This window comes from Vulpes vulpes, chromosome 5 (genome assembly GCF_048418805.1).
Source record: "Vulpes vulpes isolate BD-2025 chromosome 5, VulVul3, whole genome shotgun sequence".
Taxonomy (NCBI): Eukaryota; Metazoa; Chordata; class Mammalia; order Carnivora; family Canidae; genus Vulpes; species Vulpes vulpes.
In genome coordinates this window covers 76,279,842-76,351,930 of record NC_132784.1, presented here as the reverse complement: position 1 = coordinate 76,351,930, position 72,089 = coordinate 76,279,842, and the positions used below count along the sequence as shown (strand labels likewise).

Genomic DNA, 72,089 nt, shown 5'->3' with positions numbered 1-72,089 from the left:
ACATGGGTTGCTCAATTAGCTGACTGCACATGATAGAAATCATTATAAGCAAGTTTCCTATCCAAATAGCAAGGTAGCAGAATAAAAATAATACAAAACAAAGGATTTCAATGTTCTTGTTTTTGGAAAGTCCCAAGAGAATAAATACAGTGACGTTATTGCTTTGATCCATGGTCCAGCATAGATAGAATACATGAATCACCTGAAATACAGAATCCATGAGGTCTATTTAAAAGTTTCTGGAATAGAGTGATGATCAGATCCTATTCGATGAATTTACTGGGTTGAATATGCTTCATTCAAATGTCTCAGAGGATAAAAATCAAATATTCAGTTAAAGTGACCCTCAAAAAGACTCTGGGGGGCCATAAGCTAGTAGATTTTCATTAAATCTGCCAGCAAATTGTGATCAATGTCTGCTTTAGTCAACCTAAAGGCCTTTGATCATCCACAAATGAGTCTTGGATGCTGCTGAAAACAGGGCACTGATTGCATAATAATATATTTAATCCAATAGTTTTATAATTTTAGGCTCAACCCTGTCTTGTATTTTCATGATGTTTGCACTTCCATATTTTTTTCAGCACTAACCTTATGCATGACTTCTCAATTTCTATTTAAATTTCCTCTTCAGCTCTCTCTATTATTAAGTTAACATGGTCACCCATACAATGAATAATCCCACTGTAATAGAAATGGAATTTTAAAGCAAAAATACTCATTTCCACAGTGGAGTTTTAAGAACTTGAATTAGTTTAAGGACAAGTTATTGAAAAATAACTTTTGATGATTCCCCAAATTAGATTATACTGATATTAGCCAAGAAGTTAAAGAGGCTATTTTAATTTGAATAAAATTATAAAAGTGGATATACTACTGGCTTGAATTATTGATTAAACATACCTGAAATATGTTCCTTATCCCTGCACAAGTATAAAGGCTTTCTGTATAATTTTAAGTCTCTAAGTAAAGTAAGTCTTGGAATGTTCCCAGTCAAAACCATTTCATCAATCTGTCTGCACTTATTAGCAGTATGCTAAAAATATTACTTGAATTTCTATTTATCTTGGCTTAGAAGGCTCCAGGTATATTTAATGTCCTGTCTGGCAGTCCTGAGTTCAAATCCTTGCAGACATAGGGCTACTATGATTAATTGCCACATATTTTAATGTCTTTAAAAAAATCATGTGTATAATCTGATCATTCATTATAATTTGGGGGGAATCCCTGGTTACATGTCTTAAGTCAGCTGCTAACTTCATATATAACTTTTTGCATGTCAGTTAATTTCTTTAAGTTTTTTCTTCATTTGAAACCTAGAAAAATATATCCTGTTCTATATAATTCAGACTATCTGAGACTCAACCTTGATCATAGATCAACTTTGATCATGATTATAGATCATAGATCTCTATACACCCTCTAAAAAGGGAAATATTGAAGCAAAAATATAAATTTAACATAAACCCTGGCTGTCCGAAATCTGAAATTTATATACCTTTCTGAATCTTCCAGACAAAACCAGGATCCTCCCTGAATGGATCATTGTCCCATGTTAGCTTCTTAAATTGAAATGGAAAATGTGTAAAAGGAAACACAGGACTATAAGACAGACTCAAGTCTCCATGAAAAACTACAAATCAAATCAGTTCAGGATTTTGGAATAAGCAAGCCAGTTCTAGAAAGAAACAAACGTGCAGCTCATGTGCTTCTAGGAAGCAATATATTTCTCACTTCTCAAGTATGAGTAGTGATATTACAACCTCAGCTATTGGCCAAGTGAAAAAAATGGGTAGGAGAAGACAATTTGGGTGCAAGCCCTAATACTGCCACACCTTACATTAGGAACCTGGTATACTCTTGGCATATAAATTTCCTATCTGTAGAATAAAGGCACTAGCTTCAACTATCCGGATAACATCATGATGTCTTTCACATAATTAAAATTACTTTATTCTTGGTCAATGTTTTGCTGACCATCTCTCTAAAGTTGTAATTATTGATCCTTTTTTATGTACAGACATCTAATAAAGTAGGTAGAATTAATACACAACCTTGATCTTATTTTTCTACAATATGTCATCCTACCCTCAGTAGATAACTAACACATATTTGAATTTAGTCTGCTCTTAAACCAAAAAGTCTTAGACTGCAGAATTCACAGTAAAATCTACTTTAAAATTAGCTGCTGATTAATATATTTTCCTAACATAGCAGTTATTATTTTTTTCAAAAGGTATTATTAGAGATTTATGCAAAATAATGGTAAAAATTACTCACATATTTTCCTTTGCGCTTATTTTGAATGATTTCTTCTTTTATAATCTTTTATCCCTTTCTTCATTGAAATCACAGACATTCTTTAACTATTTGAATGATTTTCTTTAACTTTCTGACTTGAAAATTGTTCTCAGCTCAGCGAATGCTACTGATGAGTTTCACTTTCTAACTTCCCCCAAGGTATACTTTAAAAATTACAAAATTCATACATTTTTTGTAACTACTGTCACTTGTCACACTTTCAGTTCAAATAAACGATAGGAGGTTACCCCATAGCGGAAAAAAAAAAGTCTTAAGGCAAGAAGAGGACTTTGTTTTCCAAAATTAATCAAATCATTATTTTATACTCTATTTGTGCCACCACATTATTCCTGAGGTTTTCAAAGCTCAAATGCTAAGTAAAATTTTAGGTAAAGTTTATATCCTAAAAGTATATTTGTTTTCTCCCAAGGTGTTGCTTATTTAGTTCGAGTTAATTATTTTCTGTTCCCAAATAATCAATTGACCAGTTAGTATCCTCTCAGATCCAAATACCCACAACAGTTCTACAGCTGGATTTCAAATGCCCTACACAAAAGGTAATTCTTCAGTGTGTTGTTAGAATCTCACTCATTAAAAAGTCCTTGGTGACTGAGATCTCTGTTTATGCAATTTGAGTTTCTTTTTCCCTTTGCTATAATCTGCGGATCAAACTATAGTCCTGGTCTTTATGTTAAGAAATGATATCCCAGGGCACCTGGGTGTCTCAGCAGTTGACCTTCTGCCTTAGGCTCAGGGCTTGATCCTGGGGTCTTGGGATCAAGTCCCACATCAGGCACCTTGCAGGGAGCCTGCTTCTCCCTCTATGTCTCTGCTTCTCTCTCTGTGTCTCTCGTGAATAAATAAATAAAATCTTAAAAAAAAAGAAACAATATCTATCCATTCCCACATAGTGTTTTTATCATTCTCTGGGGGAAAAGATGTACATGTTCTTTAATGTATTTCACTTAAGGTAAATCTTCTAATTTCCATTTACAATAAAATTTTAATGGTGTATCTCCATTAAGGTAAATCTCCACTTGAGGTAAATTAATTGTTATTAAGGTAAATTTTATTTATTTTTTTAATTAATTTTTATTGGTGTTCAATTTACCAACATACAGAATAACACCCAGTGCTCATCCCGTCAAGTGTCCACCTCAGTGCCCGTCACCCATTCCCCTCCAACACCCGCCCTCCTCCCCTTCCACCACCCCTAGTTCCTTTCCCCGAGTTAGGAGTCTTTATGTTCTGTCTCCCTTCCTGATATTTCCCAACATTTCTTTTCCCTTCCTTTATATTCCCTTTCACTATTATTTATATTCCCCAAATGAATGAGAACATACACTGTTTGTTTAAGGTAAATTTTAAGGAAAATTACAGACATATAGAACTTTCTTTTGTATATTTTTAGGTTTACAAAGTGCTCATTAAAATACTTTGTCAAGAGGAGATTTGAAGGTTTTGTAATTTTGCTCTAGTCTTAGGTCATTTTCAATAACTTTTCCTCTTTTTACATTTACTAATACCTGATTCTGCTTTGCCCTCTGAGTTCCACTAATCGCAAATATTTAGTAAACTGTGTTCTATGTCAGACCTGAACCACTGATGGAGTTTAGCTCATTTCTCTTTACAACAACTCTATCCAATAGATAATATCACAAATCTTATTTCACAAGTGAAAGAACTGTGGCATTGTAAAGTGACAGTGATTCTTATGAAATGGAGGTGACACTTCTGGAGCGAAAGAGCATGAGTCTGTGGAAGGATAGAGATGCGATTTTTTTTTTGTCCTGAGTGAGAGTTAATGGGTTTATAATCATTCATTATTCTGTATATTAACGGTTATTTGGGTGTCTTATTTAATGGTTAAAAATTATAAAAATAGCCAAGCATCATAGCCTTTGAAAATGTGCACAACTTGTTAGTTTGCTTTGCTTCAAAATGAATCATAGATATAAAAGTATTTAAAGAACCTCAGAAGATACGCTTCAATACTTTTACTAAGGAGGAGGAGAATCCATTGAGTAGATGAGCTTTTTGGATAAACAAGTATAGCTAGAAGAAATGGGACAGTAAAGAAAAAGAGAAGAGAAGAGGAACATAGGGGATCCCATGGAGAAAAGTCTGAGATCTGAAGGAGATGCGAAAACACCTACTAAATCAAGATTGAGGGACACATGTAACAGCAAGAGAAAAAAATTGGGGGGAAAAAGTTTATTTGGATTGTAGGGAATAGACTGATCATAAGATCTCCCAGAATCCCTGGGTAATTTGTATTTTAGAAGCAACATTTTAAGCTATTTTGTGTAAACTGTGTCATAGTCTAAGTTCATTTTCTGTATATGGACATCCAGTTGCTCTAGCACTGTTTGTTAAAAACACCATCTTTTCTCCATCAAATTACCTTTTTCTTTTTGTTCCATTGATCTTTATGTGTATGCTTTTTACCAATACCACACTGACCAGCATGGCACAGTGAAAAGAGCAGAGATGAACCAGATAGGCAAATACGTCTGGGTTCACACTTGATCTTAGCCAAAAGGACGAGAATTTAAGACATTAGGTAGGTCTGGATTCAATAGCACACAATCTTGATTACTCTACAGTAAGTCTAATTTTATAATATGAGTCCTACAACATTGTAGCATTTTTTAAAAATTATTTTGGTTATTCTAGTTGCTTTGCCTATTCAAATGAGTTTGAGAATTATCTTGCTGATATCTAAAAAAACAAAAAACAAAAAACAAAAAAAATTTGCTGAATTGGAGAAATTGACACCTTAACATCATTGAGTCTTTTAATTAATAGTGTAAACTATTTGCTTAGTCTTTGATTTATTTCATTGTTGTTTTGTAATTTTCTGCATATAGCTCTTGCTTATACTTCACTAAATTTATATACAAATAGATTTTATTATGATTTTTTAAAATTTTAGATTTCAGTTTTTGATTGCTGGCTCTATTATACATGTGGACAGTGTATCCTATGAACTTGCTAAACTCACTTATTAGTTTCAAGAGGTATTTGTAGATTATTTGGGATTTTAACATAGGTAGTTGTGTTGCATAGAAATAAGGGCAGTTTCACTTGTTATTCTACTTTCTATGACTTTTTTGGGAGTCTATTACATTAGCTAGGGCTTTCAAAACAATTTTGGATAATTAGTAGTAGAAAAAGACATCTTTGCCTTGTTCTAGATTATACAGGAAAATAAGTTAGTCTCCTACCACTAAGTTTCATATTAGCTATTGGTTATTCATAGATATTTTTATTAGGCTAATGAAGTTCATAGGTTGCTGAAGTTTTTGATCATAAAAAGATGTTGAATTCTGTTGAAAACTTTTTCTGCATCTATTGATATGATCTTATGGTTCTCTTTCTTCAGTCTATTAATATAGTGAATTATGTTAATTGTTTTTCCATTGTTGAACAAGACTTACGTGGTTTGGATGAACTCCACTTGGTTGTGATTTATTGCTGTAATTGATCTAATAATGTTTTGTTAAAAATTGTTATGTCTGTGTTCATGAGAAATAATGGTTTTTCATTTTCACTTCTTATGGTATTTTTTTTATAAATAGAGCTCTATTATTATCAAAAATATTATTTATATTTGTATTTAATGTCTATGTAATGTAATGTAAATGTATATAAATACATTTATATTTCTTAATGAAAAAATTTAATACCAAGTGCTGCTTTCATATTAATCTACTACCTCATGGCAGCATGGCACAGTGAAAAGAGCAGAGATGAGCCAGATGGGCAAATACGTCTGGGTTCACACTTGATCTTAGCCAAAAGGACGAGAATTTAAGACATTAGGTAGGTCTGGATTCAAAGCCCTGCTCTGCAGCAAACTGTAAGTGATATTGAGGAAGTCACTTCTTCAGACCTCAGCTTTCAACTCTGTAAAATGGAGATTACATCTACTTTTAAAGTTACCATTAGGATGCAAAAGGAAATAAGAATCTCATGCATTACACAGCATATACCACTAGAGCAAGCTTCCAACCACTATTAAGCTATCTATAGTAAACACTAACCAATATTATTGTCTTTATTTACAAAAGAAATGACACTTCACTAAGCATTCTATTACAGCAAACTTAATTATCTCTTTTATTATTCAACAGTTAGAGGTAGTATAGCATCACACACAAGAGTTCTGGCAAATCGGGATGTCTGGGTGGCTCAGTGGTTGAGCATCTGCCTTCAGTCAGGGAGTGATCCTAGAGTCCTGGGATCAAGTCCTGCACTGGACTCCCTGCGAGGAGCCTGATTCTCCCTTTGTCTATGTCTCTGCCTTTCTGTGTCTCTTGTGAATAAATAACTAAAATATTAAAAAAAGAGAGAGAGAGAGAGAGAGTTCTGGCAAACCAGTGATGAGACTTGAGTTTGAATCTTAGCTCTACTGCATGCAGGTGAGTAGATCTGTACTGAATTTCCAACCTCCCAAATTCAGTCTCCTACCTTTAGAGATAAGAAATTCATGTATATTCCTTAACAAGGTATTTCAAATATATAAGCAATTATTGTTGTCACTTGTCTTTTTTTTATTGAATTCTTTTAGGTATAAATCTGCTGAATCTCCATCAGGTAATACAAAAGCAACAATTATGATAGAAACACCTGCAGACACTTGCTTTCTGCCTCTTGCCCCTAAACTTTCCAGCCAAGCGAATGAGGCCTGCCTGTGATTTGGATTATAATTATAACTGTGGCAAGAATAAGCATTCATTTAGGTTATATGTGCTCTCTAAGTCATGCTGAGAATCTAAAGACATCAAGCTTCAACACAGTGCACAGCCATGTCTGAGCAAGTGGTTTTCCATACTGGGTAGGTCTGCAGTTTGCCCTGTAAGTGAAGCTGGAAGAACCTGGTCCTTCCCCACTGAGAATCCCAATGTAACAGAAATGCTGAAATAAGAACAATTTAGAAACATCTCTTTGCATTAAATCAGCATTTGGCCTGGATTAGCATCCAACTCAAACACATTTTGATAAGTGATATAAATTAATTCACATGAAAGCTGGGCCAGATGGAAAGAATATGGAGGAATTAATATTCTTGCAAGGAAGGGGCCCTACTTTGTTACTTTGTTACTCCTCTTTAAAGAGTACCTTGAGGGTGACTCAATATCATCCACACTTTCAGGCATGAAAATGGGAACAAGAATGATGGGGACATAGAAAAGTCACAATCAGTTTGCACAAACAGGAAGCCACAATGTGGAGGCAGCTATTTCTGGAGAGAAAAGTTGGCATCAGGAACCTGCAGTTCTCCTCATGACTTCACTAGATAAATAAGATGCAAATTTAATTCCATTAGCCCTGAGACATCCCCCCTACCCTGACACTGTGCAGGATATTTCCAGATTCTGAAATGAAATGTGCAAACGTGGATGGAGAGTTAATAAAAAAAATTAGAATGAGTTTCTCGTCAAAAGTCAAGAAGGGTAAGGTCTGAGACAGAGATCTCTCCTCTGTCTTTGGCCAGTTTTACTTCCTCTTCTTTCTCACCAACTTTCTCATTATCATCTGTACCTGAGTTCCAACTCTAGAGAGAGGCCAAGTCCAGAAATGGGTTCTAGAAGTCAGACACAGAGCACACCTGTTACCTACTCATCTCCCAGCTGCTTCATTCTCTTCCAAACCCATACCATTGGGCACATGCTTTTTCTCCAACATTGTTCCTTAAACCCCAACCAAACTGATTTCTCACTGTTTTCTCATATAAGCCTTGTATTTCTTTCCCTTTGATGCTTCTTAAAAAAGGTATTTATTTATTCATGAGAGACCCAGAGAGAGAGGCAGAGACATAGGCAGAGGGAGAAGCAGGTTCCTTGTGAGGAGCCCGATGCAGGACTCGATCCCAGGACCCCGGGGATCATGACCTGAGCCAAAGGCAGACGCTCAACCACTGAGCCACCCCAGGTGTCTCAACATCTATTCCTTTTTAAAGCTGACCTCAAACACACCTCCTGCAATGAGGATTTCTCATACCTCTTTGCCAAAAATAACAGTTTCTCATAATTATCAGTGATATTTCTGTACCACATTGGGGGACTTCCATTTGATTTTGTACATCTGTTTCTCCACTGCTAGACTGTCCATTTTTCAAGAAACTGGATGTCATGATACCCATGTCTGTGTTTGGCATTAGGCACATAATTCACATTTGCTCAAGGAATGTCATATAAATAAATACCTTCAGGAGAACATCTAATCTGTTTGGAGTATCTGAGACATCTCTTTCCTCTCATTGATTAATTTTGTCTTTCCTTAATTTATCTTTTTACTCAAATGTAAAAATCAATATCAGAGTAAGCCCCCTACAGTAGCATATTATTTTTCTAAATACATCTAATGACGACCATTTAATCAAGGCTCTGGCTGGCACCACGGTAAGGTAAGAAATTAAGAGAGAAATCTATACAGAAAAACTTCCTGTGCCCTCCTCAATTAATTTTCCCAAGATTATCCACATGTTCATTTAGACAAGCTTGCACATAAGGAGAAATAAATTCTTTAACTTCATCCTTTTTCCCCTATCACATGGAGCACCACTGAAGGTGGTATTTCATATAATTCATTGAAGGTATTTTAACTTGTTCATAGGGCTCCATGGGAGTTTAATGGAAATCAATGACCCCCAAAACTTCCATTTGTTTTTATTTGTTTCTGACTTTAGTAAGATGTTTTTCACAGCCTGAGATTAACTCATTTATACTCAGGCTTATAGGGATATGCAAACATCTACTAAGCTATTTCTTCAGCAGAAATGATTAAAAAAATTGTTCAAATGTTCATTATTATTCTTCAACAAATAATTAAATCATAGCATCTTCCCTAAGCCAGCAAGGAGGCATGGCAAAAGAAGAAGGTATCAACAGTTAGGTGAAGAAAGAGGAATACATAACCATGGGGTTAAAGGAGGTTAGATTAAAATTGGCTCTGGAGGACATGCATCCTTGAAAGGGAAATGAATCCCAGAGAGGAGTAAAAGGTGGGTGACAAATAATGAATGACTGAAATGGAATAGGTAAATTCGAAAAAAATATGGAGGAGTTACAAGATAAACCAAGTTGGGAATAGGCAGGAAATACAGAGAAAATAAAAATCCATGGAGGTTTAAACTTTTATTCAGAAAAAATAGTTGTAGCCAAGACATTTTGAAGTGGCAAGATCAGTACCCAGAAATGTAAAGCTGGGTGAGCTCAGAGTGGGGCCAGTTTAGTTCTACTGCCACTTACTGAGACCCTACTAGGGCCAACGTGCCATGGTAAGAGCTACTGAGACCACCAAGACAATAAAGAAAGGTCTTGCTCTCCAGACGCCTAACAGAATGACAAAAAAAAAAAAAAAAAAAAGAAAGAAAGAAAAAGAAAGAAAGAAAGAAAGAAAGAAAGAAAGAAAGAAAGAAGAAAAAGAAAGAAAGAAAGAAAGAAGAGAAAGAAAGAAGAAAGAAAGAAAGAAAGAAAGAAAGAAAGAAAGAAAGAAAGAAAGAAAGAAAGAAAGAAAGAAAGAAAAAGCCATTGATGCAGGAATGAGTTAGAGGCAGACAGGGAAAGATAACGGAAAGACCCCAGAGTCAGGTTCTTACCCATCCAAAGAAAACAGAGATAGGACAGTAAAAACAACAACAACAAAATAAACCTGGCTCCCCAGCTCCAAAATGTTAGGGAGTGGGATCCCTGGGTGGCTCAGTGATTGAGCATCTGTCTTCAGCTCAGATTCTGATCCCAGGATCCCGGGATCAAGTCCCTCATTGGGCTCCTCACAAGGGACAGAAACAGAAATAGGGTTTCTATTGCTGGATTTGATTTCCTTGTGGTTTTTTATATTTTTATGGCCATGTTCCTGAGAATAATGGTCTTTAGTGTTCATTTCTTGCAGTATTTTCACCTAGACTTGGTATTGGGATAATAGGACCTCATAAAGTGAGTTGGGAAATGTTCCTTTTTCACTTGAAGATCATGTGTAGACTTAATATTATTGCTTCCTTGTATGTTTGGTAGAGTTCAGTGCTGAAGCCATCTGGGCCAGAAGTTTTCTTTCATGGATGGTTTAATTCAATTTCTTTAATAGATATAAACCTATTCAGATGATATATTTCTTCCTTCTTTGGTGAGTTTTTGTAGTGTGTGTATCTCAAGAAATTTGTCTTTTCAATTAAGCTAACAAAATTATCTCATAAAATTATTCATAATATTCCCTATTACCCTTTTAATGTCTCTGTAGGATGAGGGATGTCTCCTCCCTCATTCTTAATCCTGTCAATGTGTCTTCTTTCCTTTCTCTTGGTTATCTTGGATAGAGGTTTATAAATTGTATTATTCTTTTTAAAGAAAAGGCTCTTGATTTCATCAATTTTACATACTTCTTTTGTGTTGACAGTGTAATTAATTTCCTGCTTAATATTTATTATATTCTTCCTCCAGCTAGGTTTGGACTTTATTTGTTCTCCTAATTTTCAAGGATAAAAACTTAGGTTATTGATTTTAAATTTCTTTAAAATGCATTCAGTTGGCACTTAAATTTCCTCAAAGCAGTGCTTTAACTGCCCACCCCATTTTAATATGATGTATTTTTTAAAGATTTTATTTATTTATTCATGAGAGACACAGAGAGGCAGAGACACAGGCAGAGGGAGAAGTAGGCTCCCTGCGGGGAGCCTGTCGTGGGACTCAGTCCCAGGACCCTGGGATCACAACCTAAGCTGAAGGCAGATGCTCCACCACTGAGCCACCCAGGTGCCCAAAAACTGTCTTTTCTGTTCTTCCTTTAAAGCTGCTATATCTGAGAGAGTAGGCAGAGAAGCAGAATAATAAAAATACATGTGATGAATATGTGATATATAAATATATGTATTAAAAGGGCATTCTTTATAGAGTCGGGAGTGATGTGTGAGGTTACATTAGTATTCTCAAACCTTTAAAAGCAGTTAAGTATATCCTAAAGGCTAAATGACATACTATACAAAACAGGAACCTCAATATTTATTAAATACAAAAAGCTGATGGAAATAACAGCATGAGCAATAATATATCTTAATTTAAAAAAAATATATCTTAATTTTATAATCATTGAATTGGCAAAATTAAACATAATCATGTCAGATCTAAAGAGAAGTTATATTTGAAGAGAGTTGAAGGAATGTATCACATTAGTAAGATACCTTGGGACTCATAGCATTCAATGAAGTGATCATTAAAAATTGAGAACAAAATATTGCAGTGACAAAAAGAAAACATAGTTAGAATGTACTTGATGGAGAATATTTATTTTTGCTTAAAAATATCCCATAATCTCACATAGTACCATGAATTAATTTGCTTAAAATATTCCATAACATCTCATAGCACGTTGTAAATTAATTCCTTTATATTTTTTGCAGATAAGTCTTTTCACACTTCTCCTTTTCCTCATTCATGATCATGCAGCTGAATAATATGAATAAATTTTTCTGCTTAGGTTTATCCAGGAATAAAGTAGTGTTTGTCACTTTCTTCCTTTTCTTCTTGGGGATGTAGTACTTTCTGATTATTACTACTTTCAAGTCCAGCCAGGCACTCGGGAGTCTGGTATACTTCTTCCTTTTCCATTTATCCTCATCTGACACCTGCTTCTGTACTCCCATAGCCCCTAGAATGATTATGGATGCCCTTTTGAAGAAGATCACTGTCTCTTTCAGTAAGAACATGATACAGTTTTTTTCATTCCGTTTCTTTGGCTCCCTGGAGATCTTCATCCTCATCCTCATGACTGCTGACCGCTATATGGCCATCTGTAAGACCTTGCACTACACAACCATCATACGTTGACGGATCTGTGCTGTGCTGGTGGCTATGGCTTGGGTGGGGTCCTGTGCACATTCTTTAGTTCAGACATTTCTGGCCTTGAGTTTACCGCTCCATGGTCTCAGTGCGATTGCTATCTTTGTGACTTGAAGCTTTTGTTGAAACTTGCCTGTGCAGACACCTATGTGATCAATCTACTTCTGGTGTCCCAAAGTGGGGCCATTTGTACATTGACTTTTGTCATGCTGATGTGCTCCTATGTTATAACCTTGCAGTCTCTGAAAATCACAGTGCTGAGGGGAGGAGAAAAGCCCTCTCCTACATCATTGTGGTCATCTTTGGTGTTCTTTGGTCCTTGTACATTTATATACATACATCCTGCAACCACCTTCCCTATGATTAAGATAATAGCTGTGTTTTATATAATCGGAACACCTTTGCTCAACCCTCCGATTTATACTCTAAGGAATGCAGAAGTGAAAGGCATCATAGGAAATTATGGAGCAAGAAGGTGATTTCAGATGACTGGAGATGAAAGGGAGTTTCAAATTTTTCTTTATAGTTTGAATTTGCTTAGAAGTCCAAAAAGAATATAACCTTCTTAATGAGGAGCTAATACAATCCTGTCTTTGGACATGAACAGTACTTCTTTCAGGAAAATAAGTAACATGAATACACACACTCATTGGTGTTAGGTCCGTTTTATGTAGAGGAATAGACAGCGTAAGGTACAAACAGGTATGTAAGGTCTATAGCTTTAGGTGTTCTTCACCATTCTGTCTCTGCCTGTCTTGCCTGCCCAATCACTTGTGGTTTTGACCTACTGCTTTCTCTGCCCCTCTTCGTGTTGACTCCTGGTGTTCTCTGCTGCTCTGTACCACCCTATATGTTTGCATCCACACACTGGAGGTTTTCTCTCTTCCAGGTTCCTGTATTAGGCACTTCTGTGTCATCATAGCTGACCATGAACCTTCAGTTTAGTTGTTCTTCCTGGCTTGGTAGGAAGTATTAGATTCAAATAATTACAGGAGCTTCACATTGTAAAGGACAATATGTAATCTAATAATCTCCCAATTTTAGGGGTTATATTCCAAAATCCTTTTTTTAAAAAAATATTTATTTATCTATTTTAGACAGAGAGAGAGGGAAACAGAGGGAGAGAGAGAGAGAGAGCATGAGCAGAGAAGCAGAGGAAGAGAGAGAATTACAAGCAGACTCCCTCTTGAGCATGGAGGTGGAGATGGGGCTCGATCCCATGATCCTGAGCTAAAATCAAGAGTCAGATGCCACCCAGGCTCCTCTATATTCTGAAATCTTATGATGTGCTTACCTACATCTTTCTAGAACAGTACCAGAACTTAGAAAATTCAAGTTTCTTAATAGTTCTTTGCTATTAGGAAAGGCTTTAATGGTTGAATTTAAATACATCAGAGTATTCTTTTGGTAAAATCAAGTTTATGCTTTTATATTGATTCCTTCTAATTTCAGGGGTGATAGGTTTCTCTTGAGTTATACCAGTTATAGTGATTTGTTTATGTTATTTGTTATTATGTTTATAGCATAGATGACCCAAATTAAGAATGATAAATTTATGTGGTAGAAGTAGAGAGTGTAAGCAGTAGATAATAGTGAATTTTAAAATATTAATTACTGAAACAATAAATGAGAGGATATTTAGGCTTTGAAACAAAAATATTTATATCACAGATATGAATTCTGAATTTCCTTTCTAGATAAGAAAAAACTGGTAGTAGTAAAAAAAAAAAAGTCACTGGTTGGCAAAGATTCAAGGATAGAGGAGAAGAGGTGACTAGGTGGAGCAGAGGACATTTTTAGGGAAGGGAAACTATTCTGTATGATACGGTAATGGTGGATACATGACATAATAAATATGTCAAACTCCATAAAACTTGACAACACCAAGAATAAATCCTAATGTAAGCCACGGACTTTAGGAATATTGTACCAGTATTGATTTACCAGCGGTAACAAATGTGCCACACCACTGCAAGATATAAGAAAACAGAAATTACGAGGGGCAGAGTGTATATGGGAAATCACTGTACTTTTTGTGTTATGTTTCTACAAATCTAAATCTGCTTTAAAAAATAAAATCTATTTAAAAATGTATTTGTGACAATATGCCATTATGTCATTGCAGTCTTTAAAAATATTTTATTTGAATTTTATGCAAATTTATTATATAAGTACATCTTTTAAGCCACATTTTGGTTCCCCCAAATCCATTACAATTTATGCTATACAAATCTCATTAATGAATATAAAATATTAAATTTTCTGTGCACACCTTTTTAAAAATTGAGATATTCTAAAGTTGCAAGCACAAATTTGAATGCTGTGACACCTCATTCATAAAGAATTTCAGCAAAAGGTGTTAGCTACATTTGACAGGACAGTCTTTAATAGTTTTTAAGTTTACATGTTTTTTCTCTTTTTCTTTCCATTTGTTTTCTTCTTATAACATGCAACCTTTGTCAACATTTTCACATCAATAAACATAGAAGTGGATATAATTTTTATAAATAATTTAAGGCTCAAATAATAGCAAAATATGTTTGGGTTTTACTCTTAAAATATCTAGATCTATCTTAGATTCTGATATGGAATAATTCTATGATCTACCTCTTCAAAATCTCAGGCAGGATTTTGTGTAATAAAGATGACTGAGAAAGTTTGGCATCTAAAAAAATTCTCATCATAAGAAAATAATTTGGGGATGCCTGGGTGGCTCAGTGGTTGAGCTTCTGCTTTTGGCTCAGGGCATGATCCTGGAGTCCCAGGATCAAGTCTCACATCAGGCTCTTTGCAGGGAGCCTGTTTCTCCCTCTGCCTGTGTCTCTGCCTCTCTCCATGTGCCTCTCATGAATAAATAAATAAAATCTTAAAAAAAGAAAATAATTTGTGAGTATGTGTGGTGACTCATTAGCTAGACACATTGAGGTGACTATTATGCAACATATACTCATATCAAATAATTATTTGTATACCAGAAACTAATATAATGTTATACATGATTTATCTCAATTTAGAATAAAAGACAATGCTCTCAACTTATTAAACACAGCAAACACTGTAAGAAGTCCAAAGTGACTTCTGTGAAAATTGTTGGTTTTATAGAATGCTAAACTCTCATGAACATAGAATGTGTGACTCCTGGGTGGTCAGTTAAGCATCTGCCTTTAGCTCAGGTCATGAGCCCAGGGCTCTGGGATGGAACCATGCATCAGACTCTGCTCAGTGGGGAGCCTGCTTCTTTAACTCCCTCTGCCCCTTCCTGCTCATGTTCTTTCTCACTATCTCTCTCTCTCTCAAATAAATAAATAAAATCTTTTTAAAAGGCCTTTAAAATGAATCTGTTTTTTGATTATCTGAACTTCTGTTTCATTTTTAGAGAGAGCTTTATTTGGCCCAACTAAGTAAATAAACATTATAGTAGATGCCTAGGTGAAAAGTTTTAATCTGGACTATTTCTGTTTATTTGTGAATAACCACTGAGAAAGTGTGTCCACTTCCTCTCTGCTGTAATGGCTCTAGTTAATTTTACCTTCCTCATTATTTTTTTCTCCTCTTTATATGTCTGGTACAGTGCTTCCAGACTGATTATAACTCTTGGGTTTTACTTAGACAATCTAAAATGCTTTCCATATTTTTACCATCTTCTTTTTTTTTAAGATTTTATTTATTTATTCATGAGAGACGCACACACACACACACACAGAGAGAGAGAGAGAGAGAGAGAGAGAGAGAGGCAGAGACACAGGCAGAGGGAGAAGCAGGCTCCATGCAGGAAGCCCAATGTGGGACTCGATCCAGGGTCTCCAGGATCACTCCCTGGGTGGCACTAAACTGCTGAGCCACTAGGACTACCCCATCATCTTCCTTTTCATAAAATCCTGTTATCTAGCATCTTCTCTATAATGATCTTTACCGTTTCTTAAGCAACCTTTTTAAAATCCTATTAAACATGCAAAAAAGGCCTTTCATAAATTCTTTATTTTGGTAGAAAATCTTTTTCAGATGTGTCTTCTTCATTCCAGTTACAAAATTTGATACATCTATCATGCCATAGTGTATATTTTTAATTAATAAACTTTATTTCTTAAAGCAGCTTTAGCTTCACAGGAAAACTGAGCAAAAAGTACAAATATTTCCCATATAACCTGTCCCCACACACAGACAACCTCCCCTACCAGAGTGATATATTTGTTAAAATCAAAGGAACCTATGCTGGCACATCATTACCTCCTCAGATCTAGTTTTCATCAGACTTCACACATGATGTAGTACATTTTATGATTTGCAATGTATAATGACATGTATCCACAGCTTTAGTAACATAAAGAAGTGCTTCATGCTCTAAAAATCCTCTGTGATCTGCCTCTCCATTCAACCCTCCACACTAACCCTTGGCAAACACTGATGTTCTCAAAGTCTCCATTGTTTTGCCTTGTCCAGGATTCATATATTTTCAATCACATAATATGTAGCCTTTACAGATTGGCTTCTTTCACTTATTAATATACATCAAAGTTCTCTGCATATCATCTCATTCCTTAATAGCTCATTTCTTTTTAGTGCTGAATAATATTCTATTGCCAGATGAACCATGATTTATTTGTCTATTCACCTATGGAGGGACTTCTTGGTTTCTTCCAAAATGTTTGGCAATGATGAACAAAACAGCTTCAAACATTCATATGAGCCCAAATATGCTCACAACATATAATTTGGTTTGCTTTTGGTTTTAGATCATGGTCTAATCTGTCTTTAGCTAGGCTGCTATTCATTTCTCTTTATAGTATAAAATGTCTTTGGTTCTGGATCCAATAGCTTCCCATTTACTTATCAATTTTAGGCAGGTAGGGGTTTGTCAACACTTACACTTTATTATTGATTTTCTTAAGTTTTACAGAAAATGTTTTGTATTCTCGTCAATAGGTGGAATAACAAGAAATTATGTTTTTAGCCTCCTGAGTTATTGATTTTTGCTCTGTCTTAACTAGGTATTACTATTATTTTTAATATGAATTCAGGAAAAATGATGATCCGGAGCACTTTAAAACAAGTTCTACTATACAGATTTCTTTGTTGCATAGCTGATTTCGGAATGCCACTAGAGGATATATAAATGAATATTCTATCATAAAGATATTCATGATGATTTAAAGTCATTATATTAATTTTAGATTTCAATTTCATCACTAGTACAGAATGTGTATCACTATAAGCACTGGTATATAAGTCCAGGATTTTTAATAGAATTATCATTACCATTGTTTTGCCTTTATAATTCACTGACCAATTAGTGTTGCCTTATTTGCTTTAGCTCAGACAGATTTTTCTGCAGGTAACCCTGTCCACATCTCCATAATACTCCATAAAATTAAGTATTCAATTAATTCTGGTATGTGGCAATTAATATTCATTTAACTATTTCTTTAAATTTCTTTCTTATTCCTCTTTTTTTCATGCATTCATTTCATTAGAGTGATGGATAAAGTCTATGAAATATTTCTAGCTTGCTTAGTCACATCAAGCCCTTTTCTTTTATAAAGTTGCTTAGCTATACTGTTTCTTCAAATTAATTGTGTGCTTTCCTTGAAAATAATGTTTGACACCAAACTTTTGTCATGGCATTTTTCATTTCTGCATTTCTCAGAGTATAGATTAAGGGATTGAACATAGGAGCGATGATGGTATAAAATAGAGCAAATACTTTGTCCTCAGGGAAAGTAGTTGGAGGTCGTAGGTAGGCAAAGATTGAAGGCCCAAAGAATAAGATGACAACAGTGATATGAGACCCACAGGTGGAAAGGGCTTTGTGTCTTCCCTCAGCTGAGTGATGTCTTAGACTAAACAATATAATGATATAAGAAACAAATAAGACAACAAAGGTAACTAAGGCAACCATACCTGAATTGGCAACCACAAGGACACCAATGATGTAAGTATCAGTGCAGGCAACTTTCAGCAAAGGGAAGATATCACAAAAGTAGTGATCAATTTCATTAGGACCACAAAATGGCAATTGGATTGTCATTGATAATTGAGGAAAAGAATGAAGAGCCCCACCAGCCCAAGCAGCTAAGACTAGGAGATGGCACCTTGCCCTGTTCATGATAAGCATGTAGTGGAGAGGCCTGCAAATAGCAACATAGCGATCAAAGGCCATGACAGTAAGGACAAAGACCTCAATACTCCCAAAGAAGTGCATGGCAAAAACTTGTAACATGCAATTACCATAAGAGATGGTTTTAGTCCCCCCTAGTAGGTCAGCAATTAATTTGGGTGTAACGCTAGAGGTATAAAAGATGTCCATAGAGGATAAATGGCTAAGGAAGTAGTACATTGGTTGGTGAAAAAGAGGGCTGCATCGAATGGAGACAAGGATTAGAAGGTTTCCTACCAACAGGGCAATATAACAGAATAAGAAGAGTACAAAGCAAAATATTTGCATGTTCTGGTCATATGAAAGTCCTAGAAGAATGAATTCTGAGATGTTTCTCTGCCGCTCCATTTACTCGAGTTTGCTGTATGTTACACACAATGAGTTATATATCTGAAGGAAATAAACATAAATTTGGTGAAAACTTAACAGTATGAACTGAATGATAAAAAATTTACTAAGAGTAGATTGACGTAAATATAATATTAATATTAATTATTCTTGATTTCTTAAAGTTGTTTTATCTTTTTTATTAACTCTTATTTTACAAAAGTATTATGGAATACTTTTATATTGAAAATAATGGAAATAATTATGTATGCTATTCAATGTTGCTGGTAATGATTTTTAAATATTTAAATGATATTTTGAAAATTAAAAATTATTTATTATTATTAATTATATTATTTATATAACAAAGAAGATTTTTAAAAAATTGTCCCAAGTCAAAATAGTTTTGTTGCATATATTTTAAATACGTGTGCCTAATGCATGGTCAACTTTCCTCTTTTCACCATTTTCTGGTCAAATTCCATGAATTATCTGGGAGTGAATCCCCAGGAAATACAAATGTATCAGCTTGGGGATCCATGGGTGGCGCAGCGGTTTAGCGCCTGCCTTTGGCCCAGGGCGCGATCCTGGAGACCCGGGATCGAATCCCACGTCGGGCTCCCGGTGCATGGAGCCTGCTTCTACCTCTCTCTCTCTCTCTCTCTCTGACTATCATAAATAAAAAATAAAAAAAAAGAAAAGAAAAGGAAAATGTATCAGCCTGAACTGCTAAACTTTAATTTGTATAAAGCAAGCTCTTTTTTTTTTTTTTTGCTATGTGACCAAACATTGCCAATGGGTCATACTAAACCAATGGAATCATTGTTATTTTAAAAAACAAAGAATGGTGGAAAAGTATAAAGCAAAATAGAATGTCAATTAATGATTGAAACTGTGGAAAATAATCAGCAATTTTATTCATTTCTACTATTTACATTTCATGTATTAAAGAGAATTTTAAAATTGTATATACTGTTATTGAAGTTTGTGATGACTATCACTAGAGGATAGATAGATCATTAAATTGCCCAAGTATGTTTGAATCATGGCTCTTGCCAAAAATTTCACGTGTTTTATATACAATCTAAGGAACTAATGTCAATAAAAAGGGATGATACAGAAGGTAATGTTAGTCAAACTTTGTGGCCAGATAGCATGCAGTGGTATTTATTCAAACAAAATAATGAAAAATTCATTTATTTGCATCTTTTGTATCAGATGTGTAATTTTAAGACATTATTTAATCAGTACAAAAGGAGTTAAGAATAGAAAGAATGCTCTTCCAGGAGTTATTTTCCTCAAGATGAAGAATTATCTACCCCTAGTGGTTTGAACAACTAGTGCACCTTCTATATTTCTCTGGATCTGATGTGACAGTCATATCTAGGTCCCTAGATGTCTATTTTTTAAAAGCCACAGAATGCTTTTGTAGCAAAGTTACAGATGGTTATAGAAACCATCAACTCTAGTGATTCTCAAAATTAATATCTATGTGTTTTATAGTGTTGAAGACTATTATATATATATACATACATATATATGTAGTAGGTCTCTCTATATTTTATATATATAGTATATCTCTCTATATATTATCTGTATGTATATGTTTATTTATAAATATATATAATTTATAAATTTATAAAAATACATAATTTATAAATATATGTGCACATATATAAATATATATCTTTAAATATATTTAATAGAGAGGCATTTAGAAATGGTCCATACTGTTGGACAGCAATTCTGCTTTAAATTATCATTCAAAACTCTAACTTCACAAAGGAGTAATTTTTAGTGTGTTCCTACTTTTTTGAAAATAATAATCAGTTACAGAGTATTCAGCAGTTAACCTTCACTAAAGAGTGTTGAAAAGTTTTAGGGAGGTAGAGTTCATTGATCGTATTTTTTACTCGTTGCAGGTGATACTGATTCTTTGTTTTTTTGTGTTGTTGCTGTTGTTTTGTTTTAAGATTTTATTTACGTATTTGTTTATTTATTTGATACAGAGAGAGAGAGAGGCAGAGACATAGGCAGAGAGAGAGAAGCAGGCTCCTCACAGGCAGCCTGATGTGGGACTTGATCCCGGACCTAAAACAATCTGGCTTAAAAAGAATTACTATGCAAGAAGACTGCAAACACTTTAAAGACAGAATTCACATGATTAACTCAAATCTCTGATTTTAAAAAAGAGTCTCAGATCAAGAGAATCTAAACATTTCTTGGGGTGGGGAAGTAACACAGTGTGAATGTCAGGAGACAGAAATCCTGATTCTCCCTCAATTTGGGACTATTTTAATGGAAGAGAGCTGAGAGGGATGATGAAGGGTGTCATGAATGAAAGCTTGAAAAGACTATCTTGAATCCTCATCTGAGTAGAAAAGAATATGCAAGACTAATCCATCTGTCTTTTTGAGTATTTATGTAAGTAAAGATATATGGACTATCCAACATAAATGTATCTGGAATTCTCTCATTCTAAATCATTTTGAAATAATTTTCCTTCAGCTTTACCAACATGTACGTTGCTTAAATCAGGATTTCTCCTTTTTTCTAGACCATTGTTGGTATTGAATCCACAATAGTGCTTCATCTGTCTCATCTTATAACCTGAGAGGCCATTATACATGCTCGCTGCACTGAGCAAATGTAAAAGGGAAAAGTCAAGAGGGGAGAATTATTGTCATAAAAACAACATTTTGATCACAGAGATATTAAGGATCCATCTTGGATAAAAACTGAAGTTACAGTTGTTGGAAAAAGAACATCAGGCAATCCACTAAACAAATGGTTAGAATAGTAGCAACACAGAAAGAGGTAGAAATATTGAGGCATCTCAAATAAACTGACTAGCTTGAGTGAATTGCTTAATCTCTTTAAACTTCATTTTACTGATTTTACAATTAAGATATCATTACAAAACTTAGAATTTTGATGAAGGATACATGAAGTAATATGAAACAGCCCATGACACATGTGGTTCAAAACTGTCATTTTTCCTTTAGTCTTTCCTCCCTGAGTGATTAGCTTAGAACCATAGAAAGCGTCATGCACACACAAACAAGCAAGGCCAGTGGAAAAATAAAGAAAAAAAAACTATTAATAACATGGATTTAGTAATTTATCAGGTAAACTCCAATTTCAACAATTTGTTGGGAAAAAACCATTTAGGTTAGTTGATGGAAGATTGGTAGTCTTAGGGTATCCTTAACTCTAATCTTTAGTCTGATTCGTTTGGACTATAAAAATATAGTTAAATTATTACTTCTTTGGTAGTACTAAATGAAAATTCTAAATGCCCTTTTTGTTAAACTATTAGAATAAGAATAGAAGCTTTTATTTTAAATTAATATTCCATCACGCATTCATATTTTCCCTTAGTATAACAGAATCACATGCTATAAACTTACCTTTGTTGATTCAGATGAAATTAGTCTATTCTAGGATGGCAAGTGTTTTGAAATATAGAAAATTCTTCATTATTGTATATATTCAAGTATAAACAGGGCTGTTTCTTAACAGCAATATGGAGGATTGTACATAAGTACAAGAATGGGACACAATGAAATTCACTGCCAACTAGAAAATGCTTTAATTTCATTGTCATTAACTGAAATTATGCATAATTGGGACATCTAGGTGGCTCAATGGTTGAGCATCTGCCTTTGGCCCAGGGCATGGTCCTGAGATCGGGATTGGGGGATTGAGCTCTGCATCCGTCTCCCTGCAGGGAGCCTGCTTCTCCCTCTGCCTGTGTCTCTGCCTTTCTCTGTGTCTCTCATGATTAAGTAAATAAATCTTTTAAAAATAATAAATGATGCACAACTAAAACTAATATATGTGAACGCATTTTTATAGTGTTCAAATTATCATATATTGCAAAAGAAGTTTTTATAGACTTAGAATTAAATTACATGGAATAAGAGCATATATAATTAGTCAGGTTTGTGGTTAATGGGACATTTCCAAAACCAAGGTGGCAAGGTGGCATTCACTAACCATAAGATCTGAGTGGCTGTCAGGCTAGTTTTAGACTACATCAGGTTGAATTCTATCCGCCCAGATGCTCACTCTGCCAAATCGTCCCCAGCATCAAAATCTGGAATAAAATGAAGAGAATTATAAATCTGTAATGCAAATACATCCAGATTAATTCTCTACAAATACTTTGAAAATCTCAATGTGACTTACACCTTCTATGCATTTACAAGGGAAGTGGAATTCAAATATTTGCCAAACTCATCAGTGATGAAGGAATGCATTGTTATGCCCCAGAAATTTAGAATGCTGATTTAAGATCTCAAAGCCATCTCACACACACACAAATACAAGTATTTCTTAATTCCTGCAAAAGCTAATAAGAATATTGAGGTCTTGGGAATCATTGATCTTCTCCCTATTGCTGAAGAAAATTTGGTTGGGAGAAACAGAATATAAACTTAAGTGACAACGTGGAAATTAACAATCCTTTGAAAACTGTAAGTAATTAGATTCCCAAAGGCATTTCTAAACAGATTCTGGCCAAATGTTGCTAAAGCACTGTCCAGAGTAATGTCCCTGGTTGCCCTGGGTGTTACTTTTCAACTTTGCATTAGCTTGTATCAGGCTCTATTTCTCTGGAGACCCAAAAAGGCCATAATCAAAGCAGTTCAAGAAATTTGGTTTAAAGATTTTATTTATTTATTCGTGAGAGACACACAGAGAGAGGCAGAGACTTAGGCAGAGGAAGCAGCAGGCTCCCTGCAGAAAGCCTGATGCTGGACTTGATCCCAGGGCCCCCGGATTATGATCTAAGCCAAAGGCAGATGCTTAAACACTGAACCACCCAGATGCCCTGAGTTCAGGAAATTTTGACTGTTCTGTGTTCATCTAGCTTTCTGAAGAATCAGAGGGAAATCAATGTAGCCTGTAATAGTATTTGGCTAGCTTTCAGGAAAATTTGAGATGAGATAGACCAAAGAAAACCACACAGAAGCATTTATAGTCCAAGTATGACCCATTATTGAGATCATATGTATGTAGAATATATTGATCAGTAAAATTAATAACCTGCAATATCAGAACTGGTGCAAAACTATTCATGGTTTGGGACTAACACTGAGGGATTCCATAATTGAAGGATGGGAGACAAAAAGAGGAATGATAAAACAATAAGCATTTCTTTCCCCATGAACATGGAAGGTAGCAGAAGTAAAAAAATGATGAAAAAATTTCAGAAGAAGGGGGTGCCAAGGTGGCTCAGTTGTTTAAGCCTCTGCCTTCCACTTGAGTCATGATCTTAGGGTCCTGGGATCCAGCGCTGCGCTGAACTCCATGCTCAGTGGGGAGTTTACTTGCAAATGGTCTCCCTTTGCCCCTCCCTGCATTCATGCACACACACTCTCTGTCCAAAAAAATAAATAAAATATTTAAAAAATTTTTCAGAGGAAGGAAGCATTAAAATACAGCAAAGCATTTATTCTGTTCACCATTCAGTTCTTTCTCCTGTCACCGGATGTTCAAAGGTTGCTTAGACTCAGTTTCATCTGCAAATACTGGGTTTAACTAGTTTAACTCGTCTTTACCTCTCTACCACAAACAAATCCATACATATTTCTCTTGTATTTAAAATGTCAGGAAATCAAATTTTATAGCCTCTAATCTGATTTGGATCAAACTGGTCAGCAAAACAATAAGAATAACAATAATTTATCCAAAGAGCCTTGATAGGTTCAACTTATTTTAAATTCATTAAATTATTTAGTACTTACAATAACCCATATTTTGACATAAATATCATTACCTTTTATGCATATAAGAACACAGAAGTTTCAGGGATCCCTGGGTGGCTCAGCAGTTTGGCACCTGCCTTTGACCCTGGGCATGATCCTGGAGACCTGGGGTCGAGTCACATGTTGGGGTCCCTGCATGGTGCCTGCTTCTCTCTCTGCCTGTGTCTCTGCCTCTGTGTGTGTGTGTGTGTCTCTCTCTCATGAATAAATAAATAAAATCTTAAAAAAATAATAAAAGAACACAGAAGTTTCTAGAGGTTAAATAACTGGTTCAAATAACCAGTAAGCAAGAAAATTGATATTTCTAAATTTGCTGCTTGCTTCCAGGCTTTGAAATGAAGGAGTCTAACTGATGGAGTTCAGGATAGGCTGCTCCAAAATGTGCCACTTTGACATGTGGATTGTTCTGAGCTGAAAACAATCAGATATAAAGGATTCAAGAAGACATTTTTTCTTCCCCACTAACTGCCTAAAGAATTTAGAGGGCCTGATTAGGAAGAGAGGTACCACCAGAGATACCTACAGTGTGGGGTAGGTAAACTGTGGGGTACTCTGCAGGGCTTGCTTCAAATTTCCCTCTGTGGCCCATTGAATCCCTACTCTCTTTTTTTAGCTCAGGATAGCATATAAACCTGTTGCCTGACTGTCAGGGAGCTTAATTTCCTTTGGATTCCCATACATATCAAATTAAAATTTGTGTTTCTCTTGTTACCCTGCCTTATATCAATTTCATTGTTAGACCCTCAGACAGCAGTGTGCAGACAGCCATACCTAGAGAGGGGGCAGGCAAGAGCAGATTGGCCTCGGCCTCACTACACTTGGATGCCAGGGACCATAAGGATAGCCCTGGAGCAGGTGCCTGCTCCAGGGAAGTGCTGTCCTCCTAAAGCCAGGGGCAGCTGCAAAGACCTCCTGACCTTTGTCCCGGAGGGCACATGGTGCAACTGGACATGCAGTATCTGTGTTATGAATAGGCACCACTAAAGCAAGGGAGGCAGAGGGGCTGGGTGTGCCAGTGAAGGCCCCAGAGGAGGGGAGTCCTCTGCAGGCTACAGGTCAGCGCGCTGGACAGGGAGGGTGGGAGATGCCACCCTTATGGGCTCCAGTGCCACTGTCCTGATTTTTTTTTTTTTTTTTTTTTTTTTTAGAGAGAGTCTTCTGGTTTGTATTGTTAAGTAAGAACAAATAAAGTCACACAGTCACAAACAGAAAAATACAAAAATACAAATATATCTTAGGAAAGAAACGAGCCTCCTAATCCTGGCTCCACAGGTTTGCATCGATCATAAGAGCATCAAGAATGATGTAGAAGGTAACATCTCAATGTTTACATTAACAGCTCAGGAGCAGGAGGCAGTCTCCACTGTAGGAAGTGGTACTTCTGTGACATGAAGCCCTGTTACACTTAACATCAGGTCTGGGTTCACAAACACTCCGGAATACCTTCATCTTTGTTGATTTGGCCTCCTCATACGTCTGTGTAGTGGGTCAAATAATGGCCCCCAAAGGTCCGACGACCTAATCCCTGGAATCTTCTACTGCCATTTGCTGTCAAGACTATGTTTACTTCACTAAATTGCCTACAGACCCCTGTTGAGAATTAGTTGACCAATGTGTGCAGGTCTATTTCTGGACTCTCTAGTCCAGCCCATTGATCTGGTTATCTGGCTTCATGAAAATGACACACTGTTTTGAATACAGCAGCTTTATAATATACCTTGAAATGAGAATATGTAAGTTCTCCTGCTTGTTCTTTTTAAAGTTATGTGAGTTAACGCAGTTTCTTTACATTTCTACACATTTTAGATCACTTTGGAAAATAATGAGCATGTTTTCATTTCATTTCTTTCATATTTTATAGGGAATTACTTAAATCTAAAGATTTATTTGGAGATAATCCACATCCAAATAGTATTGAGTCATCTGGCCCATGAGCACAGTATTTCTTTCTATTAATTAAGTTATTCATATACTTTCAACATAGTTTTTATAAAGTTTTCAGTATATGTCTTGCTCCTATTTTGTCATATTTTTCCTTAGGTATGTTTGATGATATTGTAAATGGAATTTTAAAAGTCCAATTTCTATTTGGTAGTTTCCAGTACAAACTATCCAATTGATGTTATATATTGATCTTATATGGCACAACCATGATAAACTCACATTAAAAATAAAGTCTTTTGGGGTACCTGGGTGGCTCAATGGTTGAGCATCTGCCTTTGGCTCAGGTCGTGATCTCAGGGTCATGGGATCAAGTCCCACATCAGACTTCCTGAGGCAAGCCTGCTTCTCCCTCTGTCTATGTCTTTGCCTCTCTCTCTGTGTCTCTGATGAATAAAAAAAATAAAATCTTAAAAAAAAATAGTCTCTCTTATTGAACAACAGTTTTGTAGAACTGGAAGTTTTTACCATGACACAACTATAAGAAAAGTTCTATATAAAAAGTTCTAAGAGGGCAGCCCAGGTGGCTCAGTGGTTTAGCACGGCCTTCAGCCCAGAGCCTGATCCTGGAGACCAGGGTTTGAGTCCTACCGACATCAGGCTCCCTGCATGGAACCTGCTTCTCCCTCTAGCTGTGTCTCTGCCTCTCTCTCTCTCTCTCTTTGTGTGTCTCTCATGAATAAATAAATAAAATATTTTTTTAAAAAAGTTCTAAGGAATGTGTAGAAAATCTCCATAATTTAGAATTATCAGAGAAATGCTGGACAGATGGGGAGTGAGTTTAAATATACTCACTTATGTTTTATTTTTGTGAAATTTTGTGAAGGATAAGAATGATTTTTTTCTAATGTTGGGTAGAATTCACCACCAAAGTTATCTGGATGGGGGGTGTGAAGACAACGTAATAAATTATTATTTACAAAAAATATTTATTTATTCATGAGAGACACAGAAAGAGAGGCAGATACATAGACAAAAAGAGAAATATTCTCCCTACGGGGAGCCCAATACAAGATTCTATCCCAGGACTCCAAAATCACACTCTAAGCTGAAGGCAGATACTCATCCACTGAGCCAGCCAGGGATCCCTTAAGTTACTTTAAGATTTAAAAAAGGACAATTGATAATATCTTTAATTTTAAGGAGCTTGCATAGTTTATATCATTTGAAAAAAATTTTTCATTTTACTAAGGTGTTGGATTTATTAGTCTTAATAAGATCAATGTCTTTTATTATTATTTTAAAAGTCTGTAGCATATGTAGTGATATCACTTTTGTTATAAAAACAGCTTTGTGTAGCAATCAATAAGTCATAAATATCTCAGGAATCAAGATCCAGGAAACTAAAGCCAAATTAAATCCAAACAAAATACAAATAACTATATAATAAACTAAGAAAAGAAATCACTAACATAACTAACATTCTAAAATAGAGAATAGCTAAAAATCAAAGGTTAATTCTCTGAAAGAACTAATAAAACTCAGATTTTTTTTTTATTTTGTTGCATAACATTCTTTCCAGTGGGGTAGGAATTTCTCTGACCTGTCCTCAAGAACTCCAAGAGCCCCAAGAGTTCCCAAACAATACATGAACGGACACAATCATCACACACACACACACACACACACACACACACACACAGAGGCACATGACATTTGTATACTTAAAAAAAAAAAATCCAAAACACTTTGGAAAGGGTCTACATTAAGCCACCAAACAGAACTATGAATAACTTGTCAAAGCTAATTTCCTATGGAACAGACAAAATGTTTCCCCATCATATTCCAGAGGCTTGAATTAGGAGGAAAAAAATATATTAGTTATACATGTGAAAGTTTCTAAAAGTAGAAACATCAAAAGAGTGGTCCCAGCACTAAGGTAATCGCTAATTACTTCCATGTTTTCTCTTGGATTTTGCCTTGGCTCTGGGGCAGGAGTAACTGAATCAAGTAAAGTTTGTGTGGAAGCAATGTAATTATTCTGCTGAGAAAAGACAAGTCTCTGGGAAAAGAGAAATGTCCAGACAAATATAAATGGAAGCACAGAGCTGAGACTGAGTAATATGATTCAATGGACAAAGAGGTAAACAATATTTGAGAGAACAGTTTCCTTTAAGCAGAAAACAAATAAGTAAAAAAAAAATCTAAAGGTCTAGTAGTCTGCTGAATTTCATTACTTCCCTAATAGACACAATGGAATATATGTTAAATTTTCCGCCTTGCTGACATTACTTATTTTGTTATTAACATATGATTGTTCATGAAACAAGGAGAAGTTCTAGATATGTAAGAACAATGCATACAGTCAAATAAAAGAGGAAGATATGACCCTAGAATTGAATTCAGTTCCTCTTTGTTTGCATCTTAATTTGTGCAAGTTTATTATCAGAAAAAAAGAAAGATAAAAAGAGAAAGATAGGGGCAGCCCGGGTGGCTCAGCGGTTTAGTGCTGCCTTCAGCCCAGGGCCTGATCCTGGAGATCCAGGATCGAGTCCCACGTTGGGCTCCCTGCATGGAGCCTGCTTCTCCCTCTGCCTGTGTCTCTGCCCACCCCCACCCCCCCGTGTCTCTCATTAATAAATAAATAAAATATTAAAAAAGAGAAAGATATACCACATAGTTTTACTGCTCAAACTGGAAAAAACACAGTTCACAAGAAGAAACACTATTATAGAACACAGGATTATTTGGAATGGAGAAAACATACTGCTGAATAGTAAGAAAAGGACAGGGCAGAAATCAGAAGTACTTTGGGTCTGTTAGATTTGCAAATTTTCCTGAACAAGAAAACATTAGGAGTGTGAATTACACATAAGACATGGACCCTCAAACATGGGAGTGAATCCTAATTAGAAGAGATTGCTGAAATACAGCCATAATGCTGATAGATTCTGGAGTGTGTTTGTGGATGGACCCAGTGTAGTTGACTGAAAGCACCAAGCAAAGGGACACATGAGAGGAAAGGCAGGGAAAGAGGGAAATACATAACTTGACTTTTCAATGTGCCTTATTCTGTGTTAAAACTTCACGTGTGTTAGTCCAAGTGATATTATATCTTTATGAAGTATAACATTACCCCATTCCATAGACACTCAAAATAACTAAATCAAATTTCCAAGACTCAGAGATAAAAGCTTACAGAGTCAGTGTGTCACCCAGCTCTCTCTGACCCCAAAGCCTGTCATTGTAACAGTGTGATGACCTCTGATATTAGCAAATTAGATCCAAACCATTTGGGGAGACTTATAAGATAAACAAGTGAGAAGGTTGGATTTTATTCCAAGAATAATAGGGTTCCATATACAGTTTTTGGAGATAGCAATGATTTGATCAGAGAAGTGCTGGAGAAGGGCATTTCTTGATTACCTCAAATTCAAGTGCTCACACTTGGAATTAATTGAACCCTATAAAGTGGAGATTATGAGCTGAATTACAATGACTTGCTTCTTTAGCTCTTAACAACTTCAGAGGTCATTCAGTTAAGTTCCCCAAAGAAAGCTTATATGCTTTCTGTAACATCACAAATGATAAATGCTCTTCAGACACAGAACTGAAAGCACAATGAAAATCACTTTATTTACTTGAATTCTGAATGTGCCACTTTAGACCACACCTTCTGCATGGCGATTTTCATCTCCATGTTTCTTAAGGTATAGATGAGAGGATTCAGCATGGGAGCAATTACAGTGTAAAACACAGAGATTTCCTTATCCTTGTTCTCACTCCCTGCAGGTAGAACATAAGTATAGATACAAGGCACAAAAAATAAAATGACCACCATTACATGAGAGCTGCAGGTGGAGAGAGCTTTGCGTCTCCCTACAGAGGAGTGGGTCCTAAGATTATATAATATGAGAATATAAGAAGCCACCAGGACAAGAAAAATGACAACCACCACCATTCCTGAGTTTGCAATCACTAAGATACTAACAACACGAATATCTCTGCACACCAGTTTCAAAAGAGGCTTCACATCACATATGTAATGATCTATCTGATTAGGACCACAGAAAGGTAAATTGAGTACCATGAGCAATAGAGCAACAGAGTGCCAAAACCCCACACCCCAGGCCATGAAGATCAACAGGTTACACCTCCGCCGGTTCATGATAACCATGTAATGCAGGGGCTTGACAATGGCAACATAGCGGTCTAAAGCCATGGACACCAAGATGAATATCTCCACCCCTGCCAACAAGTGGGCAGTGAAGAGCTGGGTCATACAGTTGTTATAGGAAATGTTTTTTCTTGCTGCACCTAAGTCCCTGATTAGCCTGGGGACCACAGTGGAGGTGTAGCAGAGGTCCATGAGGGAAAGGTGACAGAGAAAATAGTACATCGGATGTTCAATTAGATGGCTGCAGGTGATCGTGAGTAAGATAATGAAGTTTCCCATTAAGACAGCCAGGTAGCAGAGCAGGAACAAGAAAAAGAACAGTAGTTCTAGTTGCTTATTTCCCCACAGACCCACGAAAACAAATTCTGTGACATTGTTCTGATTTTCCATGAGGTTGAGGTGATTCCAGAGACACAATAGAAACTTAGTTCACCTGAAATGATAAAGAATATATGACATTTTTAATAATCCTTTTTAAATTTTTGGAGTTTTTTTTTAAGATTTTATTTATTCATGAGAGAGAGAGAGAGAGAGAGAGAGAGAGGCAGAGACATAGGCTGAGAGAGAAGCAGGCTCCATGCAGGGAGCCCGATGCAGGACTGGATCCTGGGACTCCAGGACCACGCCCTGAGCCAAAGGCAGAAATTCAACCGCTGAGCCACCCAGGCATCCCTTTGGAGTATTTTTGCACCAAAAAAATATGCATGTTGCGGAGGAATTATTACACTCAGTCTTTGGAATTGTTTTGGCTTAAGGCTATTATCACATTTCAAATGATGTTTAATGACAGCATACTTTATGGGGAGAACTTTTATACACATTTTGCATGCACTTAACTCACTATAACCAAAGAGTTACTATTCTGATACTCATTTTTCATATGAGTAAACAAAAACGGGCGGGTTCAGATAATAATACCTATTCATTCAGATATTAAGCAGTAACCTAAGATATGAACCAGTATCTGATGCAAAGTTCTATTCTCTTTAGGGCTATGCTACATTAGCCACTGACCAAATGGACTTCTACCTGTTTTCTACCTCCTTAAAAGATACATTTTTTTCCATCTCTGCCATTAATGGAGAAAACATACTACTGAATAGCAGCAATTAACACTCAAAAGACTATAAGCAATTCTCTCTCCTATATGCTATTTCTAATATTATGAAGTCACAATCTCACGCCACATTCCATACACAGTGGAACTAAATATTTATTCTTGAAATAAAAGCAAAATCAAGATTCTTAATCATAGCAGATAAAAAACCTGAATTAGCTGATAATAAATTTGGTGACTCTTCTTCTTGGCAGTTTGGTCAAGATTCAGAGCATGGAGAGGCAGGAAATGGAATGGGAGGCATAACCTGGATATCTGAATACAGGAATACAGGTTATTATTATATAAAACTTTTCTATTTTCCCAAATCATTCTAAAGACACATTTTAGAGGTTGCTGTTTAAAATGTTAGAAACATTGTGGTAAGTTAGTTGTTTTTTGTTGGCATATTGAAGAACCCAAGGTGATTAGAGAGTGTTGTGTGTATTTTTTAAAAAGATTTTATTTATTTATTCATGAGACACACACACACACACACACACACACACACAGGCAGAGACATAGGCAGAGGGAGAAAGCAGGCTCCATGCAGTGAGACCAATGTGGGACTTGATCCTGGGACTCTAGGATCACGCCCTGGGGCAAAGGCAGGTGCTCAACTGCTGAGCCACCCAGGCATCCCATGTCCTGTGTATTTAACCACGCAGTTAGAGTAGTGAAGCTGCCTAGTTACAGTAGAGCTAGGAGCAGAGAGTGAATATGTTGAACCATCACCTTTTACCCATAACCAAAGGTCTGCCCTCAACAAAAACATGATTTGCCTAGAAAGCTCTCAATGTGAATGAATTATTTTAATGGCACAAGCGGGAGAACAGTATGGTGTAGTGGGCAGTGTCTGGTCTAATGATCATGAAGGTGAGCATCCAGGCTTCTATGTCTTGTCACCTTTTTCTTGTTAGCACTGAGCAATTCATTCCCTCTGATTCTTCTCCAGCTGGTAAGTGGAAGTAAAAATACTGGATCCATTTGCCTTGTGCCAAGAGCAAAATGGAGACCATTTAAGAATATACAATAGAGGGTCTTATGATTCTTACTTGTCATGGCCACAGAAGAGTACTCCCAAAAATATTTGGAGAGGAAAAACAGTTGTATAAAAAATAGATATCAGAATTTTCTTCATCAATTACTTGATTTTAACTGTGTATTTTATATTCTGCCAGAGGGATAGGTCGAAGATTTTATATAAGGATAAGGAAAAAAACAAACAAACAAAACATTGACGTAGGAATAAGTTTGTTCTAGGTTCAACATAGAGCTTAGCAAAGTACTTCTTTATATATAAATGGAGAATATCCAAGCCTAACCTTTGTTTATACAGAAGAATATGATCAGTTAGAGGACATATATAAATCCCAGGGTAGCTTTTCATTAAAATCATAGAACAAAAATAAAAAAATCAAAACCTTAGGAAATGCAACTCTTGGTTTACAGTGTGTCCTTAACAGTGGTGCAAACCTCATCATCTCTTAACATAAGATCCAGTACTGATCAACCTACAATGCTTAAAAATCAGTTGTGAAAATATAGATCAATATAGAAAAATATCCTTCAAAGCAGCTCCTATAAAGTCTCTCCTGAGAATCTTCTGGGAAAAAAGAAAAAAAAAATCCATAAAATACCCCTGTGACTTTTTCCTCTCTTTCCCTTTCCCTATTCTTTGTCTCTCCCCCTCTCTCCCAAAATATCATACTGTACTCACCTTTATTTTACTCACCCTTCTTCTTGTGATAATATAAGATAATAAAATGCCTACATGATGGGATGAAGTGAGGCAAATGAGGTAGGCATTGTGAGGTAGTGTTAACTACTCTTGATCTTACAATACATCAAATGAGGATCATCTGCTTCTGAACCATGCTTGACAGCAGGTAACTGAACCCATGGAACATGAACCATGAGTAAAGGAGTCTACTGTATTATTGTCCTTGTTTTGCAAATAAGGAAACTTGAGTCCAAGATTGCACAAGTACTAAGAGGGAGGTCTACCTCTAAACCATTGATTTCAGCCATATGATTGGTAAGTGCCTATTTTTTCATTATCCTTAGGTGTTATATTCAAAATACAAATAAAGGCTTAAAACCCTCATCAGTTGCACTCAAGAGTTTCCTGAATGTACTGTCTTGAAAATAACCACCAACAAAGTTATTACAGAAGAATTTAAAAATTTAAATTATGAAATAAAATTTTTATAAAATGAAGATTTATGGACATTACAATTATTTTCTCTGTATCTTATATATATTATATACAATATATATGTCGAGGTGATCTTTCAGGCATTTCTTTTTACTTTCTGTATCTGTACCATGCAGCAGCAAACAGATGTGATGCACCTCTGACTCTCCTGTGAATCTTCCATCCAAAGGAGCTTTCAGGAAAACATTGTTGGGAATACCACGAATTAAAGCATGAAGGGGTCCTGAGGGGGAAACTCCCACAGGCATCTCATAGAGCCAATGTGTTTGTGATTATAATTTGAAAAATAAAGCCTATATTAGTAGAGCGGTCATATAGATGGTCTTGAGGCTTACTTGGTATATTTCTTTTTTTTTAAAGATTTATTTATTTGAGGGAGAGAGCAAGGGGAAGGTCAGAAGGAGAGAGAGAGAGAAAAAAAGAAAGAGAATCCGGAAGCAGACTCCCCACTGACCATGGAGCACAAGGTGGGCTGGATCCCAGGACCTAGAGATCATGACCTAAGCTGAAATCAAGAGTTGGATGCTTAACCAACTGAGACACTCAGGCACCCCTTGATTTATCTCTTGAGGGTTATTACTTAAGTGATTCAATATTTTTGTAATGTTATAGTACTGATGTAATGTGGATATCTATTTTTCTCTCTCTCCTCTCCTAGAATAATTTCCTCAGAGACTGGAGATTATATATATATATATATATATATATATATATATATATATATTTAATTGTTCACATAATCTGAGTTAAATATACAAAGAGATTAGAGAGGATTATTAATATCTTACTCATCAACATAGAGTCATTGCCATTAGCATGAAGATTTTGAAATTATTCTCAATGGTTAGTTACATCCATTGGAAACTTTGAAATCCTATACATTGTTTTGTGTTACTAGGTATCATCTAAAGCAGGATATCAGTTAGAATTTGGAAAATGCCACTATGCACAATTATTTTCCTTATTTTAGTTTTGTTTTTATTTTACGTTGTTTGAGTAAATCCAATTGAGTGAATTGTAGTCCTTTGTTCATAGCAGCAATCCACATGGGTTCATACTAGATCCATGTAAGTCTAATTTTACTTTATATTTTTTTATTCATTGTTCATTTGTATTTCTGCTTGCCACTTTTGTGCACCTACTGTATTCATTTGTACTCAATTCCACTAGCCCAGGACATTGTATATTCCTTGTGATTTTCCTACAACTATCCACATCTTGAATATAACCTCTTCCAATACTATCTTCAAATTATGGCATTTGGTCTGTCTTCTTGTGGCATGACCCTTTCTCATAGATGCACTTAATAATCTAGCTCCAAATACATAAGTTTAGATAATTCATTGAAGAAAAATATGAATCTACCTTCACAGTGGAAGATTTCAACCTTCCTTTTAAAATTATTGATGCATAAGGAACGCAGTAAGTATAGAGGGTATAAAAGATCTGAACAATAGAACTTAAAAGTATCGGGATATATACATCATATATATTATATATAACATATATAATATATAATTATACATCTAACAAGGATATATAGATGGAATATAGATAAAATTAATTATTTTGTATGCACAGATGGGATATACTTATAATAATTTATTAGGTTATTTTAAAAGCTTCACCATATTTAAAGATGTGATGTTATACAAAACTCTGAGTACAATAAAAGGTATAAGTAGATATAGATCTTATATCTATAGGTAGAGATGAACATAAGTACACAGACAAGTACATGATTGGTAATTAAAACTATACTTTGCAAAATATCTAGTTTGTTAAGAAATAAATCACACTGGAAATTTAAAAATCTACCTATACTTGAAATATAAGGAACATACTGCCTGTCAAAGTTTATAGGATATAGGAATAGTGGTACTTTTGAAGAAAATTATAACTTTAATATTTTCATTAGAAAAAAAGAAAATCTGAAAAAGAATATATCATTAGAAGACAGGAGCCCATCAAAAAGTAATATGAAGAAAACATAGGCAAATCAAAGTGAAAATTAAAAAGAAAAATACAAAAGAAATAATAAATCTTGTTATTGTATCTTTGAAGAAAATCTTTCAAAATAGTCGGTTTTAATAATAGGGATCAATATAAAAGAAAAAGGGTATTTAGTGAAGGATAACATAACTATTGGTAATAATGGAGAGGAGAAATATAAAACATTATCAACAACCAAATGCCAATGATTCTAAAGGATAACAGAAAAACATGTTTCTACAAAAAATTATAACAAAACTAACTGGAGAAGAATTACAGAAGATAACTAGTCTATAACTAGTAAAACTAGAGTTAAACAAAAATAATTCTGCGAAAGAAATACCAGTCTCAAATGGGTTTATAAGATTTTACCTTAGTTTTTCAAAATAGATTATTCCACTCTCTTACAGTTTCTAATAAATGAGTAAAAATGAAACTATCATTAGTTCATTTTGAGGGCTATGGTTAAAAGGAAATACAATTAATCTTTCATCCTATTCCTTCTGAGGGTGACTAAAAATTTTAATAAAAAATTAAATTACTTTAACTTTATAAAAAAGTCAATGTTCCATCACCAAGTTTTATCCTAGATATTCTTTAATATATTATTATTAGAAAATTGAAAAATATATCATCAAGCTGGAAATTAAAAGTGAAAAACCAAGTAAATATTTCAATAGATGCAGAAACAGCATGTGATAAACTTACAAGATCATCATAAATATGTTTACCAATATTAAAAATCAAAAATATATTAATATAAAGGAACTTGCCTAATACTAAAAATAGTATTGCTTAAAAATCCTGCATAAAATGTTATTTTAGAGGGATGAAGTTAGATACATTCTCTTTAACACCAAGAATGAGACAAATGCTCATTTCTATCACCATTCTATTCAACACTGTAATGTAGCACAGTGAGACCAAAATCCGATCTGTACATGGTCACCTGGTGGCTCAGTGGTTGAGTGTCTGCCTTTGACTCAAGTCATGATCTTGGGGTCCTGGGATTGAGTCCTGCAGCAGGCAGAAAGCCTGGTTCTCCCTCTGCCTGTGTCTCTGACTCTCTCTCTCCATGAGTTTTGCTGAATTGATTGAGTCTTCCTTTCACAAATGAGTTCTCAGTAGCATGAGATACTGTTTGATAGCATTTTACCCACAGTCGACCTTCTCTGAACACTGGAGTCAATCCTCTCAAACCCTGCTCTTGCTCTATCTACAATTTTATTTACTCTTCTAAATCTTTTTGTTGTCATGTCAACAATCTTCACAGCATCATCACCAGGAGTAGATTCCATCCCAAGAACCACTTTCTTTGTTCCCCCACAAAAAGCAACTCCTCACATGTTAAAATTTGATTATGAGATTGCAGCAATTCAGTCACATCTTCATCCTCCACTTTGGATTCTGGTTCTCTTGCTATTTCCACCACATCTGCAATTACTTCCTCCACTGAAGTCTGGAACCCCTCAAAGTCATTCATGAGAGTTAAAATCAACTACTTTCCAACTCTTATTAATGTCAGTATTTTGATCTTTTCCCATGAATTACAAATGTTCTTAATGGCATCTAGAATGGTGGATCTTTTTCAGAAGGTTTCAGTTTACTTTTCCCAGATCCATGAAGGAATCACCATCTATAGCAGTTATAGCCTTACAAAATGTATTTCTTAAGTAATAAGATTTTAAAATCAAAACTACTCCTTGCCCATATAATATAACAGATGTTACATTAGCATGAAAATGTGAATCTCTTTGAATATCTCCATCAGAGCTTTTGGGTGACCAGGTGCATTGTTAATGAACAGTCATATTTGGAAAGGCATCTTTTTTTTTTTTCTGAGCATCAGACCCAAGAGTGGGTTTCAAACATTCAGTAAACCATGTTGTACACAGATGTGCAACATGTCATGCAGCCTTTGTCGTTCTACTTATGGAACATAAACAGAACAGATTTAGCATAATACTTAAGGGTCCCAGCATTTTCAGAATGGTAAATGAACATTTTCTTTATCCTTTCTCCATTGATGGACAGTAAGGTTATTTTCATACCTTAGATTTTATAAATAATTTTGCAATGGAAGAATGAAAAACTTTCTGTGAAAAACCACAAAATACTTTTGAGGGAAATTAAAGAAGACCTAATTAAATAGAAACACAGTTCATATTCATGGCTTAGAAGACTATAATAAAATAAGATGGCAATATTCGTCAAGTGATCTACAGATTTCATGCAACTTCTACAAAGATATCAATAGCCCTTTTTGTCAAATGGAAAGTTAATCTTAAAATTTAAAAGCATTGTATGGGCTCCAGAAATAAAATAATACAAGTTCTAGACAAAGTCTTTCAGAAAATGGAGACAATACTAGACAATTAATATATGAGGTTGGTATTGCCTAGATGCCAAATTCATATTACAAGAAAAAAATGACAAACATCCATTATGAACTCATTGTCAAAGATCTTAAACAAAATACCAGTAAACCAAATCCATCGATGTTGCTTTAAAAATAATAATTAGCCATGATGGTGTAGAATTTATGCTAGGAATAACAGGTTGATCTAACATTTAAAAATCCATGTAATTCGCTAAGTTAACAGAATGAAGAATTAAAAGGTCATTTCAAGTTGATATAAACATCATTGGATAAATTTCTATTGATTTTTATGATTAAAAAAAGACTTTAACAGGGGCACCTGGGTGGCTCAGTCATTTAAATGTCTGTCTTTGGCTTAGGTCATGATCCCAGGGTCCTGAGATTGAGCCCTGCATTGGGCTCCCTGCTCAGCAGGGAAGCCTGCTTCTCCCTCCACCCCTCACCTCACTCTCATGCTCTCTCTCTTACTCTGTCTCTCAAATAAATAAATAAAACCTAAAAAAGAAGATCTTAACAAATGAAGAAAAGAATTGTTCAGCTTGATAAGAAGCACATCTATAAAACCTACAAGTAATATATTATTTAATAGTAAATTCCTTTTTTTTTAAGGATTGGAACAAGTCAACTGTGTCCACCCATCATTTCTTTTCTGCATTGTCCCTTACATTCTAGTCATTGCAATAAGAGGGAAAAAGAATAAAGACCTGCAGATTGGAAAGGAAGAAGCAATTTGCAAAAGTAGATTTATGTTAAGATGACATGATTATGTAGGCAGAAAGTGTTAAGTGCCTACAAAAATTCTAATGGACCTAATTAATTGATTTAGTAATGTCACAAGATACAGTGTAAAGACAAAATACCATCCATACTTCTATAATTGCAACAGTTAGAAATTAAGATAAGAAACAATACTATGTAGAATATTATTTTAAAACATAAAATTTTGAGGTGTTCCTGTGTGGCTCCATTGATTGAGTGTCCAACTCTTGGCTCAGGTCATGATCTTGTGGTTGTAAGATCTAGCCCTCTGTCAGGCTCCATGCTCAGCAAAGAGTTGGCTGGATATTCTCTGCCTCTCCCTCTTCCTCTATCCTCCCCCAACTTGTGCTTTCTCACTAAAATACTAAAATAAATAAGTAAAATATTTTTTTTAAAAAAATTGAGGAATATATATTTTTTATTTTTTTAGAGAAAGAGAGTAAGTGTGGGAGATGGCAGAGGGAACAGGAGAGAATCTCAAGATCAAGACCCTGAGATCATGACCCAAATCAAAATGAAGAGTCAGATGCTCAACTCAACAACTGAGTCACTCAGGCACTCCAGGAATAAATTGTAAATTCATTCCTGTATATTCAAGAAATGTACATAAAAACTAGAAAGCACTGCAGAGAGAAATTAAGTACAAAAATGAAGAAATATACCTTGACGTCATTTCATGTTTTCAATACAATTCAAATAACAATCTCAAGAATATTTTAAAAGAAATTAACAATTCTATTCTGAAATGTATATAGAAGTATACAAATTTATTGAAATCTAGAAGATAAAATCATTTAAAAAAAAAAACCCACAACATAGTTTTAATGGTTACTCTACTTAAATTCAAGAATTGCTGTAAAGCTCCCATTATCGTGCTGTGTGGTATTGTTATAAGGATAAACACTGAGACCTCAAAACAAACAAACAAAAATGCCCAGAATAGGCCTGAGTATATGAATTTTTACAAAGATCAGGTAATTCAATGAGAAAAGTATAGACTTTTCCACAAATTATACTGGATCAATTGGGATATCCATAGTAGAAAAAGAACAAAAGTAATCTAAAACCACAACCTCACTTCACACCACACACAAAAATCAACTCAAAATGAGTCAGAGGCCAAAAATGTCAAAGCTAAATCCACATAAATTCCAGAAGAAATCTTTTTGAACTTGGTGGTTGACCAATATTGAATATTTGTTAGATATAAAACAGTATTCATGAACCATAAGAAAAGATTAAAAATTGGAATTCATCAAAGTTTTAAAATTCAGTGCCTATCTGGTAACACCATTTATAAAAGAAGAGGCAATCCATGAGTAGGTGAAAATTTTGTATATATGCGTATCATATATGTGATAAAGACCTGAATTATATGTAAAGAACATTTATAATTTAGTAATCAGGAAACGAGAAATTATTTTTAAGTTATGCAAAGGACTTGTACAAAAGTACACAAGAGAAGGTATACAAATGGCCAATAATAAGATGAAATAAAATTTCAACATCATGCATCATCAAAGAAAGCAAATTAAAACCACAACAATGCATCATCACGTGGCCCTCAGAATGACTCAAAGGAAATAACTAACAGTACCAAGTGACAAAGATGTGGAACAAATGGGAGTCTTCTTGTGTTTTGATCTCTCTCCACAATTTTAATGTTCCCTAGTACGCTGTACTAACCAAACCATGAATCCCAAAGAAAACTGAGAGCCTTTTAGAATTTCTGTTTACTTCCTGCCTCCTGGTGAATATGGGAAAAAAAAAAAAACAGCTTTTGGAGGGAAGAACTATAAAATGACTACCATTGATTTCATGCCCTCACTGCTCTAACTCTCAAGCAATCAGTAGCAGGTTCCAGAAAAGTTTTATTATTGCTAAGAAGGCAGAAGTTCTCTCTGTGACATGAGTCAACAGGTTAACTACATCAGAGGTCCCACACTGGAATTATGCCATTTTTCTATTTACCTGACTTTTAGCTTTCTTAGAAACTCAGGTTCACATAGAAAAAGGTGATTCTTACATGCTTGGGTTCAAAGTACATGGAATGCAATTCCCTATTCAAAATTTTATGTTTGTCTAACATGTCTCTTTAGCATGGTTTCTAAGACAAAGTCTTTCCATCAGAGGAGATAATTAATTCCTGGGAGAGAAAGTAGCAGCTATAAGACAAGGTCCTTGAACCTTTATGGAAACCTCTTTAAATATCCATTCAGTGTAATGTGAAAATGATTTTTGTTGACCACATTTCCAGAGCAAGATTCATTATGGTTAGAATAAGCCATTTGAAGGTGTTTCCTCCACATTTCCTGCTTTTTGCCTATGGAACCAGAGCCATCTGTAGATGATTTCTCCATAGTGTTTCAAAATAATCCATTTAAAATTCAAATCCCAAGTGTTCTGTAAATGCTTTTGAGGCTTTAGGTTAGAAGGGAAGCTTTTGATTTATAGATATACTTTCTTAAAAACTGTTGATTTTGATATCAAATTATTTGAAGAATTTCTTAGTGCATCATATCTTTTCTATTGAAAGTTACTATCTAAATAGAGGCCATTTTGAAGATGGGATTATTTCTGGAGGTGGGTATGCATCAAGATCTTCTAAGTCTGTAAGGTAAGTTTTCAATATTGCTGATTATCTTAAAGATTGTTATTTCCCATATATATTAATCATTGTTTCAGTCCCTTCAAACATAGTAATGCAGTATTCCATCCTCACTTCATTTCTTCAAAAGATACTTCGTAAATATCATATACATAAGGTGACAATGAAATATTTGAGACTCATTGAATTGAAACCAATTGTAGGACTGTACTCTTCATCACTAGACAGCATGCTTTTGCAATGAGATGTGTTTTAATAATACAGACTCATAATCAGAGTGAAAACAAAATGTAAATATATTTCTCACATAAAAAGACACAAGTTAGAATAATAAATGACACTGATATCATCAGCGGTTTAGTCTAAGCATGAAAAGATAACTCTTTCTGATAAGAAAGACTATGACTAATTGAGTCTGTATGCCTTCTTTATTCACTAATTTTTAAAAAAATATTTTATTTATTTATTCATGAAAGACACAGCAACAGTCAGAACATAGGAGGAGAATAAAGCTCCTTTCAGGGAGTCTGATGCTGGACTCTATCCCAAGACCCCAGGATCACTCCCTGAGCTGAAGGCAGACACTCAGACCCTGAGCCAACCAGACATCCCTGCCTTCTTTAAAAGTTAAATTAGTAAAAATAAAATAAAATAAAAAATAATAAAAGTAAAATTAGAGATGATTCTTCCTGAACATTTTGCACAGTTATATTATTGAATAATTAACACTCAAAATGTCAATCATTCCTTTTGAGCATACACAGTTAAAAAGGTAATGAAAGTCCTCTGTGTGTACAACATGGTGGTGATATATTCAAATATATTGCCTTAATCAATTTGCATCAAAAGCTTTGAAGTGGATATTATTAATCTTGCTTTACAGATGAGAAAACAAGGATGAAATGTGCTAGAAATGCACTCCAGATAAAAGAAGATGCAGATGGAAAAATGAGAATTCTAAACTGGTCTTTTTGATTTTCAAATAAATTAACCACAGTGGATATCCTTTTTAACATTTCACAGATGGTTTGCTTTGGAGATGGATTGTAATAGGGAGAACTGGGTCTGAGAGAGAGAAGTAAAGGTAAAAAGATCTTTCAATGAGTACAATACCACATTTTATTTGATAATTGACACTTCAAACATGTCGGTATGTGTATGTGTGAGCTAATGTTATTGTGTTATACACATTTGTATAGTGTAATAAGTATATTCTATAGTATTAATAAGGCAGTTATAACTCTTATGGTCATATAAAGATTACTAATTCAATGTAAATTATAGCAATAAGGAATTTGGAAGAAAATTTTTAAGTATAATTTGAACGAATCTTGGCTCTGCCCTTAGTTAGCATCTTGATCTTGGCAGGGTAACAATAGTGGGAATTATCTTACAGGTTTGTGGTGGGGATTAAATCAGCAAGTGTCTACAGAAACACTCAAGGCCACTAAATATTCAATATTAGTAAATACTGTTGCTGTTATTATTACCATCAACATAAGTCTCTAAGACTGTTTCCACATCTCAAAATGGATGATATAAGACCAACTACACAGGATGTTATAAGTATTAAATGGGATCCTTTACAGAGCACTTGCTACTATATACATGAACATAGCAATCAATTGTGTTGGTATGTTGCAATTATATATTTAGCAACTATAATGTTATTGTATTTAAACAATAAGCATTATAAATTATTTTTATAGTAGCTTTTGTAAACTTTTTTACATACCCACCTCCAATGCTCTATTATTTCTATGTCGACTATTATAAATAATCTCCTAATTTGGGTTTCTATCTCTGGCTTCCATCCCCTTACTGAACTTCACCCAAGACACATGAAGATCTTTATTAAAATTATAGCTCTATTCCCCTTCTTCAAATTTATCTTCACTTTTCTACCTATCTTCTCAATGTCTCACCATGGTGCCCCATTTCCTAACAACAAAGGGAAAATATGTTAACCTTGCATGCTTAGCCTTTACATCATAACCTACCTCCCTTTACCTACTCCCCTGTCACTTGTGTACACTACACTACTTCATGTTAGGCTTACTCACCTCAGATGATGAAGTATACACTGATGATCTCCAGCCTGTGTATTTATAAATTTCCTTATGTCTATACTCAACAGAAATTTCACCCAGGAGATAATTTAAGTAATCTTCAAGGACACAGAACTTGTTTTCTATCTCAAAAAACCTTACGGAGAATAAACAACTCAGTAGAATCTAGGCTGTTATTATTTACTAGATGAAGAAGCTTAATAAATTCAAGGTTGCAATAACGAAAGATATTTCTTTTACAGGTCATGTAATTAAGTATAACATGAAATAATGGAGAATAGAAACAATGTGACAGAGTTTGTTCTACTGGGGCTCACAGAGAATCCAAAGATGCAGAAAATTGTATTTGTTGTGTTTTTGATCATCTACATCATCTCTGTGGTAGGAAATGTGCTCACCGTGGCAGCTATCACCGCCAGCCCATTATTGGGGTCCCCCATGTACTTTTTCCTGGCCTATCTGTCCTTCATTGATGCCTGCTATTCTTCTGTCAATAACCCTAAACTGATTGTAGATTCCCTCCGTGAAAAGAAGACCACCACATTCAATGCATGTGTAACCCAAATCTTTGGGGAACATTTTTTTGGAGGTGCTGATGTCATCCTACTTACTGTGATGGCCTATGACCGCTATGTGGCCATCTGCAAACCACTGCAATACATGACCATCATGAATCGGCAGGTGTGTGGCCTGCTCATGGCAGTGGTGTGGGTGGGAGGCTTTCTTCATGCAGCCATACAGATCTTCTTTATCATCCCTCTACCTTTCTGTGGTCCTAATGTCATAGATCACTTTATGTGTGATCTCAATCCTTTGCTCAATCTCGCCTGCACTGATACCCACACTCTTGGGTTCTTTGTTGCTGCCAACAGTGGTTTCATCTGTGCCTTAAACTTCCTCCTCCTCATGGTCTCCTATGTGGTCATTCTGCGCTCCCTAAGGAACCACAGCTTGGAGGCGAGGCTCAAAGCCCTCTCCACATGTGTCTCCCACATCACAGTGGTCGTCTTATTCTTTGTGCCCTGCATATTTGTATACATGAGACCCGCAGCTACTTTACCTATTGATAAAGCAGTTGCAGTTTTCTACACTATGATAACACCCATGTTAAATCCCTTAATCTATGCCTTGAGAAATGATCAGATGAAAAATGCCATTAGGAAATTGTGCAGTAGAAAAGTTATTTCAGATGAGAAATAAATATGCCTGAAGTTCAACATTGATTCAATAGGTCAAAAGGACATTGTCCATTGTCAATGGATGATCTCAACAAGGAATACTTACCAAGTAAAGAAATAACTAAATTGCTATGAATAATAATTCTGCACTGAGTGGAGCAGAAAAGTGTGCAAGAAAGAGTAAACCCAACTACAGACTATGCTATAAACCTTATACATATATTAACCATCTATAAATTCTAATGTTTTTATTAATTATTTTATACATATATTAATCATCTATAAATTCTAATGTTTTTATTAATTATTCTACTCATTTTTATACACTGGGCTTGATAAATACAAGTTGCCTAATAAATAATGGTGAAAAATAAATATGGGGTCATAGAAACAAAGAGTTGTTTGACCTCTGAGGGATAATTAAGATTACCCCAAGTTTCCAAATTTCCCTTTAGATGTCAAGTCATTTCATATTGTTCATGTCACCCATCTTATGATGCTAATCTATCAGATCGAATGAGGGTTCAAATAACTCAACATCTAATTATTTGAGAAGAATTCCTATTTATTAAATAGAGTCACACTCTACAGAGTACTTAACTACTTATTAAAAATTTTTTGATAAGACAGCATGTCTGATGCACAATAAATATTGAATGAGCAAATAATGGTATAAAGGAAGATGAATAAAGGCAAGAAATTGTAGGGCAAAGAAATAGTACTGGAGACAAGGGACTTTTTTCCTACTCTTATCTGATTCAAGAAGAAGACTCTTGAGTATTCTAGCTAGATCTCCTCGAGAAACAACAATTTGTTTTAACTTCTGCTTAAACTGTGTAATGAGAAAGAAATTGAAATGGAGATTCCCAGTGAAGGAGCAAAGAGCTTACCTTGATATTCACCATGCTCTCAACAAGATTTCCTCATCTTATGAATGTGAGCTGTTCATGTCATTGTACTCTGTTAATTAGTTTACTTGCAACTATTCATTATGAAAAGCTGTGTTTAAAAATATGTGGCTCCACCTACACGCAAAACAACTTCAGAATAAATATATTCCATTTATTTATATTTGGTAATGTATCCCTCTCTCATTCATCAAGGAAGTTTCTTAAGTCCAAAGAACATATCAAAGACATTGATGGTTGCTGGGCCTTCAGTGATGAATTGAGAGGAACCTGGGTCTTGCCTTCACAGAGCTTAGAACCCACGGAGAAATACCCAGAGAGGAGCAGAAAGTGACAACATCCTGTTAATAAATGGTAAGGTAGTGGCAGCAAGGGTGCTGGGAAAGCATGTTTGGGGAACATACAGCAAAGATCAGGAGTCAGGAAGATTTCCTAGATGAAACGGACATCAAAAATGGATGAAGGGGAATCATCAGAATGAAAAGGGCTATGTTGGGCTGAGACAATTCCTAGAAGATGGATAACAAATGCCAGGGGTGAAAAAGTGTATGCGGAAAACCTAATTAATTCAATATGGTTATGCCTATTCACTCAATAATTAATTATTGAGCCACTCCTGTGTGTTGGGTTCTAAGCTGGACACTGAGCTTGTAAAAGTCTGTGTAGTAAAATACGAAAATGGAAAATTAGTGACAGGAAAGATCAAGAAGAGTCTCGTAATTAGGTTTAAGCTGAATGTTAAGGACGCCGGAGAGAACATTGAAAAGTTCTTCCCCATCATTTCATGGCCTATATTTTATTTCTTTTTGCACTGAAATGTACCCCACTGTCTGATGTTGCACTTTATCTATCCTAACCTATTGATGGACATCTTGGCTGCTTCCAACTGTTTTGACAATTATCAATAAAGCTGCTGTTAAACACCCATGTGCAGGTTTAATGTGGGTATAAGTTTTCATCTCTTTAGGGTCAATGCCAAGGAGTGAGATTGCGGGATTGTACAGTAAGGACATGTTTAGTTTTGTAAGAAACTGAAAAACCATCTTCTCAAATGGCCATCCATTTTGCTTTCCCACCAGCAATAAATAAGGGTTCCTGTTGCTTCACATCTTCACCAGCATTTGTTGGTGACAGTGTCCCATATTTTATCCATCCTAACAGGTGTATCATGGTAAAACATCATTTGAGTCATTTGCTTATCCAAAATGTGCATATTGATTAATAAAAAAGTTTCATGGACTTGAAGCAAATTGGTCAAAACCTCACAATTGAAATGTGATGGGTTCAGATTCTCTGCTGTGTTTGACCTAATATACACATATTTCGTCACATCATCATATTAAGGTCAACTTATGTTGAATTCTACATACAGTACTGTTCTTACATAAAGTTAGATTTATTCCAAGGGCAATGGGTCATTACATACAGTTTCTGAAGCATGAGCAATGGAATCAGAATTGTCTATTAAATTCTGTTTCTTTATTTCTTCAGGTCCAAAGACTCACATTTTACAGATAGACTTTTTATAGTTCAGTTTAAAATCTGGCATTTATAGTGAATGCTAGATTCCTGGGTGGAAGGAGTAACATAGCAGACACATGCTCACACATGATAAGGTAGCAATTATGGAAAACAGAATCATCTCTGATAAGTCTGGAGAGCTACTAAGGGAAGAAGAACTAGAGGGAATGATATAAAAAATAGGGCATAACACAGCTGAGGTGAATGACAAGAACCACCTTGACCTGATAATTGTCATTTCTGGGTAGAGGATGAAACTCAGGATCCATGTTTTATGAGAGCTTTGGTCAGAGAGCTAGGGAATCTCAAGGACACATCCGTTTTCCCTCATTTGTGAAATAGTGAATCCACATAATATAACCAGGAGAAAACTGGACTTCTAAAAATAATACAGTGTTCAATTTTATTCTTTTCTTCATGTAACATAGTGTTTTAGAGGTTTATCACACTGCATTATCAGTAGTTCATTCCTTTTAGTAAGAATAGTATTCCACTGTACGGCTCTCCCACATTTTGTATACTTATTCACTAGCTGATGGACATTTCAGGTGTGTCCAGGTAACGGCCATAGTGAATGAAGCTGCTGTGACTACTCATGTACAAGCTTTAGTGAGGACTTATATTACCATTTATCTCAGATTGATACCTGAGCATGGAATTGCTGAGTTATATGTTAAATGTATGTTATCATTTTAAAAAATTGCCAAACTGTTTCCAGAAGTGGTGGTGCTATGTTATATGTCCACCAACAATGTATGAGAGTTCCCGTGTCCCCATAACTTCACCAAAAGTTGGCATTGTCAGTCTTTTTAAATTTAGCATAGACTTGTTTGAAATATTCTCTTAACTCATACGTTCTATAGAGTCTGTGGAAATAGTATTCTATTCATTTTGGATACAATCTTTATCAGTTTGCTTATTGGTTGCATGTCTTACTGAATTGGCTAGTTCTTTCAGTAAAATATTGAATAATGTTAATTTGAATTGGTGATACAAAGGGTCACTTCCTGATTCCAAAGGAATAACTTTTAGCTTATCACAATTCAATATGCTGTTGGTTCTAAAATATTAATTGGTAATAATTTGGGCATTGTTACAACTAGGGTTTTTGTTCAAATTTTAATTTAAATTTCAGTTAGCAGACAGTAAAATATTAGAGTTAGGTACAGAATTGTTTTTCTTTTTTTAAAATTTAATTTGTTTGTTTCAAATTTGTTTTTAAATTCCAGGTAGTTAATATGCAGTATGTTAGTTTCTGGTGTAAAATTTAGTGATCCAATACATATAACACCTAGTGGTTCAGCTAGGATAAGGTGTAGTTATAATTTGATAACAAATCAACTCTTGATGTAATAATGTATTTTTTGCCTTAACACAAGCTAGGAATTTACCTCTAAGAATTGGTATACATTTTTGATAAATACTATTTGTATTAATTTTAAAATTATTCTCTAATTTCCATTATGATTTATTTTAAAGCTTTTAAAGTACCGTATACTCAAGTTTAAAAACTATGTTTTTATTATTGTTTTGTACTTTAATGCATTGTCGTTAGATAAGTGGCTCTACAGATAATTTGACACTTGTTAAGAATAAATTTGTGGCACAAAATAGGATAAATTACTTTAAATAACTCATACTCACTCACCAGCTGATGAGTGTAGTGTTTTATATCTATCTATCTATATATATATACTTTGCTGCTTATTATTTTGGATCAAATCCTCTATGTCCTTCTATATGCATACACATTCAGATTTGTAAATGTTTCAGGGTTGCAAATTCTATCAACAATGATTTTGGGAATTGATAATGGCTCTTGCCTTTGAAATAGCTATATATATTTCAAATACTATTTCATTGTGACTGCTCTATCTTTTTCATGTTTTTAGTTTCAATTTTGCTTTGCCCTAGGTGTAAAGCGCATTTTTTGTAAAAAGCATGTATTTACGGATGAAAAATAGTCACCAAAAGACATGTTTCAAAATGTTCAAAGCAGCTCTACTCTTAATATCCTTAAATAGGAAATGGTCTGAATGTCTAGATAAAACATGAAGAATGAATCTCATGAACATAACAATGAGAAAATAGACACTGAGGAGTATAATCTGCATTAGTATTTTTCTACAAAATCAAACACTAGGTAAATTTCATCAACTTTATAGATGAAGCTAGTGATTACTTTCTGAAGGTGGTGATTTTAAAGAAGTATGAAGAGGACTTCTGGTGTATTGGTAATTTGTGACTTTTAATCTGATTGCTAATTACATGATATTGCTCATTTTATGGATCTACCCATTCGACACATGAAGATGATCTTTCTTTTAGTAATGAAGTTGGTCATTTTAAGCACATGCCCTTTCAATCTTTAGACTGACAAATGTTTTGTGATGGTCTTTCAAAAGATAAAATCAAACCTTGCAATACTCTTCTTTCTTTATTAGTAGCTGCTTAGAAGGTAGTTTGTCCAATTTTTCACTGCTATAAAAACTCTACTTCATGTTTTCTCCCTCATCATTTTTCTCCTGCTATTCATTGCTTCTTTGCACAGTGCCTCCAGAATGATTGCACTTCTTGCATCACATGTGCCTAATCTGAAACCCTTTCAGGGGCACCTTGGTGGCTCAGTTGGTTGAGCATCTGCCCTCAGCTCAGATCATGATCTCAGGGTCCTAGGATCAAGTCCAGTGTCTGGCATCCTGCTCAGGGGGGAGCCGGCTTCTCTCCCTTTCCCTCTGTTTCTTCCTCCCCTATTCTGGCTCCTGTGTGCTCTCATGCTCTCTCATATAAATATAAAGTTTTTAATAACAAATGAAACTCTTCCAGGATTGTGACTACCTTCTTCTCACAAAATTCCACTATCCAGTTCCTTCTCTGTCATAATGGCTTTGTTTCTTAAGAGATCATATCGTTTAAACTATGAAACACGAGCAAAAGACCTGATATTACAGTTGAAAGATTCTAAGGTATTACCTGTTTATACTAGAAAATCTTTTTCAGAAGATGCTTCATTTAGTTACAAGATGATTTCATCCAGGTATTGTGCTGCAATGCATTTGTTTTTAATTAATACATTTTATTTTTTTTAGAGCAGTTTTACTTCATCATAATATACAGTGGAAACTACAGAGAAACCCACCTGTCCTTCTCACTGGGACAGCCTCTCCCCCAGAGTGCTACATGTGTTACAGTCAAATGAACCTACACTGACACCTCATTATTACCCAAAATTCAGTTTACATCAGGGTTCACTGTTGCTGTTGTACATTCTGTGAGTTCTGACATGTATAATGACAATTTCCAAAATGCAGTGACATACAGAAGTTTCACTACCCTAAAAATCCTCTACGTTCCACCTATTCATCCCTCTCCTGTCTTTAATCCTTGGCATCCACTGACGGTTCTTTTTGCTCTTTCCATAGTTTTGCCTTTTCCAGAATGTCGTACACAGATTGCTCCCAACTTATAATGGTTTGACTTGTACTTTTCCCTTTACAATTGGGCAAAAGTGATGCATAAGTGTAGTAGAAATTGTATTCTGAATTTTGGATTTAGATCTTTTTCTGGGCTAGTGATATGTAGTATAATACTCTTTTGTGATGGAGGGCAGGGATAGTGAGCTTCTCGTGGGTCAATGATCAAACTTAAAACAATTCTGTACCCATATAACCATTTTCTTTTTCATGTTATAGTACAGTATTCAATAAGTTACATGAGATTTTTCAATTGTTTATCATAAAATAGGCGTTGCATTTGATGACTTTCCCCAACTGTAGGCTAATTAATGTAAGTGTTCTGAGCACAGTTAAGTTAGGCTAGGCTAAGCTATAAGGTTTGATATGTTGAAAGTGTTACATGAATTTTTGATGTAAGATATTTTCTACTTATGATGGATTATTGGGACATAACTCCCTTGTAACTGAAGGAAGAATTCTAGTTGAAATCATACAAATTTCTCCCTTCACATTGGCGTCTTTAACCCTGAAATATTCATTTATGTTTCCTGCATATAGTTTCTTACCTTTATAGTTCAGTTCTTTTTAGTGCTGAATAATGCCCCATTCTCCAGATGTACAATAGTTGATTTATTTCTTCACGTCCAGGAAGACATCTTGGTTGCATCCAAGGTTTGTTGATTAGGAAGAAAGCTCCCATAAACACCCATGTGCAGGATGCCTGTGGGGCCCTGGTTGAGCTTCTGCCTTTGGCTCAGGACGTGATCCCAGGATTCCAGGATCAAGTCCCACATCGGGCTCCCTGAAGTGAGGTTCCTTCTCCCTTTGCCTGTGTTTCTCCCTCTCTCAGTGTCTCTCATGAATAAATAAGCAAAATCTTTAAAAATAAATCCATGTGCAACCAAAATGCATTAGTTTTTTCATTTACTTTGTGATGAAATAAAATCTTGTTTCTCTTTGCTAATTCTTTCATCTCTCTGTCTCTTCTCTATATATGAATGTTCTATCACAAATTTAGATTAATTCATTTAGTTTTAGATCATAACCTTTTTTATTAGATTACAACTTCTGAACTAACAAAGAATATCTATTATTTTGTAGTCTGGCCTCTGAGTCAAGTATTTTAATAAAATTATCATCAAAATATTTTCTTTTATAATTCACTAATTAATATACCATTGGTTTATGTCCATTGACTCAATCGTTTTTTCATGAAGGTTACACTACCTCTACCATCTTAATACTCCAAAGACTAAGTTTCCAATTAATTTTGGAATGCAAGACTTAGTATTTCTTCTGAAATTACTTTAAACCTGTAGTCCTATTGCCGCCTTCATTCTGCTTGCACGACTGATGATAGACAAAACCTGTGAGATAGTCCCTGCCTTTTTCATTTACATCTTCCTCTTTTGTTTCTCAGAGTTGTTTAACCAATAAACTTCTTCAAATTAATTACATGCTTCCTTTGAAAATACTGATGGACACCAAACTTTCCTCACGGCTTTTTTCATCTCTGAATTTCTCAGAGTATAGATTAAGGGATTGAACATAGGAGCAATGATGGTGTAAAACAGAGCAAATATTTTGTCCTCAGGAAAAGTGGTAGGTGGCCTAAGGTAGATAAAGATTGCAGGCCCAAAAAATAAGATGACCACAGTGATATGAGACCAACAGGTAGAGAGGGCTTTGCGTCTTCCTTCAGTTGAGAGATTTCTTAAAGTGAACAGTATAATGCCATAAGAAAAAGATAAGACAATAAAGGTAACTAATGAGACCATACCCGAAAAGGCAATCACAAGGACACCAGTGATGTAAGTATCAGTACAGGCCACTTTAAGCAAAGGAAAAATATCACAAAAGTAGTGATCAATTTCATTAGGACCACAGAAGGGCAAACCAATTGCAGTAGAAAATAAAGGAAAGGCATGAATGGCCCCACCAGCCCAAGCAGCTAAGACTAGGAGATTGCATCTTGTCCTGTTCATGATAATCACATAGTGGAGAGGTTTGCAGATGGCAGCATAGCGATCAAAGGCCATGGCGGTGAGAATGAAGATCTCAATGCCTCCAAAGAAGTGCATTGTAAAGACCTGTAACATGCAATTGTCATAGGAGATGGTTTTCCTTTCCACTAGCAAGTCACCAATTAACTTGGGTGTAACTGTAGAGGTGTAGCAAATGTCTATTAAGGATAAGTGTATAAGGAAGTAGTACATTGGTTGGTGAAAAAGAGAGCTGCATCGAATGGAGATAAGGATCAGAAGATTTCCTGCCAACAGAGCAACATAACAGAGTAAGAAAATGACAAAACAAAATATTTGTATGCTCTGGTCATATGAAAGTCCTAGAAGTATGAATTCGGAGATGTTTCTCTGGCTTGTCATATATTTGCTTTGGTGTATGCTTCCACAGAGACTTAGGTTTCTGAAAGAAAGAACACATAACCAAAGGTGAAAATTAACTCTATAAACACAATAATGTAAAATTTATTAAAATGAAGATTGACATGTTAACATTAATTTTTCTTGATTTACTGAATTAAGCTGATTCTCTTTATTTTGTCTTTTATAAATCTAGCATGACATAATTTCATAATGGCAATCATGAGAATAATTACATATTTTATTCAGTTACTAGTACTTTTTAAAAAATTTAAATATTATTTTGATAATACATTTTATTACTATTAATGACATATTTATATAAAAGAACTGCTAATTATATCAGTTAGTCTTAAACAAGAAGAGATTTTGTCCATATTTACCAGTTCTTATACCTTACAAATAAAATAAATGATCCTCCTTTAAAATTACCTGAAGAAACACTCAGTATTCTGGGAATGAATCCTGAAGAAATGCACATTTGTTTATAGATCCAGTTTGAACTACTTACCTTTGATTTCTGTAGAGCATACTATATTTTCCTACATAGTCAAATATTGTCAATGGATCATGTTAAACCAACGGAATTTCTCTTACATTAGAAAGCAAAGTATTTGAAACAATACAGCAAAAGAAAGAATATCAGTTAATGACTGAAATTTTGAGAAATATTCAGGAAGCCCATTCATTTGTCACATTTATACTTTATGAGTTAAATAAAATTTAAAAAATACATAGTAGGGGTGGTGGAAGGGGAGGTGGGACAGGGTGGGGTGACTGGGTGACGGGCACTGATATGGGTGCTTGACAGGATGAGCACTGGGTGTTATTCTATATGTTGACAAATTGAGCACCAATAAAAAATAAAAAATTAAAAAATTAAAAATACATAGGATCATGGAAGTTTGTGATAGCAATTGATCAAGGAAAGATAAGATTGTTGAATTGCCCAAATATATTTGAATTATGCATGAGTCATGGCTCTTGCTGAAAATTTCATACTTTACTTACAATGTGAAAAATCAAATGCCAATTAAACGAAATAAAAGTGAAAGCAACTTGAAGACAAATTTTGGGTAAGTTAGCACTTGGTGGTATCTGTTGCAATAATGACTAAATGTAATATTCAGGAAATCACATCTTTGTAACATTTATCTTAAGACATTATTTAATCGGGGCAAAATGAGTGTAGGATAATGAAGAAACATTTCGAAAAGCTATTTTACCCTCTAAGGAGGAAATATCTGATCCTAGTGGGTTTGCAAAAACTAACACATCCTCTACCTTAGTCTGATTCTGAAGTGACAGACATATCTGACCCTCAGATGTTTATTTATAAAATAAGAAATGTGGGCACCTGTGTGGCCCAATCCATTTAGCAGCTGCCTTTGGCTCAGGTCTTCATCCTGGGGTCCTGGGATCGAGTCCCAAGGTGGGCTCCCTACTTGGCCAGGAGTCTGCTTCTCCCTCTAACACTTCCTAAACCTCGTGCTCTCTCACACTCTCCCTCTCTCAAACAAAAATTTAAAAAATTGTAAAAAATGTTTAACAATATTGCTATAACAATATTGTTTAACAACAATCATCTGGAGTGACTCACAAATTTAATACCAATGTTACTGATAGGCTTTAAGAAGATTTTACAAGGCAAATAATTGACATCTATAACATTTTTAGAATGGTCTCTACCTTACCACATCAATTCTATTTTAAATTACTACTCACAATTCTAACCTCATAAAAATAGAAATTTTCAATTAGTTCCTACTTTGCTTTCAGAATCACTAACAAGGCTTCCTATCCTCCATTACATAACAAATAAAATAATTATATCACAACTGATATCAGAGTGTTCAGCAATTAACAGCAACTAAAAGAATACTGAGAAGTTTTAAGAGTATGAGGATCATTGACTCATCTTCTGTTCATTGCAGCTGGTGCTAGTCTATGTCCATGAGTTAGAAACAATGTTAGTTCTTAAGTTATACCTAATTACTATAACAAACTGATTTAAGTAATTTTTTTAAAAAATTTAAATTTAAGTAATTTTTAACTGATAAGTAATTTTCTCTGGGTCTAAAGAGAAGATACATTAAGAGAATCCTAGTAATTTCTCAGATTTGAAAGGGAATACACTGTACATATTAGAAGACAGAAATTCTGATTCTTCCTCAATCTGGGGCTATCTTTCATATGGGAGAGAACTGATAGGAATGTCATGAAGGAGAGCATGAAAGAACTCTTTTGGTTCCTCATCTGAGCAGAAAGGAATATACAAGACAATGGGTTAACAGACAACCCATCTGTCTTTTGAGTATTTATGTTAGTAAAGAGGTAGGGAATATTTAATATACACACATATAGAATTCTCTGATTCTAAAACATTTGAAATAATTTGCCTTCAGTTTTACAAAGACAAATATTCCTAATCAAGGTTCTCGCTTGTTGGGACACCTGGGTGGCTCAGCAGTTGAGCGTCTGCCTTTGGCTCAGGTCCTTATTTCGGTCCGAGATTGAGTTCCCAATCTAGCTCCCTGAGAGGACTGTGCTTCTCCCTCTGCCCTGTTTCTGCCTCTCTCTTTCTCTGTGTGTGTCTCTCATGAATAAATAAATAAATCTTAAAAGAAAAAAACAAAAACAAAAAACGATCCTGCTTGTCTTCTAAATCATCATTGGAATTTCTTCTCCAATAGCTCAAAACCTCATCCTGTATTCTGAGGGAACTTGCTCTGTGATCAGTGCTGCTTTTAGAGGGAAAAGGTAAGAAGGAAGATTCAGTTGATGAGAATTATTGTCATAAAACAATATAGTGATACTGAGGAATCCTCCCTTGAGAAAACTGAAGTCACAGTTGGTAAAGTAAGAACTTCAGGGAACCATGAACAAAAGATTGAAACAATAGCAACACAGAAAGGTGTAAAACATTGAGACATCTCAAATAAACTGGCCAATGTGATCCTTGAGCGAATTGCTTAATCTCTTTAGGCCTCATGGTACTCATTTCACAATTAAGATAGCATTATAAAATTCAGAAGTTTAATGAGGGATACATGAGGTAATATGAAATAGCCAGTGACATGTATGGTTTAAAGCTGTCATTTTTCTTTTACGGTCTTTCCTCTTTGAATGACTAGTTTAAGACCACAGATTAGTATGCGTGCACACACAACCAATGGAAAAATAAAGGAAATTTAAAAGAACATTCATAACATGGATTTAGCAAGTATGATCACAATAAACTCCAATTTCAACAATCTTTACTGAAAGTGTGTTAATGTCATAATCAATTGGTTATCTTAGCATTTTTCTTAACACTAATTGCTAGTCTAATTTTTCTTCTCTCCCAAAAGATACTCAAAAGATTACATTGGTTTTGGTATTGTTGAATACAAATTATGTATGTCTTTTGAATTACAGTATTCATAAGGAAGTTCTTATATTTGAATAAACGTTTCTACCACACATTCAAACTTTCTTAGTGCAACAGAATGTGGGATGCTATAAGTTTACCGTAGTTGGCTCAGATGAAACTACTCTATTTTAGGATGGCAGATGTTTTGAAGTCCTAAGAAATTCTTTGTCATTGTACATATTCAAGCATAGAGTCTGTTTCTTAATAATAATACGGAGGACTGCCTGTAAGCAAGATTCGGGGTCACAATGAAATTCAATGTCAATTTGAACATGTTTCAACTAACTCTACTGTTTTGCTCTCCAAAAAGGGGAATTTTGCTTAAAGCTAATGTCCCATTAAAACTGAAGTAAGCTAAAACATTCGTATAGTAATCAAATTTTCATATGCTGCAGGAGAAGTTGTAGCCTTTAGGATGAAATTATATACAATAATTGTAAAAAACACACAATTAGCCTAGCACATGTGGGGTGGTACCCTTCCCCAACCAAGGTGACAAGGGGTAATCCACTAACCATAAGGTCTCAGTGTCTGTCAGGTTAGTTTGGGGCTGCATTCAGTCCTCAGATATTCACTCTGCCAGTTTGTCTCTAGTATCAAAACCTGGAATAAATGAAGACAATTACAAAGCCATAATTCAAATGCATTCAGATTAATTCTCTACAAATATTTTGAAAATTTCAGCATGTCTTAAACCTTCTACGGTTTACAAGGGAAGTGGACTTCAAGTATTCACTTAGACTTGGTGATGAGAGAACTGGATCTTCATCCCTCAGGAAAGCAGGCTGGGAATTTTGAGAGTTGATTTAAGTTCTTAAGAATAGCTCAGAAATAAAAAATAAGCAAAATGTGTTTTTATATTCCTTCAAAAGCTAACACAAGTACTTAGGTTATAAGACTCATCCACTTATTTTATGCCTATGCCTGAAGACAATTCATTCAGAGAGACCAATACAAACTTAAGTGGCAATGCGAGATATAATAGGTCTTTGAAAGCTTTATGTAATTATGTTCCCAAAGGCATTTCTAAACAGGTCTTGGCCTAAGTGTTGCAAAGTCACCATCCACAGAAGTGTGCTTGGTGCTCTTGGGTATAAACTTTCCATATTTGCCTATCTGAGAAAAAGAAAAATATTGGCCCTTTTCCCTGGAGGCCCCAAAAGGCTATAATCTGCCCTGTGCACTTCCATTTTTCTGAAAAGTAGGAAGGAAATTGAGCCTGTAATACTATCAAGTTAGCTTTCAGGAAAATCTGAGATGAGTTAGGAAAAAGAAGAACCAAAGACAACCACTTGCAGTCCTTTTTTGGAAATTTACAAGATCTTTGGTGCACAGAGTACTTAGATAAATAAAATCAATGATTTCTGATAATATCATTGGTATAAAGTTAGCCCTGAATGGATGAGCCATTGGAAAACGAGAGGCAAAGACAGAATAAGAATAAATAACTCTTCCTCATAATGTGGCTGGGACAAAAAGCAAAAATGATATGGAAAAATCAGAGGAAGGAAGCAATGTACAGCAAAACCTTTAGTGTGTTTTCCATCCTGTTTTCTCTGCTCACTGGCTATTCACAGGTTGTTTAGACTCAGTCTCATCTGCATGCACTGAAGCTAATCGGTCTCTCTCTATTAGATGCCAATCATGTATGTAAAGTTTTCTCATGTAAGAAGTGTCAGGAATTCAAATTTTATAATATTTAATCTGTTCCAGATCAATCTACTTGGCCAAATAACAACCAAAATTTAGTGAGAGATTGTTGGGAAGACTAAGTTAATCATATTATTTAATGCTTGTAATAATGCAAATTTTGACACAAATATTATTAGCTTTACTATATAGACAGAAACACAGAAGGTTCTAGAAGTTAAATAACTGTCTCAAATTAGAAGTAGAGAACTGAAGCAAGAAAATGCATTATTTTACTTTAGTACTTCTCTGGGGGCCTTAAATGTTGTATAGCCCTGAGGAAATGAAGGATTGTAGTGCTTCCTCTTACAGCACTTTATAACCCAGTGATTTATAGCTTCTCTACTTTAACGTTATGCCCAGTGTTGACCAAGCTGTACTCAAGGGCTAGCCTATACCAACCTACAGCAGGAGATAACTGGTCATATCTCTAACCTCTTCCTGTACACACACTTGGACAACCCTTGGGGATGAATATAAGTTGCATTTATGTCCTCAACTGTTTAATGCATCCCTCTTTATATACTAGTTTTGTTACATAGATTTAATTTTGTTGAAGAGCAAGTCATTTTTTTATGAGCAGCTTTGTTTTAGATTCATTTATTCATGTTAGAGGGGGAGAGAGAGAGAAAGAACGAGAGAGAGACAGCACGTGCACACAGTGGAGGGGAAGAAAGAGAGGGAAAGAAAGCCTCAAGCAAACTCCTACCTGGGAGCTGAGCCCTGCAAGGAGCTCCACCTCAGGACTCCAACATCACCACGTAAGGGAAACCAAGAGTTAGATGCTTAACCAACTTTGCCACCCAGGTGCACCTATTTGGACACCTCTATTCCACACATTTAGAAAATTTTCCTTGTAATCCAAAGTCATGAAGATCCCCTATAATGTCTCCAATTTTTTTACCTTTATATTTCACATATAGGTCTAAGATCCATTTTAAATAAACCTGTACAGGTTTAATGTATAGATAAAAGATTTTCTGTCTTTTTTGTTTTGTTTGTGTGGTAGATCCAGATGTCCAACGTTGCCACTCTCGTTTGTTGAACACTATTTTTTCTCCAGTGAGCTGACTACAGACTTTTGTTGAGAATAGTTGACCATAGATGTTCAGGTCTACTACTGGGCTCTCTAGTCTGTTTTGTTGATCTTCTGGGATATCTTTATGAACATACCACATCATTTTGAACACAGTAGCTTTAAAACACCACTGGAAATCAGATGGCTTAAGTTCTCCAACTTTGTTTTTTTTTTTTTTTTTAAAGTTGTGGGACCCAGTTTAAGGCCCTTGTATTTCCATATAACTTTTAAATCAATTTTGAAAAAATTTTAAAAAGTGCATGAAATTTTGTTTTTGAAAATGCTTGACTCTGGAGATTCCTTTGGGGAGAATTCACATCTTAATAATGTTGAGTCATCTGTCCATGAAGGCAGTGAATTTTCTTGTTAAGGTGTTTATATTCTCTTAACAAATATTTGGCTTTCAGAGAAAATGTATGCCTTATATCTTGCTAGAGTCATCCTTAATTATTTTATAATTTTATAATTTTATAATATTGTACGTGGGATTTTTAAAATCTAATTTTTATTTGTCAGTTGCTAGTATAAGCTATGTAATTAATTTTTAAATATTGATATTATATCCTGCAATCATGCTAAATTCACATTAAAATGTAGAAGAACTAAAACTGTCCATATTGACATTGAAGTGATTGCCTAAATAGAAAGTTCTAAGGAAGATTCAGAGAAGCTAGTACAATTGATGTCTCAAAAAAAAATGTTATACTAATACATTCAGTGCAGAACATTTGTTTCTATTCTTTTTAAAAGAGTTTGTATAAAATGAATATTAGTGTTTTCTTTAAAGTTAGGTAGAACACACCATTGAAGCTATGTGGACAGGGCGTAGGGAGACAAAACAATATACTAAGTTTCTTTAAGAAATACAAACCATTGAGAGTATCTATTTTTATTTTAGATATTCATTTATTATGTACTTGATTGGGAGAGGGAGAGAGAGAGAATCCCAAGCAGTTGTTCCACACTCATAAGCCTGATATCGTGACCTGAGTCAAAATCAAGACTTGGATGCTTAATCAACTGAGCCACCCAGGTGCCCCAAATATCTATTATTTTTTAATGTGCTTGGGTAATTAATACCAAAGGATTTGTTCATCCTATCTAAGTTGTTGAATATATTGATCTTGTGATGATCACTATATTCCTTTATTATCCATTTAAAATCTGTAGAATGTGTAGTGATACTGCCTCTATCATGAAAAATAAGTGTTTAGTGTTCAATGGTCTACAAATATCCTAGAAAGTAATATCTAGAAATATAGAAGTAAATAAAGACCAGATATGAAAATAGGACATAACAGATTATAAATTTATTTACAAGTTATAATAGGAATGATGTCAAAGATATAGCTAGCAGCCTTAAATAGAGAATTAAAAAAAAAAGTATATGAGATGAAAACTATTCCTTCTCCCTTCTCCCTTCTGGATCTAATATTAGATGTCCCTTGGCTGATCTAATAATTAAATTGACATAGAACAGATTAAAAAGAAATTTAATTTTGTACATATAGGAATCCCAAAGATATAAGACTCCCTGAGAGTCAGGCAATCAGAATTTGTGCAATCTTGAGCTCAGGAGAAGGGGTTGGGCTCTAGAGCTTCAAAGGCAAAGAAGACAATTCACAAGAAGATAGAAGAGCAAAAGTTTGGTAAACAGATGTTTGTCCTGCTAATCAGGTAAGTCTTTCTGATGTAAAAATGTATGTCTATTGTTAGCTCTCTTCCTGATACAGCCCTCTACCTAAATTATCTGAGGTACTTCAAGGAGAGGTAAAACAACTCTACCTGAGTAGTTCAAGGAGAGGTAAAACAACTCTACCTGAGTCTGTTGGACTTTGCTTGCCTTCAGCTCAAACAGGCTACATGCTAAAGGGGCATATTCTGGGATCTTGTATTCTGCTCCCCTTCAAAAGCAAAAGTTGTTCCTCTAAAGAGATGAATAAAACCAAGAAAAACTTATCAAGATCAATAGAGCGAAAAAAAAGAGAGAGAGAGAGAGAAGGAAAGAAAAAAAAAACACAAATTACCAGTATAAGGACTGGAACTCTATATTGCTAATGAAGTGCAAAATTGTATGAAAACATTGAAATATAGTTTGACAGTATCTACTCAAATTACAATAAGCCATTTCCCATCAATTCTCCATTTAGATATTTGTTTAAAAATCCATGATATTGCATGACTAGCCCAAGTATCATGAGTTAAATGTAGAGTTAGCAACATTAGATAGGGAGTTATACCTGGTCTTAAGAGAAACAATGTGTCACATGACCATGACTCAGTCTTAGATATGCCATATTTTGTTTGTAATAAGTTTCAAAGAGCAGATGACCAATTATACTCAAATAGAGATGAGTCCTTAGGCTTAAAGGCAGCTTACAGAGCCATTTCAAAAACAGTTCCAAAAACTCTAAGGCCAGACTTCTTGCAACCTGGATGGGGCACATGGGGCAGGAATCTTAGCAGACAGGACAGATCAGGTATTCTGCAGAGTCTAAGGTGGCAGGACCCAACTTGAAATTGCCCTACAAATTCTGTGTGAAACCTCTCAAGTTAGATTGAGAGCTCAACTCAATTTTTGTTTGATGATTTGGGTGACTTGAATGGAGAGCCTGTGAAAAGCAAATTTGAATAAACAATAAGAAGCAGTTTGATAAACAACTAATTACAAAGAGAGAGCTCCTGAGAAAGTCTTAATACAGTTAACAAAGCTTTTGCAGTTGACAGAAAAGGAATATGTTTAAGTATAACATGGTGTATTGCCCGTCCTTATGTTTTAGGTATAGTTGTGGTACAGACATATCATTACAAATTTGTTATTTCATAAATTTATCATAGAATTTACAATTTCTGAAAGCCCAGAAATAAATGATACCAGTGTAAGAAACCATTACATTAAGTTTAAAATTTAGGATATAAATATTAACAAGTGTTTCACAATCCAATCCAAAAGAACTTGCACATGGGTTAGACCCTGGCAGACCTCGAGGATGGATATTGAATGGAGCCAGACTATTCTGCAGGCCAAGTAGTGGCTTCCAAGGTTCTTCTTTCTTCTAAGGAAAACATGACATTAAGGCACACCCCTGTTCCTCAGAAACAAGAGCCACTCAAGCCCAAACTTGACTTCAGGACAAAATCAAGAACATCATCTCCATTTCCTCATCAATAGGTGGCCCCAGCTAAGGAGGAAACAAAACACCTGTTCTTCTTTTTAAAGTTAATAGTAAGAACAACAGTTAGTGCTGCTCATGGACAGGTAAGCAGCATAGTTTTTGGAAACTTCAAACTTGAAACTCAGAGAGTTTAGATACCCTTTCCTAGCCCTACTGCTTAACACGTCTGGGTAAGATACTTAAATCCTCTAAAATCCTAATAAAATAACAAAATACAAGCACTTACAAAATCCTTATTACTGTTAAACCCAAAAATAAACCAGAATCATTTAAAAGATCCAGCTGGTTTTATTGAATGATTCATGAATCAGGCTAGATAGTAGAAAAGAGTTTGTCTAGAGAACTGCAGAAAAAGAAAAGGTTTTAAAAGCAGAGGAGCACCATAAAAAAGGAAGAGTGCACTGTTTCAGCCGAGTTGCCCTCCGAAGGGGGATGGATGGGGTCTATCATTAAATTTTGTACTGCTGACCAGGAAATTCCATGTTGACTGGTTAAAGTTATATCCCTAGAAGGGTTGAAAAGGCAGTTAAGTTAGGTAGTAAGCCTTGCTTTCCTGACTTTGGGCCTTAACCTAACTTATGTCATTTTGGGCCTGTGATTTTCCTTTTAGCACTATTCACCAGGAATTAGACCACCCTCTGGGCTATGTTTAAAGTCACACAGTTAGCCTGTCATAATCAGGTCTTACTGACTCAGGAGTTAAATTTCCTCACCGTAATGCAAAGGCATGTCATATCCCCTCAGGACCATCTGAATGTGATAACATACTCTAATCACTGTAGCTGTAAAGTTGAACTTGACTGAAATGTTGGGACCCATATCTCAGAAAACCCTCCAACTTCCTCTGGTATGTTTAGCTGATAGTCTAATTTTCCTTCTGAGGGACCCAATTCATATTATAGTTCATTTTACAGTAAAAGTATCTGAATGTGAAGGAAAATAAGACTACTGTGTGTACTTTCAGATGAAGCAGCTGGTCTAAGAGATATTTAATAAAATCTAACTGCTTTGGGAAATTTGATTATCTAAATAATCAGGGGAAAGAATGAACTATGTGAAACTAACATTCTTTTTGTGCAGAGTATTAGTAAAAGACATGATACAGAACAATCTAAATGGATGAGTGGGTAAAAGAGATGAAATATACACATAAATTAACCAAGAGAAAGAAGGAGAAACTACAGAGATAGAACTTGTGGGCATTATGCTAAGCAGGTAAGCCAAAGAAAGAAAGATAGTGTATTGTATCACTTATATGTGCTATATTAAAAGAAAAAGTCCATGTCATATAATCAGAAAGTAGAAAAGTGGTTGCCTAGGCGGGGGGGGTTGGAGGAATCAGAGGGAGGTTGGTAGAAGGTTATAAACTTTCAGCTCTAAGATGAGTAATGTCTGAGAATTGAAGGTGTAATGTGATAACTATAGCTGAAAAAACTGTTATGAAATTGAAATTTGCAAAGACAGTAGAACTTAAAACTTTTAAAAAGATTAATATGTGAAGTGATTAACAAGATGGAAGAAACTTTCACCATAAGAAAAAAAAACAGTAAAAAAGAATGCTTTGAAATATTTAGCACATGTGACATCATAATCCTGGATGTGTCTCTGGTGTTGAGGAGAATACTAAGAGAGTCTAAAAGTGTCTAAATCAGCCTTTTCAATGGGTGCCTAGACACAGATGAAGGATTGAAGAGAGGGTGCGGGATCTGGAGAGGCTGCTGAGGCAGGAGGTCACATACATCGACGTCACTCACAGCTAGTTTTGGCCTCCAATCTTTCCCTTAGGGCCCATCCAAAATGTTGAAGGTTCTTCCAGGCTGATAATTTCTGAATCTTGGGGCTATTATACTGTGCCTGTGTAGTATGAGTGTTCCTTAGCAGGTTACGATATTACTTTAACAAAGATAGTAATGATGTATTTTTAAATTAACAATAAATCTGGGTAGAAATGGATAGGATTTCTTAAACTACACATTTGCAAGCATAAGTATTATTTTGTATTCTGTGGTATAGGGGGTCCCTGGGTGGCCCAGCTGTTTAGCACCTGCCTTCGGCCCAGGGTGTGATCCTGGAGTCCCGGGATTGATTGAATCCCACATCAGGCTCCTGGCATGGAGTCTGTTTCCCTCTCTGCATGTGTATTTCTCTCTCTCTCTCTCTCTCTCTCTCTCTCTCTTCTTTCATGAATAAATAAATAAAATCTTTTAAAAATAAAAATAAATAAATATTCTGTGTTTTGCATCTGGCTGTGGCTCAGTTGGGAGAGCCTATGACTCTTGATCTCAAGGTCATGAGTTTAAGCCCCACATTGTATGTAGAATTTACTTTAAAAAAAAAAAGGTAATAATAATATTCTGTATTTAAACTCACATGGAGAGCAAAACATCGTGTGAATTCCTCCTATGCATTTACCTGAGAGATATTTTTGAAGATAGTAGACATTTTGGGGCTCCTGGGTGGCTTGATTTGTTGAGCGTCTCTCTGCTTTGTGCTCAGGTCATGATTGGTTTCCTGGGATTGAGCCCTGCATTGTGTTTCCTCCTCAGTGAGGAGTATGCTTCTCCCCGTCCCTCTAGCCCTCTCCCCTGCTCGTGCTCTGTCTCTCTCAAGTGAATAAATAAATATATTTAAAAAAATAGTAGACATTGTGCTATAGACTGGAAAATGAATCCTAGAAAGAACACCTGGCAAGTAGTTCAATAATCGTACTTCAGTGCATTTTTTTGTGAGGTTATTCTTTTTCTCATAAAATCTTGTGGATCTTAAGAAAAAAATAAGAGATAATAAAAAGAATTTTGGTTTTGCTGCATAACATTCTTTCTAGTGGTTATTCCTTTTGATATATCCTCACCTCCAAAGTCCTCTTTACCACACACAGACACAATTATCACACACACTTAGGTACAGATATACACACTACATCCTCATACTTAAAAGTAATACAAATTCTATTTGGAAAAATGTTACATTAAACCAGAGGAAACAGGGATCCCTGGGTGGCGCAGTGGTTTAGCGCCTGCCTTTGGCCCAGGGCGCGATCCTGGAGACCTGGGACCAAATCCCAGGTCGGGCTCCCGGTGCATGGAGCCTGCTTCTCCCTCTGCCTGTGTCTTGCCTCTCTCTCTCTCTGTGTGTGACTATCATAAATAAATAAATAAATAAATAAATAAATAAATAAATAAATATTTAAAAAATTAAAAAAAATAAAAAATAAACCAGAGCAAACAGATCTATGAATAAATAACCAATCAGAGGAATTTCTATGGAATGGGAAGAATGTTTCCCTTGACATTTCAGAGGTTTCAATGGCTCCAAAAAGCCATTGAAAATTTTAAAAAAGAAGATATTAGTTATATGTGTGAAAAGTTCTAAGAATTGAAACATGCAAAGACGACCTTGGCACCACAGACATACACTACTGCCACCATGGTTTTTGTTGGATTTTGCTTGGCTCTGGGACAGTAATACCTCAGTCAAGCAAACTCTGTTTGGAAGCATAGCAATCATTCTGCTGAGAAAATGCACGTTTGGGCAGAGAAAAATATCCAGACAAATGGCAATCAAAACACAGAGCTGGGATTGGATTATGTGATTCACTGGACATTGAAGTAAACAATCATTAAAGTTGTAGTACGTCCATATTGTATAAAATAAATAAGCAAGAAGATATTCCAGGGGTCTGGAAATCTGCTGGATTTCATTACCGCCCTGAGGCACACGGGGACACACGTTAAATTTTTAGCCTTTCAGATAATACATACTTTATCATTATTGCATGATTGTTTGTGACATATGGAGAGTTCTAAATGTATAAAAACAATATACATAGTCAAAAAGAGAAAAACAGTATCTTTGAATTTAATTCAGGAACTGTTGGTTGGTTTGCATTGTTTACATTAGTTTGTGCAGGTTTATAGCTAGGAAAAAGAGAGACACATTGAAAAATGAAGCTAGATAATAATCTTCTGGCTCAGTCAAATTGAAAAATAAAATACGTAAAAAGAAACAGTCATACAGGGCATAGGATTATTTGCAAAGGAGTAAGTGTACAGATGCATATCCATGAAGGAAAAAGAAGAATCCGAAATAATTCTGGTCTGTTGACATATATGAAAAATCTTCCTGAATAAGGTAACATCATGATTGTGAATTATATGTAACACAGGACGTCTAGAGCATGGGGCTGGGGAATCCTCAGCAGAGGGGATAGTTGAAATACAGCCACAGAACAGGTAGATTCTAGAGTGTTTTTGGAGAATGTAGACGGACCCAGAGTAGCTGGATGAAAACATCTGAGCAAAGGGTCACACAGAGAAAAAAACAAAGAAGAAAAATAATTAACATGAGTCTCTGGTAGCCATGTGCCATGTTAAAACTTCACTTGTGTTAGCCAAAGTAACTTTACATCTTTGGGAAGTACAACATCACACCATTTTATAGATATTTTTAAAAGGGAGACTAATAATATGAAAGCAAATTGCCAAGACCCAGAGATAAAAGTTAGCGGTCAGTATATAGCCACTTCTCCCTGATCCCAATGCATGTCATTGTAACACCACACACTCAACCAATATAGTGACTTCTGAGAATGGCAAATTAGACTCAGATGATTTATGGAAGATTTCTGATAAACAAGCAGGAAGGTTGGGTGTATTCCAAGGAAAATAGGATCCCTTACAGATTTGGGGGGAAGGGAGTGATATGATCAATCAGTGATGTACTTCAGAAGGACATTTCTTGCTTCCTCACATACAGATGGTCACACGTGGAATGATTTCGATCCATAGAGGTGACAGATTGCGATCTGATTCACAGTCACTTGCTTCTTCGGTTCACGTAACGTCAGTCAAACGTAATTTAGCCCAAGTGCCCAAAGAAAGCTTATATGCTTTGTATAATATCTCAAATAATACATGCCTTGGACACAGGATTGAAAGTACAATGAATACTACCTTATTTACATGAATTCTGACGTGTCATTGTAGACCACACATTCCCCATGGCAATTTTCATCTCTATCTTTCTCAAAATTCAGTTAAGAGGATTCAGCATGAGGGCGATCACAGTGTAAATATGGAGAGTTCCTCATCTCTGTTCTCACTCCCTGCAGGTAGAACCTAAGTACAGATACAGCCATGAAGAAAAAAACTACCACCATTACACGAGAGCTGCAGGTGGAGAGAGCTTTGCATTACCTGGCGGAGGAGTGGGTCCTAAGATTATGTGATATGAATATGTAAGAAGCCACCAAGACAACAAAAAAGGCTGCCACCACCCTACCATCCCTGAAATAGCAATCACTAAGATTGTACAACACAGGTGTCTTTGCACACCAGTTTCAAAAGGGACTTTATATCACATATGTAGTTATATATCTGAGAACTGCAGAATGGTAAATTGAGTAAATTTGGTAAAAAAGTAAACATTAAATAAGGGGTAAAGCTTGAACTTTTAAATCTGGCAATATTTTTGTTTTATTACTAACTCGACCAACTAGTCATCTGTCCAGCTTGTCTGTGCTATAAAAACACTAATGAATTACATCTCCCTTATCAATTTTTCTACCCTTCCTTCCTTCTGTATATAGGGCCTTGTATAATCATTATAATTTTAGTATTGCATTTATATGGACAAAACCGTCCTTGTGTATTTTCACCATCATCCTATCCTGGATACACAATGTCTTCTGTCTTAAGGATACTTGCTCTGGTTTCTAAGAAGTCGTTTCTTTTTGTATCTTGTCAGACATTCAAATAAACAGATGACATCAAATTTTTTTTCGGGTTCCTCTAGGAAATACTTCTCATTCATCTACTCTTCAGGTTATTTACAAAGATGATTTGTATTTCCATTCATTTCCATGACTTGTGTCACGGGGTTTTTTGATTGAAGTTTTTGTTAATTTGAGCTCTTACTTGCTTTTTGCTTATGTTTTACTTGTGAACATAAGAAAGCCTCTGGGTCTAATAAATAGAGACTTCATACTAATTTCTGGCATTTCATAGATCGCTGTTCCTTTATGGATTTTTTACATGAGCCAATACGTACAAGAGCAGTGAGTGTGTTTTTAATACCCTGGGTGACTGACTTCACTCTATTTTTACTAGTATACATATGTTTTAAAGATTTTATTTACTTATTCATGAGAAACACAGAGAGAGAGGCAGAGACACAGGCAGAGGGAGAAGGAGGCTCCATGCAGGGAGCCCAATGCGGGACTCGATATCCAGTCTCCAGGATCATGCCCTGGCTGAAGGCGACATTAAACCACTGGGCCACTGCGGTTGCACTACTAGTTAATTTTTATTTCCAATGTGTAGCCAAGAGTTTAAAACCAGGGTATCGCTTTAAATCAGGTTCTGTTATGCAGACTTCTTGATGTGTAATAAACTTCTAAATACTACTTGAGTTCATTTAGCTGAAGACCCTATCATGAACCAAAACTTGGTTATAAAATCATGGGTTTTAACTACTCCTTTGCCATCCAGAATGTTTCATCATGTGGTCTAGCCACCAAACCTGACTTTTCTAATACAATTATTATTAGAATTTTCTTTTTTACATCACAATTCACAGCTCATATGGCGTTCTTAACTGCACATATAACTTTTTATGCATGTAAACTTGCTCATGCCATCTCAAAATCCACAAAATTAACTATGTTTTAAGCTTATGTTTGTATGGTTGAATTAATATTTCTTTGAGTTATTCTGAAACTCTAACTCCTAAATTCTGTCACTCATAACATGATACCAGTAGGAGAATTACCCTGTCAGATGGTCTCCTCCCTCCCCTATCCACATGTAGCTGCCCCTCTGTTTTGCTAAAATGATGTTGAGCTCTCATGTTTGACACCAAAATTTTCTCATGGCATTTTTCATCTCTGAATTTCTCAGAGTATAGATTAAAGGATTGAACATAGGAGCAATGATGGTGTAAAACAGAGCAAATACTTTATCCTCAGGGAAATTGGTTGGAGGTCTAAGGTAGGCAAAGATGGAAGGCCCAAAAAATAAAACTATAACTGTGATGTGAGATCCACAGGTAGAGAGGGCTTTGCGTCTTCCTTCCGCTGAGTGATTTCTTAAAGTGAATAATATAATGACATAAGAAAAAAATAAAACCACAAATGTCACTAAGGTAACCATTCCCGAATTGACAACCATAAGGACACCAGTGATGTAGGTATCAGTGCAGGCAACCTTTAGCAAAGGAAATATATCACAGAAATAGTGATCAATCTCATTAGGCCCACAGAAGGGCAACCTGATTACCATACAAAATTGAGGAAAGGAGTGGACAGCCCCACCAGCCCAAGCAGCTAAGACTAGGAGATTGCACCTTGTCCTGTTCATGATAAGCAGGTAGTGGAGAGGTTTGCAGATGGCAGCATAGCGATCAAAGGCCATGACTGTAAGGATTAGAACTTCAATCATTCCAAAGAAGTGCATGGCAAAGACCTGTAACATACAATTACCATAGGAGATGGCTTTTCTTTCCACTAGCAGGTCAGCAATTAATTTGGGTGTAACGCTAGAGGTATAGCAGATGTCTAAAGTGGATAAGTGGCTGAGGAAGTAGTACATCGGTTGGTGAAAAAGAGGGCTGCATCGAATAGAGACAAGGATCAGAAGGTTTCCTACCAAGAGAGCAGCATAACAGAATAAGAAGAGCACAAAGCAAAATATTTGCATGTTCTGGTCATGAGAAAGTCCCAAAAGAATGAATTCTGAGACATTCCTCTGGCCCTCCATGTGTTTTGGACTGGCATATATTGTAAACAGATGGGTTCAATATCTGAAAAGAAAGAAAACATGAATCTAGACAAAATTAGTATCATGACAAAAATACCATAAATTTTCAAAAAATCAGACTGATGTCATTGAATAAGTGATATTAATTATTCCTGACATTGAGATTTATGCTTCTTTTTTATTTTTCTCACTTTTCAAATCTATTGTAAATAATTCTGTAATGGGAACAATAGGGTAAAATCTCAACTTTACCATTAATGATTAAGGAATATTTAAATGTTAGTTTGCTGTTAAAGAAGCAATTTTATTATTGTCAATTATAATATTATATAACAAAAGGAATATAATTTACATGATTTTTAAAAATAAACATGTGCGTTATAATGTGTACTCTGAGATCATGACCTGAGCTGAAATTAAAAGTTGGATGCTTAACTAAATGAGACACCCAGGTGCTCCACAAACTGATATTTTTAAATAAATTATCTATCCTGAAGACACAGTCCCGAATAAAACAGAATTTGTCCAGATCATCCTGAAAGAAGAACAGGAGAGAGCCCTGTGTCAGGCATGGAACCTGCTTAAGATTCTCTCTTTCTCTCCCTCAGCTTCTGCTCTCTCCCTCTTCTCTCTCTCTAAAAAAAAAAAAAATTAAAAATAAAGATAATCTTCCTTGCCCTGTGGACAAATATATCTTGCACAAATTAAACTAAAATAGGTTCAGGCACATTAAAAGCAAAGAATGCTTGAAAATTATGCAGCAAATAGACTGTCAATGGATTCAAGTTGTAAAAAATAAAGAGCCAATTTATTCATTTATCCTATTTACAGATTACAAACTAAACAAAAATTTTTGTTGAAAAATAAATTTGTAATGGCAAGTGATAAATGATAAATAAAAAGAAATTGCCCAAGCATATTTGCACTCTTCATAATTCACGACTTTTCCTAGGAACTTCACTATTTTATACACAATCTAGGCATAACATTCAACCAAAGAATCTGTTACAAAATGTAATTCCAAGGGAAATTTGTCTCAGCGCTCAGTAACTAGATGTTGCATTAGTGATTGGATCAAAGATTCACAAGTTTGTATCTTGCACAAACTTGAGTCATTATCTATAGATAGGGAAATAGAGTGTAGGAACAGGGAATGCACTCTGGGAGCTGTTTTAGCCAGTGTTGAGGAATTAACGGACACTTAACGAGATGCAAACATTGCAGCACACTTTCCACCTTTGTCTGATGCAATGAAACCACTATATCTGGGCACTTGGTTGAATATTTTAAAAACACAGAATATAACTGTAGCAAAGTTATTTAGAAGCCATCAAAACCGCTAACAAACTCAAGACATATGTCTTTAGGATCATTTTAGAGGTAACTGATGTAGCATTTTAAAATGGTGTATACTCTAAGAAACTCTGTTTTAAGTTATCATTCAACCCTAATGTCATCAAGAAGAAAAAAATCTCCTTCTGTTGCCACTATGACATTAGTACTGCTATCAGGCTTTCTGATCTCTCTCTTGTCTTTAACAAAGCAAAAGTAATTATCAGGTTCACAGTGTTCAACAGTGAACAGTATTTAAATAGAGGTTAATAATTTTATAATTCATTGATCAATTTTCACCTTACCTTATTACAGCCAGTGCTGATTCCTAATTTAGGAAATGGCATACTGTTTACAGAGAGTTGTGTTTGCCTAAAACAAATGGACTTAAAGTTAATTGTTAGATAAGTCGGTTATTAAACAACTTAAAGATGTCAATTGTATATCCAAACCCCTGATTTTCAATAAAGAGATTCAGATAAAGGAAATCTAAGTAATGTATTAGCATCAAAAACTAATATCATGTGGAGGACAGATATCTTGATTCCCACCCAGTCCGGGGTTGCATCCCGTTCTTGTGAGCAAAGAACAAAGTTCGGGTATCCTGGAGGCCAGCAGGGAGAAGAGGCATGT

General features: G+C 35.2%; 6 protein-coding genes across 7 annotated transcripts in view; 1 reads left to right on the top strand and 5 right to left on the bottom strand.

The window, feature by feature from the left end:
- LOC112912015 (olfactory receptor 4P4-like) overlaps positions 1-172 on the bottom strand; it is a 930-nt gene extending 758 nt beyond the window's left edge. Inside the window, exon 1 of the mRNA XM_025988742.1 lies at positions 1-172. This exon is cut by the window's left edge and continues 758 nt beyond it. Coding sequence (XP_025844527.1) covers positions 1-172 — 172 coding nt within the window.
- Positions 173-17,706: 17,534 nt separating this feature from the next.
- On the bottom strand, positions 17,707-18,642 carry LOC140598922 (olfactory receptor 4P4-like). The gene has a single exon (XM_072757361.1). It carries the CDS (start codon positions 18,640-18,642, stop codon positions 17,707-17,709), a length of 936 nt encoding a protein of 311 aa, XP_072613462.1.
- Positions 18,643-29,910: 11,268 nt separating this feature from the next.
- LOC112912022 (olfactory receptor 4P4-like) lies at positions 29,911-30,840 on the bottom strand. Its single transcript, XM_025988751.2, has one exon. It carries the CDS (start codon positions 30,838-30,840, stop codon positions 29,911-29,913), a length of 930 nt encoding a protein of 309 aa, XP_025844536.2.
- A 13,002-nt stretch (positions 30,841-43,842) lies between these two features.
- Positions 43,843-46,159, top strand: LOC140598921 (olfactory receptor 4C46-like). 2 transcript variants are annotated; one of them, XM_072757360.1, is made up of 2 exons: positions 43,843-44,738; positions 46,135-46,159. In XM_072757360.1, the coding sequence occupies exons 1-2, from the start codon at positions 43,843-43,845 to the stop codon at positions 46,157-46,159; spliced, it is 921 nt and encodes a 306-aa protein (XP_072613461.1). The 2 variants fall into 2 exon arrangements, with proteins under 2 accessions (XP_072613461.1, XP_072613460.1); XM_072757359.1 differs by lacking the exon at positions 46,135-46,159 and having other exon boundaries at positions 43,843-44,772.
- A 5,923-nt stretch (positions 46,160-52,082) lies between these two features.
- Positions 52,083-53,018, bottom strand: LOC140598920 (olfactory receptor 4P4-like). Its single transcript, XM_072757358.1, has one exon. It carries the CDS (start codon positions 53,016-53,018, stop codon positions 52,083-52,085), a length of 936 nt encoding a protein of 311 aa, XP_072613459.1.
- Positions 53,019-69,212: 16,194 nt separating this feature from the next.
- LOC112912016 (olfactory receptor 4P4-like) lies at positions 69,213-70,124 on the bottom strand. The gene has a single exon (XM_025988743.1). The coding sequence runs from the start codon at positions 70,122-70,124 to the stop codon at positions 69,213-69,215; it is 912 nt and encodes a 303-aa protein (XP_025844528.1).
- Positions 70,125-72,089: the final 1,965 nt, after the last annotated feature.

Excerpts from the sequence above, each read along its gene's own strand:
- LOC112912016 (XM_025988743.1), bottom strand. The coding sequence starts at position 70,124 with ATGGAGGGCCAGAGGAATGTCTCAGAATTCATTCTTTTGGGACTTTCT.
- LOC140598921 (XM_072757359.1), top strand. The coding sequence starts at position 43,843 with ATGGAGAATAGAAACAATGTGACAGAGTTTGTTCTACTGGGGCTCACA.
- LOC112912022 (XM_025988751.2), bottom strand. The coding sequence starts at position 30,840 with ATGGAAAATCAGAACAATGTCACAGAATTTGTTTTCGTGGGTCTGTGG.
- LOC140598920 (XM_072757358.1), bottom strand. The coding sequence starts at position 53,018 with ATGACAAGCCAGAGAAACATCTCCGAATTCATACTTCTAGGACTTTCA.
- LOC140598922 (XM_072757361.1), bottom strand. The coding sequence starts at position 18,642 with ATGGAGCGGCAGAGAAACATCTCAGAATTCATTCTTCTAGGACTTTCA.